At 39.3% G+C, this 72,089-nt stretch overlaps 2 protein-coding genes and 9 non-coding genes across 11 annotated transcripts; 8 read left to right on the top strand and 3 right to left on the bottom strand.

Moving 5' to 3' along the window:
* Nucleotides 1-33,374: 33,374 nt before the first annotated feature.
* Nucleotides 33,375-35,759, top strand: LOC134326369 (piggyBac transposable element-derived protein 4-like). The gene is made up of 2 exons (XM_063008527.1): nt 33,375-33,596; nt 33,826-35,759. Exon 2 carries the CDS (start codon nt 34,382-34,384, stop codon nt 35,678-35,680), a length of 1,299 nt encoding a protein of 432 aa, XP_062864597.1. The 5' UTR covers nt 33,375-33,596; nt 33,826-34,381; the 3' UTR covers nt 35,681-35,759.
* Nucleotides 35,760-43,399: 7,640 nt separating this feature from the next.
* Nucleotides 43,400-43,471, top strand: trnaq-cug (transfer RNA glutamine (anticodon CUG)). Its single transcript has one exon. It is a non-coding gene; the product is annotated as a tRNA-Gln (tRNA).
* A 978-nt stretch (nt 43,472-44,449) lies between these two features.
* trnaq-uug (transfer RNA glutamine (anticodon UUG)) lies at nt 44,450-44,521 on the top strand. Its single transcript has one exon. It is a non-coding gene; the product is annotated as a tRNA-Gln (tRNA).
* Nucleotides 44,522-45,774: 1,253 nt separating this feature from the next.
* Nucleotides 45,775-45,847, top strand: trnak-cuu (transfer RNA lysine (anticodon CUU)). The gene has a single exon. It is a non-coding gene; the product is annotated as a tRNA-Lys (tRNA).
* Nucleotides 45,848-51,639: 5,792 nt separating this feature from the next.
* On the top strand, nt 51,640-54,579 carry LOC134326289 (maternal embryonic leucine zipper kinase-like). The gene is made up of 13 exons (XM_063008450.1): nt 51,640-51,906; nt 51,984-52,101; nt 52,206-52,291; nt 52,409-52,525; nt 52,615-52,758; nt 52,844-52,912; nt 53,166-53,258; nt 53,452-53,550; nt 53,726-53,794; nt 53,887-53,985; nt 54,112-54,198; nt 54,325-54,423; nt 54,535-54,579. Exons 1-12 carry the CDS (start codon nt 51,640-51,642, stop codon nt 54,400-54,402), a joined length of 1,326 nt encoding a protein of 441 aa, XP_062864520.1. The 3' UTR covers nt 54,403-54,423; nt 54,535-54,579.
* Nucleotides 54,580-58,921: 4,342 nt separating this feature from the next.
* trnaa-ugc (transfer RNA alanine (anticodon UGC)) lies at nt 58,922-58,993 on the top strand. Its single transcript has one exon. It is a non-coding gene; the product is annotated as a tRNA-Ala (tRNA).
* A 139-nt stretch (nt 58,994-59,132) lies between these two features.
* trnat-cgu (transfer RNA threonine (anticodon CGU)) lies at nt 59,133-59,204 on the top strand. The gene has a single exon. It is a non-coding gene; the product is annotated as a tRNA-Thr (tRNA).
* A 6,366-nt stretch (nt 59,205-65,570) lies between these two features.
* On the bottom strand, nt 65,571-65,629 carry LOC134327195 (U7 small nuclear RNA). The gene has a single exon (XR_010014701.1). It is a non-coding gene; the product is annotated as a U7 small nuclear RNA (small nuclear RNA).
* A 417-nt stretch (nt 65,630-66,046) lies between these two features.
* On the bottom strand, nt 66,047-66,105 carry LOC134327194 (U7 small nuclear RNA). Its single transcript, XR_010014700.1, has one exon. It is a non-coding gene; the product is annotated as a U7 small nuclear RNA (small nuclear RNA).
* Nucleotides 66,106-70,510: 4,405 nt separating this feature from the next.
* On the top strand, nt 70,511-70,584 carry trnan-guu (transfer RNA asparagine (anticodon GUU)). Its single transcript has one exon. It is a non-coding gene; the product is annotated as a tRNA-Asn (tRNA).
* A 197-nt stretch (nt 70,585-70,781) lies between these two features.
* trnak-cuu (transfer RNA lysine (anticodon CUU)) lies at nt 70,782-70,854 on the bottom strand. Its single transcript has one exon. It is a non-coding gene; the product is annotated as a tRNA-Lys (tRNA).
* Between the last annotated feature and the right edge of the window lie 1,235 nt (nt 70,855-72,089).

The raw sequence follows: 72,089 nt of genomic DNA, 5'->3' as shown, positions 1-72,089 counted from the left end.
TCATTACAAATATTTCACTGTAACGCGTTACATGACTTCGTTACAGATAAAAAGTAATCACGTGACTGTACCGCGTTCCCCCCAACACTGTAGCTGAGAGATACAGGGCTAATGGAGATGTTTTACTGCTAAGCTGCTGTTCAACTCCAGTCCAGTTGGTGGCGCTGGTGCGTCTTAAGTTGTTCTGCCAACCGCCATTAAACATCATAAGAAGAACAAGAAGCTGCTGTGTTTGTACTGTAGAGCCTCATCTGTAAGTAAAATATGTATTTAATTATAACCCTTATATTTAATTATAACCACATTCTAATTAATAATAAAACTAGAGTTCATAATAAAACATCACTGTGAGGATTTGAGGAGCTTTAACTCCAGTTTTATTTAAACAAACAAACTATTAGCTGCTCCGCTAACTGTTAGCATCACACATGATTCAGTACTGATGAACCGATTCATTGAACCGATGAATCAGTGGATTGTAACGGATTCAGAGTTTATTCATTATTAAATCTAACATTTTGATATAAACGCGTCACATTTTCAGCTTTGTTTACAGTGTTTAATGTTTGATAGAAACAGCGAGTTCTTGTAGCTTTGTTTACAGGTTGTTTTACAGGTTTATAGTAAAAGTTAAAAGTATTAGTACAGCACTGTTATTGGGAGTGGATGAGAAACTAGATGTAAAGAACATCAGACTTCATCATTTCACTTTGGGCCACAAAACCACTTCCACCAAACTCAAAGGGTTGTTTCCCAGACAGGGATTAAGGCTTATAGTCCAGGACTACATGTTGCTTTAAATAGAGAATCTCCATTCAAAATGCTGTGTAGTCTAGGACTAGGCTTAATCCCTGTCTGTGAAACCAACCCAAAAAGTTCTATTAGAAGTCTTTTCTGTCTGATGCTGCTCAGTCCCACAATAGTTTCAACATTTTCACTCTGTTTACAGCCTCACAGCATTAAAAATAAACAGTTAAAACAGTCTGAAAGTATTCCTGGATTTCTCTTTAATAGGGAATAAAGTACATTTGTCTATCTGTCCGTCTGCCTGTCAGATCTTTTAATAATGCAGTCAGCAGAAGAGGGAGACGTCACCCCCATAGATCTACAAAATGAAGGATTCCAAGAGAAACTAATAAAAAAGGAGGAGGAAGAAGATGGAAGTTACTTCTGTAAGTAAATGTGGAGCAATTTGCCATGTTAGTACAGTACAGTGTGGTTAGTATAGTAGAAATAATAAGAGAATGTGGATAGTGGGATTAGAACCTGTACTGTACCGTACTGTCCTGTGGAGAAGTGCTGATACTTCCAGTCTGGATTAAATCTAAGTAGTATTTATTTGTGGTAACTAAACCCACAACCTTCAGTTTCCTCCAGTTGTTGAGTTTTTTCTTCACATATTGATGAATTTCAGGTGAAGGATCTTTAATCCCTGTGGAACACGTCACCTCTGAGGAACACCTCACCCCAGAGGACCAACAGTGTGGAGGTTTCCAGATGAAGCCTGTGAAGAAGGAAGAACCTGAAGATAAAGATGAACTCAGTAAGTAAAAATAACATTCATTATTAAATTTATTTGTGTCTATCACTAATACTAACACTAACAGCACCACTAAACCCTCACAGTCATGCAAACGACTCTAATCTCTATTTACACAAATAAATAAAACCGTCGACCCCAACTTGTGAGAATCTGTTCAGCCATGATAATAGAGACAGCAGCTGCACACAAACTACAATAATAATAATAGTAATAAGTTTAACTTATATAGCGTCTTTCAGCAAACTCAAGGTCAATGTACAATGACAAAACAAACATAACAGAAGGATTAACACAAGAGGAAGAACGATTACACATAGAATTCAAGAAGAAAAATGAAAGTATTGTGTAAAGAGAAATTCACAGAGAGAAGAGATCCAGCCCGACTTGAATTATGCCACCAGTATGCTTCTGAAATTGCCCCTTTGAATGAATTTTCATGTGCACCATTGCTGAGTGTGCCATGTTGGCAGTTAGATTTTAGGTATAAAATGAACTTGGGCCAGGCTAAAATCAACTTTTTATTACAGAGAGGGACCAGTTCTGTATGATGGATTTGTTATTTGTCTGGCCCAACTTGAATTATGCCACCAGTATGCTTCTGAAATTGCCCCTTTGAATGAATTTTCATGTGCACCATTGCTGAGTGTGCCATGTCGGCTATAGATTTTAGGTATAAAATGAACTTGGGCCAGGCTAAAATCAACTTTTTCTTACAGAGAGGGACCAGTTCTGTATGATGGATTTGTTATTTGTCTGGCCCGACTTGAATTATGCCACCAGTATGCTTCTGAAATTGCCCCTTTGAATGAATTTTCATGTGCACCATTGCTGAGTGTGCCATGTTGGCTATAGATTTTAGGTATAAAATGAACTTGGGCCAGGCTAAAATCAACTTTTCCTTACAGAGAGGGACCAGTTCTGTATAATGGATTTGGTATTTGTCTGGCCCGACTTGAATTATGCCACCAGTATGCTTCTGAAATTGCCCCTTTGAATGAATTTTCATGTGCACCATTGCTGAGTGTGCCATGTTGGCTATAGATTTTAGGTATAAAATGAACTTGGGCCAGGCTAAAATCATGTCTGCGAGATATCTCACAATGGATGTCAGCTCATCTTCTAAAACTTAATCCCAGCAAGACAGAGATGTTGCTCATTCCTGGAGATCTGTCTCCAACCCAGGACCTAGTCATCTCTCTGGATGACTTCCAGATTAGACCATCTGATAAGGTAAGAAGTCTTGGTGTTGTCCTGGATAACCAGCTGACCTTCTCTCCTTATATAGCCAACATGACGAGATCGTGCCGGTTCCTCCTGTACAACATCAGGAAGATTCGTCCATTTCTCTCCAGGGAAGCTACCCAGATTCTGGTGCAATCACTTGTAATCTCTCGGTTGGACTACTGCAACTCCCTCCTGGCAGGAGCTCCCATGGCCACTATTAAACCCTTACAGCTCATTCAAAATGCAGCTGCCCGTCAGGTCTTTAACCAACCTAAACACTGCCACATCACCCCACTGCTGCGTTCTCTTCACTGGCTTCCTGTAGCTGCACGCATTCAGTTTAAAACACTGACGCTCGCCTACAAAGCCAAAAATGGACCAGCCCCAAGCTACCTTCGGGGTCTAATCAAACCCCGCTCTGTACCACGCAACCTCCGAGCCTCTAGTCTCGCTCGACTTGAGCCTCCATCCAGGACTAAAGGAAGACAAGCATCAAGGCTGTTCTCTGTTCTAGTGCCCAAATGGTGGAACGAACTTCCTCTGTCTGTCCGAACATCTGAGTCTCTTGCTGTCTTTAAAAAACGATTAAAAACACACCTTTTTACTAAACACTTATGCTGATTTGTACTTATTTACTAACATTTTATTCCAATCTTTTCCATTTTAAAAAAAAAAAAAAAAAAAAGGCACTTTGGTTCTAACAGGTTTTAGCAGAGTTGTGTTCTTCGACTGTTGTCTATCTAAACTTAAAGAATGAAATGTTCACTATGGAAGCACTTCTGTAAGTCGCTCTGGATAAGAGCGTCTGCTAAATGCTGAAAATGTAAATGTAAAAAATCTGTAATTATTGCAACAAAAAATTATGTCTGTTATGTCTTTCAATATTTAGTTTGATAATCTTTTTTTTTATAGATCTACCAAAAGTATTGCTGTTAGGTGACAGCTACATTCGGCATGGAAAAGAAAGAGCAAGGAGGACCATAGGGACAAGCCTGGGTGTCTATGCCGAGGTTGAGTGGCTTGGCTTGGGTGGATTGAGGTGGCATTCTGTTGTCCCTCGTTTCAACAACTGGCTTTCAGGAAGAACTCCACCAGATGTTCTGCTTATTCACTGCGGTGGGAATGACTTGGGGAAAATAAAGTCCTTGCATCTTGCTGCAGCAATGAAGCGGGACCTTCAGGATCTCCAACAGCGTTTTCCAGAAATGCAAATTATATTATCAGCCATCACCCAGCGACGCTGCTGGGGGTCTGTACACCCAAAAAAAATTGAACGGTCTCGTAAGTGGGTGAACAGTAAAATTACAAGTTTTGTTTTTGGAACTAATGGGGGTATCGTGCATCACCATGACATACATTTTAACGACCGTAAGCTGTTCCTTCAGGATAAGGTTCATTTGAGTCCTTTGGGCAATGACATTTTTTTTAATAATATATCAGAATATCTCAGAGCCTTGTTCCTGTAAAGAAAAACTTTTCTAGCAAGCTAATGTGAGATATTATGTAAGTTAGATGTACAATGTGAAATGTTTACATTGGCAGCCATTATACATTTACTGAACCCGATATTTTTTAAATATTTGAATGTCCAACCCCTTTTCCCAAATATGATTTAAATTCTTTTTTTTTTATCAACATTTGTACGTATTTAGTTATTAAATAATAAAATTGTTGTTGGAAATATTATCCCTGGCTATTTCTAATTTTCTATTATGTGCCAAATAAAATATTGATGTGACAAGGTTGTCTACTGTAAAATATGCATACATTGTCTGGTAATGTTTTTCATGTTTATATGGCTTATTGCAGCTCAGTGATTAAGGACCTGAAATTGTAAAAGAAGGTAATTGATTCAACCCCCTCCAAGTTTCCACTATTGCCCTTTTGCTACCACCACCAAGTTGCCAATGTTTTTATTGATTTAAGTCTCTAAAATAATTAATATTTTAAGCAGAGACATAAGGCTCACTTTAAAACTCTTAAACTAATGTTGATACTACAAAGATATCAACAATTCTGAGAACTTTTGGTCATGTAGCTAGTGGTGTAGGAATACTTTTGGTCATGCTTTGGTGGTGTTTGCCAAATACATTTGGCCATGCAGTTGGTCATGGAGTTGGTGGTGTCCGAATACTTTTGATCATGTAGTTGGTGATGTCTGTATATTTTTGGTCATGCTGTTGGTGGTTTCTAAATTATTTTGGTTGACGATTTAGACAATTTAGAGTTGGAACTACGTCGATATCTCGAACTTTCAAAAAATGAATGGAAGTAAATAGTGCTGAAAAACGGGTGTGGTAGGTGAACATGGGTTTGAATCCCCATACTGTATCCATATCGGGATGTCATCAGTGAGCTTTACAATGTAGAGTTGGAACGACATTGATATCTTGAACTTTCAAAAAATGAATGGAAGTGAATGTGGCCAAAAAATGGGCATAGCAGGTGGACATGGGTTTAAATCCCCATGCTGTATCTGAGTCAGGGTGTCATCAGTGGGCTTTACGATTTACAGTTGGAATGGCGTTGATATCTCAAACTTTCATAAAATGAATGGAAGTGAATGGAGCCGAAAAATAGGCGTGGCAGGTGGGCGTGGGTTCGAATCCCCATGCTGTACCCAAGTCTGGGTTATATCAGTGGGCTTTATGATTTAGAGTTGGAAAGGCGTTGATATCTCAAACTTTTAAAAAATGAATGGAAGTGAATGGACCCAAAACCGGGCGTGGCAGATGGGCGTGAGTTTGAATCCCCATGCTGTACCTGAATCGGGGTTACATCAATGGGCTTTACGATTTAGAGTTGGAACGGCATTGATATCTCGAACTTTCAAAAAATGAATGGAAGTGAATGGACCCAAAACCGGGCGTGGCAGATGGGCGAGAGTTCGAATCCCCATGCTGTACCTGAATCGGGGTTACATCAATGGGCTTTACGATTTAGAGTTGGAACGGCATTGATATCTCGAACTTTCAAAAAATGAATGGAAGTGAATGGACCCAAAACCGGGCGTGGCAGATGGGCGAGAGTTCGAATCCCCATGCTGTATCTGAATCGGGGTTACATCAGTGGGCTTTACGATTTAGAGTTGAAACGGCGTTGATATCTCAAACTTTCAAAAAATAAATGGAAGTGAATGGGGGAAAAAAAACGGGCGTGGCAGGTGGGTGTGGGTTCGAATCCCCATGCTGTACCTAAGTCGGGGTTACATCAGTGGGCTTTACGATTTAGAGTTGGAACGGCATTGATATTTCAAACTTTCAAAAAATGAATGGAAGTGATTGGAGCTGAAAAACGGGCGTGGCAGGTGGGTGTGGGTTCGAATCCCCATGCTGTACCTGAGTCAGGGTTACATCAGTGGGCTTTACGATTTAGAGTTGGAACGGCGTTGATATCTCGAACTTTCAAAAAATGAATGGAAGTGAATGGGGCCGAAAAACGGGCATGGCAGGTGGGCGTGGGTTCGAATCCCCATGCTGTATCTTAGTCGGGGTTACATCAGTGGGCTTTACAATTCAGAGTTGGAACGGCGTTGATATCTCGAACTTTCAAAAAATGAATGGAAGTGAATGGGTCCGAAAAACGGGCGTGGCAGGTGGGCGTGGGTTCGAATCCCCATGCTGTACCTAAGTCGGGGTTACATCAGTGGGCTTTACGATTTAGAGTTGAAACGGCGTTGATATCTCGAACTTTCAAAAAATAAATGGAAGTGAATGGAGCCGAAAAACGGGCGTGGCAGGTGGGCGTGGGTTCGAATCCCCATGCTGTACCTAAGTCGGGGTTACATCAGTGGGCTTTACGATTTAGAGTTGAAACGGCGTTGATATCTCGAACTTTCAAAAAATAAATGGAAGTGAATGGAGCCGAAAAACGGGCGTGGCAGGTGGGCGTGGGTTCGAATCCCCATGCTGTATCTGAGTCGGGGTTACATCAGTGGGCTTTACGATTTAGAGTTGGAACGGTGTCGATATCTCGAATTTTCAAAAAATGAATGGAAGTGAATGGGGCCGAAAACAGGCTTTGCAGGTGGGCGTGGGTTCGAATCCCCATGCTGTATCTGAATCGGGGTTACATCAGTGGGCTTTACGATTTAGAGTTGAAACGGCGTTGATATCTCAAACTTTCAAAAAATAAATGGAAGTGAATGGGGGAAAAAAAACGGGCGTGGCAGGTGGGTGTGGGTTCGAATCCCCATGCTGTACCTAAGTCGGGGTTACATCAGTGGGCTTTACGATTTAGAGTTGGAACGGCATTGATATTTCAAACTTTCAAAAAATGAATGGAAGTGATTGGAGCTGAAAAACGGGCGTGGCAGGTGGGTGTGGGTTCGAATCCCCATGCTGTACCTGAGTCAGGGTTACATCAGTGGGCTTTACGATTTAGAGTTGGAACGGCGTTGATATCTCGAACTTTCAAAAAATGAATGGAAGTGAATGGGGCCGAAAAACGGGCATGGCAGGTGGGCGTGGGTTCGAATCCCCATGCTGTATCTTAGTCGGGGTTACATCAGTGGGCTTTACAATTCAGAGTTGGAACGGCGTTGATATCTCGAACTTTCAAAAAATGAATGGAAGTGAATGGGTCCGAAAAACGGGCGTGGCAGGTGGGCGTGGGTTCGAATCCCCATGCTGTACCTAAGTCGGGGTTACATCAGTGGGCTTTACGATTTAGAGTTGAAACGGCGTTGATATCTCGAACTTTCAAAAAATAAATGGAAGTGAATGGAGCCGAAAAACGGGCGTGGCAGGTGGGCGTGGGTTCGAATCCCCATGCTGTACCTAAGTCGGGGTTACATCAGTGGGCTTTACGATTTAGAGTTGAAACGGCGTTGATATCTCGAACTTTCAAAAAATAAATGGAAGTGAATGGAGCCGAAAAACGGGCGTGGCAGGTGGGCGTGGGTTCGAATCCCCATGCTGTATCTGAGTCGGGGTTACATCAGTGGGCTTTACGATTTAGAGTTGGAACGGTGTCGATATCTCGAATTTTCAAAAAATGAATGGAAGTGAATGGGGCCGAAAACAGGCTTTGCAGGTGGGCGTGGGTTCGAATCCCCATGATGTATCTGAGTCGGGGTTACATCAGGGGGCTTTACGATATAGAGTTGGAACGGCGTTGATATCTCAAAGTTTCAAAAAATGAATGGAAGTGAATGGGGCCGAAAACAGGCTTTGCAGGTGGGCGTGGGTTCGAATCCCCATGATGTATCTGAGTCGGGGTTACATCAGTGGGCTTTACGATTTAGAGTTGAAACGGCGTTGATATCTCGAACTTTCAAAAAATAAATGGAAGTGAATGGAGCCGAAAAACGGGCGTGGCAGGTGGGCGTGGGTTCGAATCCCCATGCTGTACCTGAGTCGGGGTTACATCAGTGGGCTTTACGATTTAGAGTTGGAACGGTGTCGATATCTCGAATTTTCAAAAAATGAATGGAAGTGAATGGGGCCGAAAACAGGCTTTGCAGGTGGGCGTGGGTTCGAATCCCCATGCTGTATCTGAGTCGGGGTTACATCAGTGGGCTTTACGATATAGAGTTGGAACGGCGTTGATATCTCAAAGTTTCAAAAAATGAATGGAAGTGAATGGGGCCGAAAACAGGCTTTGCAGGTGGGCGTGGGTTCGAATCCCCATGATGTATCTGAGTCGGGGTTACATCAGTGGGCTTTACGATATAGAGTTGGAACGGCGTTGATATCTCAAAGTTTCAAAAAATGAATGGAAGTGAATGGGGCCGAAAACAGGCTTTGCAGGTGGGCGTGGGTTCGAATCCCCATGATGTATCTGAGTCGGGGTTACATCAGTGGGCTTTACGATTTAGAGTTGAAACGGCGTTGATATCTCGAACTTTCAAAAAATAAATGGAAGTGAATGGAGCCGAAAAACGGGCGTGGCAGGTGGGCGTGGGTTCGAATCCCCATGCTGTACCTGAGTCGGGGTTACATCAGTGGGCTTTACGATTTAGAGTTGGAACGGTGTCGATATCTCGAATTTTCAAAAAATGAATGGAAGTGAATGGGGCCGAAAACAGGCTTTGCAGGTGGGCGTGGGTTCGAATCCCCATGCTGTATCTGAGTCGGGGTTACATCAGGGGGCTTTACGATATAGAGTTGGAACGGCGTTGATATCTCAAAGTTTCAAAAAATGAATGGAAGTGAATGGGGCCGAAAACAGGCTTTGCAGGTGGGCGTGGGTTCGAATCCCCATGATGTATCTGAGTCGGGGTTACATCAGTGGGCTTTACGATTTAGAGTTGAAACGGCGTTGATATCTCAAACTTTCAAAAAATGAATGGAAGTGAATGGAGCCGAAAAACGGGCGTGGCAGGTGGGCGTGGGTTCGAATCCCCATGCTGTATCTGAGTCGGGGTTACATCAGTGGGCTTTACGATTTAGAGTTGGAACGGTGTCGATATCTCGAATTTTCAAAAAATGAATGGAAGTGAATGGGGCCGAAAACAGGCTTTGCAGGTGGGCGTGGGTTCGAATCCCCATGCTGTATCTGAGTCGGGGTTACATCAGTGGGCTTTACGATTTAGAGTTGAAACGGCGTTGATATCTCGAACTTTCAAAAAATAAATGGAAGTGAATGGAGCCGAAAAACGGGCGTGGCAGGTGGGCGTGGGTTCGAATCCCCATGCTGTACCTGAGTCGGGGTTACATCAGTGGGCTTTACGATTTAGAGTTGGAACGGTGTCGATATCTCGAATTTTCAAAAAATGAATGGAAGTGAATGGGGCCGAAAACAGGCTTTGCAGGTGGGCGTGGGTTCGAATCCCCATGCTGTATCTGAGTCGGGGTTACATCAGGGGGCTTTACGATATAGAGTTGGAACGGCGTTGATATCTCAAAGTTTCAAAAAATGAATGGAAGTGAATGGGGCCGAAAACAGGCTTTGCAGGTGGGCGTGGGTTCGAATCCCCATGATGTATCTGAGTCGGGGTTACATCAGTGGGCTTTACGATTTAGAGTTGAAACGGCGTTGATATCTCAAACTTTCAAAAAATGAATGGAAGTGAATGGAGCCGAAAAACGGGCGTGGCAGGTGGGCGTGGGTTCGAATCCCCATGCTGTATCTGAGTCGGGGTTACATCAGTGGGCTTTACGATTTAGAGTTGGAACGGTGTCGATATCTCGAATTTTCAAAAAATGAATGGAAGTGAATGGGGCCGAAAACAGGCTTTGCAGGTGGGCGTGGGTTCGAATCCCCATGCTGTATCTGAGTCGGGGTTACATCAGGGGGCTTTACGACATAGAGTTGGAACGGCGTTGATATCTCAAAGTTTCAAAAAATGAATGGAAGTGAATGAGACCGAAAACCGGGCGTGGCAGGTGGGCGTGGGTTCGAATCCCCATGCTGTATCTGAGTCGGGGTTACATCAGTGGGCTTTACGATATAGAGTTGGAACGGCGTTGATATCTCAAAGTTTCAAAAAATGAATGGAAGTGAATGGGGCCGAAAACAGGCTTTGCAGGTGGGCGTGGGTTCGAATCCCCATGATGTATCTGAGTCGGGGTTACATCAGTGGGCTTTACGATTTAGAGTTGGAACGGTGTCGATATCTCGAATTTTCAAAAAATGAATGGAAGTGAATGGGGCCGAAAACAGGCTTTGCAGGTGGGCGTGGGTTCGAATCCCCATGCTGTATCTGAGTCGGGGTTACATCAGTGGGCTTTACGATTTAGAGTTGAAACGGCGTTGATATCTCGAACTTTCAAAAAATAAATGGAAGTGAATGGAGCCGAAAAACGGGCGTGGCAGGTGGGCGTGGGTTCGAATCCCCATGCTGTACCTGAGTCGGGGTTACATCAGGGGGCTTTACGATTTAGAGTTGGAACGGTGTCGATATCTCGAATTTTCAAAAAATGAATGGAAGTGAATGGGGCCGAAAACAGGCTTTGCAGGTGGGCGTGGGTTCGAATCCCCATGCTGTATCTGAGTCGGGGTTACATCAGTGGGCTTTACGATTTAGAGTTGAAACGGCGTCGATATCTCGAACTTTCAAAAAATGAATGGAAGTGAATGGGGCCGAAAACAGGCTTTGCAGGTGGGCGTGGGTTCGAATCCCCATGCTGTATCTGAGTCGGGGTTACATCAGTGGGCTTTACGATTTAGAGTTGAAACGGCGTCGATATCTCGAACTTTCAAAAAATGAATGGAAGTGAATGGGGCCGAAAACAGGCTTTGCAGGTGGGCGTGGGTTCGAATCCCCATGATGTATCTGAGTCGGGGTTACATCAGTGGGCTTTACGATTTAGAGTTGAAACGGCGTCGATATCTCGAACTTTCAAAAAATGAATGGAAGTGAATGGAGCCGAAAAACAAACGTTGTATTTCATGGTAACAAACGTGGATCTTCTGTGGCATCACTCAGAACCCTTTGATAGTTTTCCATAAGGAAAAAAGTCATCCTGGATTGATCTTAATCACTATCTGGGAACACTGACCCTGTGGTGTGTTAAAATGTTTTTGCAAAGTTCCTGATTTTGTGCACTTTTTCGACTGCTCAACTATAGTGAAGGTAAATATATTTAACTGTAGGTTTGATCATTTTTACACATGTATTTAATAATAAATGGGAGATAATGTTAACTATACATTGAACAACTAAATTTACCACGCTTCTTTAATATATAGGGTGTGTTCGAAAAGCTAGTGTGCTCTCTACATAGGCAGCATTTTACGTCATCCTGTGCGCGCTCCCGAGAAGGAGGCTGTTCGAAATCCTAGATGCCTTAAAATCCACACTTCTGAGGCATCTTATTATTTCAATGTTATTTTGGCTCAAGAACGAGTGAGCATCGGACGCTGCCTTAGTGATCAAGACAATCCCAGCATTCGTGGCTGACGGGGCGGAGAAACGAATGGAGTTATTTTCAAATGTAAATAAAATATTACTGATTTTTAACTTGTATAAACTTGTACCGAGTGTTTTTATTTGCAAGTTCGGGCTTGTCAGGAAATGTAACCGTTATCGGTACATGAAGGGAGATGTTATTGACGTTAGCGTGCTGTGCTACCTCAGTTTATTGGTTTTAATGGCGAGATGCTAAATGCTAAACGCGAAATGCTAAACCCGATGGAATCGCTATCTAAGTAGTGCGTTCGTATAACCTGACTTATAAGTCACTGATTTATTAGAATCCTCTCTACTAAGTCAGCTGCCTATGTAGACAGTAAGATAGCAAGGCAGCTCCCTAGGTTTTCGAACACACCCATAGTTTCTTGATGTTTGAAAGAACCTGTGTATTATTATTCAGCGTTGTCCAGACTTATCCACAACTGGCCAGTTAACTGCTGGATTTCAGAGCACAGGTTAACTGTTTAAAGACTGAGGCCAACTGATTACACAAGTATGTGCCCATGTTACTTTATGAAAACCTGCAGCCACACCGGCCCTTTGCGGATGTAGGGTACTCGCCTACTATTTATTTAACTGGCTGAAGCATGTATCACATGTATCACATGCTTTATGTGGAGAGGCGTGACTTCAAAAAAACTAACAAAAAAAACCCCCAAAGAACTAACGGTGAGTGGTTTAGCTGCAGCTGATGAGAAACGGAGTGATTTCACGTAGTATGTTGAAATTTTCACTGCTTAAAAGTCTGCGGAGAGGTAATACTAACATTTCATGTTTTTCTAAAGGCATGTTTCTTAGCGTTAGCTAAAGCTAAAATGAGACTAGGTTAGCTAGCTCGCTAGAAGGCCAATTAGTGAGGATACTAGTGCTAGCTAGCAAAAGTCGTTTAGCCCGTAATTATACCACTGATGTAACCTTCGCTAGTAGTGTTAAGTTAATAACAGAATTGTATTCAGAATTGACACTTCTAACTAACAAATACCAAAACTATTTCCGGCTAATGCTATAGCTAGTTTTTTTTTTAGCTTCAAGCTAAAGTCGTAATGTTAGCCAAGTTAGCTAGCTAGTGCTACTTACTTTGTAAATGGGGGTAAATACTTTGTATGCAAACAGGAGTGTAACTTATACTCAGGGAAGATGTATTGAAGAAAAGTCAGTGGAATTACTATATACAAAAAGCAACTATATGCTACAATAAATCGATGGCTTTGACGGGTAGAAGAGCAGCGTCTCAGGCGATAGCTTACAAAACCGTTGAGTGTCCGTTAACTGGTTCGCTCGCGCTAACCTTTTAAATTCGCCACGAAGATTCTAACTCATCCACGCGCACAGTTAGTGTTTCGTGCTTGAGCTATAACTCCTACTGAGATGATTTGTTAGTTCAGTGTTGGTATAAAAAGTGAGAACTTCAAAATATACAGGGATATGGATTTTAAATGCCAGGATTGGTATTCACTGGACTCCATTTCATGCCACCTATACACTGTAAAAAAAAAAAAAAAGCGTAAAAAAACGGTATTTTTCTGGCAGCAGGGGCGCCAGAGAATGTCTGTAAAAAAACAGGAAAAAACTGTAAAATTTAAAACAGAGATAAACTGTAAAAAAACGGTAATTATATTTACCATAATTAACATCTATCACTGTAATTTTACAGGAAATTGTCCTATAATTTCATGAAATCTTCTACTTTCAACATATATTCATTGTTAGAACAGTGTCATACACCTCTAAAAAAACAGAATATTTATCTTTATAAATAGTAAAGAAAAGTTTAAGTACAGATAATTACTACTGTTTTCACAAAATATTTGCATATAAAACAAAAAAAAACATGTAATTTTACTTAGCAAAAGCCCAATTTTAAATTAACTGTCAGAGGTATTGCAAAAAATATCTGTTAAATTGTCTTTTTTTATTATTTAAATACATTAATAAACTGTCAAAATAAAAGCATTTTCTTTCTCTAAAACATAAGTTAACTGTACTTTTAAATTGTTATTCTTCATTTAAAAAAATATACAAAATACAAAAATGTTAAGTAGGTTAAGATTTGTCTGCATAATACTTACTGTGAAATTTTGCAGCTGTTACATGTTATATAGAACTTTATAAATGCAGTATATAAATAGCTTTTGTTAAATTCAGCTTCAAAATTGATCAAAATCCACCACAGTTCAGCTATTTTTTACCCAAATAATTTTCACACAAATGAACAGTAAGTGTAGAAACAAGGAGGTTTTAATGTTATGGCTGATCAGTGTAAGAATCAGATGTCTAACACAATACAGCATACAATAAGTGCAATCAGAATTCATTTCAATGGAAAATGTTTAACAAAGCAGCACACAGTTAAGTGAAATGTCTGCAAAACATGGGCATGAAACACTTATAAATCTGAATTATGTACAAAAGTCAGTGCCAACATTGAAGTTTTCAGAAAGTGCAACCACAGTGGGATTCGATAAACAGTACGTCACAAGTGTAATACTCAGTATGGACTACATCTCACTGAACAGCTTGGTATTTAGTAATTGAGCTTTATGAGAGTTTGTTAGCATCTAGTTCCAGAAACAGTTTTTGGAGTACATCAAAAGTGTATCTGAATGTAGGAGGGTAACTCAAGTTCTAAATCATAAGGTTATAAATATATAAGGCATAAATCAGCCCGGACTGCAAAGGCAAGGAACACACTGCCCAGGTCTTCTAGAACCACACCACCTAATACCACTCCAGTATTGGCAAGGGGGTCCATGGCTTCAGCTCCCTCAACTCTAGTCACATAGATCCCAAGAACAGTCTCCTCAATCACCAGTTTAGTTGCTGCCATATTACCATTCTACAATGGAACAGAGGGGAAAATCACTTTCTTGAACTTAACAGTACACAAATTTCCATTTAGGACTTAACATATCTGACATCTCACTTCAACCTTTATTTTAACTCAGACGTACATTGAGCCGAAAAGATGGGGTGGTTGATGTAACAACTCAGAGGAAACTTGTGCTTACCTTCACCCTCCTAGTGCTGATGGTATTGCGTGATTGGGGGAATCCTAAATTGTAGATGAAATTGGATCAAAATCAGCAAGACAAATATTTATAAAGAATATTACCAGCTTAAATAAGAAAATAGACATAAAATACATAAAACGAAAAAGTAAGTAAAAGAACCAAACAGGATAAATAGTAAGAATTTCCACATTTTTTCTTCTTCACTTAATCTAAACTTAATCACTCAGTGTTCAATCAAAAGTAGCTCAATATTCTTCAATTTAGCATAAAATGTAGAAAAAAAATTACCAGTAAAAGGTCAGTCCAACTGCAAATACACATTTCCAACCATCTGTAAACAGAAGATACAAGACATCAATTATTTTGTTGTAAATAACTAAAATATTATTTCTATAGTAATTACTTTAACATTACAAATTCATTGATTATCCGATACTGTTCACATGTGTGTGCTTTCCAGGATAACAGTCACAAAACTCAGGTTTGTAATGATACTAACGTTACAGAATCACTTTGTTTTAGTTTGTGCAGAACGTGAGCGCCAAATGAAAAGCCGTTCCTCTCAGGCTCGAGCTGCCTGCTCACATCTTAGCTAGCTAGGTTGTGTCCATGTTTTTTAATGCACTGATACCGCAAATATTACACATCTTTTTATTTTCTACCTTCTTCTAATATACTTCCGCATGAAATAATTTAAGCCATTTTTACCTTTCGGGAAAGAATCTTACTGCCACAAGTTGAGAATACTGGCTGTTGAACTTGACTAGCTTAGCACTAGCTAGCACCACGGCAGTGCAACGTTATCACACACAGCGCAGCCAGACTTAATATACAGTCAGCCAACAGCAATCCATTAAAATCTGCCTCAAGACTTCAATATGATTCACAGAAACCCTGAAAAGATGTTAATAAATAAATCACTATAAGCAGGTCCGCCGTTAGTGTTAGCATTAGCACGCGCGAATTAGCGTCAGCATTCTTAAACAAATAAAGCATGCACAACAATAAAACTTGAATATTATTCAACTAAAGAGCTATATTAAACAATATAATAAGATAAACATCATGATTAGCATGCAATTAGACATATGGAAAAAGATTTTGTAAAGCTTCACATTACCTGAGATGCCACTGAAACACAATGTGCCTTCACGATGTATCGCGTAATCCCCGGTGCGTCATATCCGGTTTCACCTGATAAACTCATTGCATTAAGTGGTTCCAAGAAAATAAAGCAACTAAGTTAAGTCTAGTCCATGAATGGTTCATTTATTTGAGTTAAATAAACACAATGCAGTCATGTTTAAATCTAAAATGTAATTGATTTGTGTCACACCAGCACATATTCTTTATGCAAAACCAATAGGCACTCAAAACCCTTTTTTTGAGTGTGTAACTGGTAGGTTAGAGCATCATTTTATATCTGTGGTGCTCTGGTTGGAATGTGCACCCAACATGTTGCACAGATGGACTGTAATACATTTTTCTGTGTTTTGGGGAATGTGGGGATGGGTAAATTATGCTTGATTTAAATATTATAAATGTGAGAATAAATCACAGTTAATAACGTTTTAAATTTGACTATGTTACACAGTTTGTATAAATGCACTTATTTAACAATTCAATCTTTAAATTAATACAAATGCATAAATAAAGTAAAAGTTTAAATCTGTTTAAATTGTATTGTTGCCTGTCTAATAAGGTAGGCAATACCTTTGTTTTTCCAATTTATGTATACAAAGTAGTGGTTAAGAAATGCAAAATTACAAAATATTTCTTTCTTTGCTCACATATTTTCTTGCAATTGTAAATTTTTAAATGCATTATTAACAGTATTTTTATGTATTTGACAGTGATATATCGGCATAACAAAAGGTTTCTTTTTGAAAATTACAGAAGATTCTGCTATTTTTGTCAATGAAGATTACTTTATTTTTACAGTTAGTTTTGTTAAAAGTGTCATCTAAAAACTGTTAAAAAACAGATTTTTTATGTATTTCATTTATACAGATTTTTTTTTGGTAAATCACATGACACTTTTCAATATACAGTTTATTTTTGTAATTTTACAAAAAATTTCAGTTTTTTTATAAAAACAGGGAAAAACTGTAAAAATGTACTGGGGAAATCTGTAAAATAATGTTTTTTTTTTTTTTACAGTGTATGTACTTTGTTATAGTCCCTTTAAAAGATGCACTTTGACAATGTACTTAACCCTGGTGTGTTCTTAAGTGGCCCTCTACTATGTTTAAGAGCAGAGAAAAACCCCTAAATGATCTTTTTTTTTACTTAAAACTTCTTGACTTTTAATAGTGAGCGCAACATTAGAAAACCTTAGAACCTCATCACATTCATGCACGTGTCTTTCTTTTACAGATTGAGTGTTTTGGTTTTTGTAGAGATGCGACTGGAAAGGAAACTGTAACAAACGACCTGGTAAATCATCAAGTTTTTAAAATTAATATTTAAACTGAATTCATTCATTAAGTCTCCTCTCCTACAGCCGAGACGAACTTGAGACCAACAGTAAAGCTCTCCATCGTTTCTGTGAGGTCCATAACTGAAGGGCGGTCAGTGTAGAATCGGGTATGTGGGTATATGCCCTGCCCTTGGATACAGGCCGGTAAGCTCAGTTGGTTAGAGCGTGGTGCTAATAACGCCAAAGTCGCGGGATCGATCCCCGTATGGGCCACTGTCTCTCTTGGACTTAAACTAACAAACAAGTGATCCTTCTCTAACTAGCAGGTCCTATTGATCTGGGCTCCAAACGTTGTCTCTGACAAGTGTGAGATCTTTTTAATGCCGCTCTCATTCAAGTCAGAAACATGCCATTATTTCAATTTGCCAAACTTAATTACTCTGCTGTAAACCTTAGCAAGTCATGTGACTTGTGTGTACCATCCAATGAAAAGTCTGTCTGCGTGTCTCTGTGGCGCAATCGATTAGCGCGTTCGGCTGTTAACCGAAAGGTTGGTGGTTCGAGCCCACCCAGGGACGAGTGCCTTTTATTGCACATCCTGCCTGTTGATCAAACGATTATGAGACACAAAAACAATGTGTATTCTACAAGCACAAATATCCACCTGATAAGTCACCAGAGACCGGCTGTCCAAAGTGGAAGAACGTTCTTTTGGTTTCAGTAGATGTTAAAAGAAGATACTCGCCCAACGTGGGGCTCGAACCCACAACCCTGAGACTAAGAGTCTCATGCTCTACCGACTGAGCTAGCCGGGCTTAAGCAGCAGTTCAGAACCGACAGCTCATCGATCAGACCATCAGAGAGATGTAGGTTTAATTCACTAACATCACGACCAGATTAAGAACTAATCCACAGTTTACAAACAAACACAATTCAGAATAAGTAACAGAAACAGACACAGACTTACTGTCACTGTATTGTATTGTATTATAGTGTTAAATTGTAGCGTATTTTATTGAGATTATGCTTTAATGCTGTATTTTCTTAAATGTATTTAATCCAGCACAATGGTTAAACTGCACAACCCAACAAGTTAAAATAACCCATCATGTGTTCTGTCCAATATTTACACAGTGCTGGTTGCCAAATAACACATTTTCACCTGCATTTGGCCTTTTCTTTCCTGTATACCAAAAACAGTCGCCATTGCAGGTCTACAACACGTTACAAAAACACTTGGGACACATTTTTGCTTTCTTTATCTTGCCGGTGTCACGTTGTACTGAAACTAAAATAAATAAATAAAAACTTAAAATTTAAAAGCAAGTGTTTAGGTTCATTCATCATCTTAACACATATTACAAACTAATCAAGCTCGTCAAATTTTAAACATTGTTCACGTAAACAAAAATCTCAAGTGGAAGCACAAGATTCATTTATTTATAGACGATGCTGCTTATGGTTTTACACTTTAAAACATGAACAGTTAAAAAATAACAACAAACACAACAACAACAATTTAATAACAATGTTACAAATCTGTACCCAAGCAACAAGCTGTAATTTATCTAGCACCACTAGACGGGAACGATCTCTGTACAACATTTTGAACTTCACTTTAAAAGTCAGTTCAGTGTGTTTTACTGTAGTAAGAATAGCTCCACATGTTTTGTACGTAGTGTTTATGGTATTTAAGCTGGATGGATAGATGGAAGTTAATATGTCAGACATCCCAAGTTGCAAAAACTCATTTCAGGGAGCTAAAAAAAAAAAAGCTAAAAACCTCTCGCACAAAGCAAAGGATATGGGTGATAACAGAACTTTTAGGAGCTGCTTACTGAGCTACTAAGCTAACTGTTCGTGTCACAAACACATTAATGTGTGCTACATAGTGAACTAAATAGTGAGAAAGATAATAGATTTATGTTCCCTACATAGTGCACTAGATTGTACATTAGAAAATAATTTGTTTTTTACTTAGTGCACTAAGTAAACTTTTTCTGTACTTTATTTTACAAAAAGCCAGAGTGTACAATGAGAGGGGGAATTATGTTTCTTATTATATAATTGTTTCTCAACAAAAACCCCAGACTTCATTAGTTTATTACATTAATAAAATTACTTTATATTCACCTATAAACTGTAGTGGGTTTTCACTGCACATGATGAACTAATAAACACAAAATCATTTATTAGTCAAAGCAAATTGATGATACATTCACCTCATAAATCATGATACACTGCTCTTCCCTACATGAAAGTATCGGTATCTGATCGATATCGGCGATACTGGCCCTGTATTTACTTGGTATCGGATCGATACCAAATTTTGCAGTATCGCAAACCACTAATACAAATGTGCTAATGGAGATGTTTTACTGCTAAGCTGCTGTTCAACTCCAGTCCAGTTGGTGGCGCTGGTGCGTCCTAAGTTGTTCTGCCAACCGCCATTAAACATCATAAGAAGAACAAGAAGCTGCTGTGTTTGTACTGTAGAGCCTCATCTGTAAGTAAAATATGTATTTAATTATAACCCTTATATTTCATTATAACCACATTCTAATTAATAATAAAACTAGAGTTCATAATAAAACATCACTGTGAGGATTTGAGGAGCTTTAACTCCAGTTTTATTTAAAAAAACAAACTATTAGCTGCTCCGCTAACTGTTACCATCACACATGATTCAGTACTGATGAACCGATTCATTGAACCGATCCAGCAAAATGAATCAATTGAGCGGAACTGATTGAGTTTCTTCATGATTAAATCTCAGTTTTATATAAACACGTCATATTTTTAAACTTTGTTTATAGTTGAACTTTGTTTACAGTTGAAATTTGTTTATAGTTGAACTTTGTTTACAGTTAAACTTTGTTTACAGATGAACTTTGTTTATAGTTCAACTTTGTTTACAGTTGAACTTTGTTTACAGTTGACAGTTGTTTACAGTTAAACTTTGTTTACAGTTGAACTTTGTTTATAGTTGAACTTTATTTATTGTTGGTATTTGTTTATAGTTTATAGTTGAACTTTGTTTATAAGTGAACTTTGTTTATAGTTGAACTTTGTTTACAGTTGAACTTTGTTTATAGTTGAACTTTGTTTACAGGTGATCTTTGTTTATAATTGAATAGTCTGTCTGTCTATTAGATCTTTAATAATGCAGTCAGCAGAAGAGGGAGACGTCACCCCTGTGGATCTACAACATGAAGAATTTCAGAAAAAAATAACACAAAAGGAGGATGATGATGATGATGATTTCTTCTGTAAGTAAATATAGAGCATGATGCCACTTTTCCACCGTGAGGTACAGTACAGTGTCTGGATTTAAGTTTTAATCTAACTAGGATTTATTTATGATTAGTGTTAGGATGAATCTTTTGGTTCAAAAAGGTCCTGAAGAAAGCAGTCGGGAAGTCCAGAAAGTACTCTTTAAAACACTTTATTAAGTGTAAAAATGATCTGTGAATATATATCAGAGCTAAGCCGACCGGCGCTCCTTACTCCTGCAGTCTAGAAAAACCACGTAAGAAAGAGGCAGACCTGAGCCCGCCATCCTTTTTTAAACTAGTCTAGGCTCCTCCTCCTTTACTGCTGGTGGAGCCAATGAAGTGTGCTAAAAAGCCCCGGGCTCCGCCTCCCCCCTTCGGTATGAGTCAGGGGGGGGGGATCCGGGTCACGGCGTCATTTTGAACACTAGACCATGTGGCCTGGATGTAATTTATGTTTAATAATGATGTTATGTTAAAAACCTAACAACCCCCCTTGAAAGCATCTTAATGCTTTCACAATAACTTTTAACTATAGGTTAGGTGTTTCTAGATCCCAGGAGATAAGGATAGCCGTCAGCAACCCCCCAATTTAACCCCTTCTGACTACATGGCCACTGGGCTGAATTTTATACAATAAAACGTTTCTAAAAATAAAAAGGCTACCAATTAAACTAAAGGAACCGTACCTATCGCAACAGCTCCTAACCCTAAAACAAACGAACAAACAAAAAATAATAAAAACAGGAAATCAAAATAAAGTAATTAAAAAAAATAGGAAATCAAAAAGAGAAGAAAAATAAAATAAAAACAATGGGTGCGTAGCTTCTACAGGAAGTCCGTTCAGGTTGTCCTCCACCAGACGGAGCTGCAGATATTCAGAAGGGGCCCATAGCTCCTGTGTCTCTGCATGACTCCTAATGTCTTATGGATTCTCCCCTGTCGGTCTTACCTGTTTCCACAGCAACACAAACATTTAAACGATGTAACACAGAATATCCTTCCTAAAAGTACCAAACATATATACATTGTAAACAATCCTGAACTAACCCCTTGCGTTTTGTAGTTAAACTATGTGTGTTGCACTTAACTAGTGTTTTCAAAGATGGTCTATGTGTCTGCGAACTATATGTTTATGTTTTTTTTTCTCCTAGTCTAACTAAATTCTCCCCCCTCGTCTTGTTCCGCTCCGTTGATTCCGCTGGACTCTTCTTCCACATGGTTGGTTTTGTCGGGCTTTCTGCTGTGTTTAGTTCCCTGTAGGCAGGTCCAGTTAGTGCCACTTCTGTCCCTTGGAGTGGGTCTTCCAGTCCCCTCAGTGTCTGCCTCTGCCAGTCCTTCCAAGTCTCCTTCCTTCATCACGGTGTGTGATTAGTAGTGCTGGTCCTCTCTCCTCGTCTTGTCTGGTCGGTTTTACCTTTAATTAAGCAGAGTTAGTAGCACTTATGCCGCTCGAAGTGGGTCTTCCGGCCCACCTTCAAGGGTATCCTCCTCATCATCATCTACCTGATATCTCGACAAATCAGCCAACACCATCTGGATAACTGGTGGATCCTGCCCCCCTCTGCTTCCTCTACACACTACTTCTATCACAAATTTTTCTATTAATACCCTGATGCACGGGATACCACAACAACAACATATCACTAAAATTATCAATCCTACACATACTGACCTCACCAAGACCCCGGTAAGTAGTTTCCCTGACCAGTTCTAGCCTCACTGACTTTACTAACCAATTGCTAACCATGCAATAGGAAACTTAATCAATTCCACTGATTATTCCACAAAGCAATTGCTATATTGGTTTTCAGGGCCGACTGCTCGACACGGACCAGAAAATAACTTACCACGCAAACGGTTGGACTTTAACCAACCGACCTGAACCCGTTCAGGCTTTCACAGTTGGACTCGGACCAACTGACCTGGTACCAGGCTTTGAGTTTGGACTCTAACCAAACTGGCATGGACTCTAACCACACCGGATCCTTTTGGACTCACCAGGAGTCAAGGCATGCCCACCATACCTTTGTCAGTGAAAGAGGAACCACACCTTAACATTTATCAGTAATTATTTCTAATTATCTACAAGAGAATTCTCAACATACCACTAAAATTGCCAATCCCACACTCTCATACTGACATCACTAAACCCGTAATAACTTCCTTCCATGGCTCAAACATCCCTTCTAGCCACTTAACCCATTCATACACACATACAATCATACAACAGACAAACATATAAGCTACTTACCCAGCCCTCACCGTAGCCACCCCACTCCCAACAACGGGATACACGGCCACGGTGAGCTTAGACACCACTGCCGCAAGGCTTTCTGGGTAAAGCCTGTGCCAGACCCAGTGGCGACGCTACACTGTCCCCTCCCTAATGGTCAACCGTCCCGGTGACCCACTCACCAGCGTCTACTGGGTGGCTCCATGTCTGGACCGCACCCCATTACACTGCCGAGTCGCTCTTCCACCCACTGCTGGACCGGGCACCCTGCCCCTACAGCCACCTGGGCTAGCGCACTCGGACAGACCGGGCATATTGGCTCACCAAACCATCAGAGCCACCCAAACACCACGATCCCACTTCTGACACCAATGTGGCGCCGGCGAGTAAGGAAGGTTAGCGTCAGGGCCGCAAGTGAGCTGCCTTTGGCAGTTCATTCAGTGTTTCAGCGACAGACACCCATTCATACACACATCCCTTCTGAAAAATGTCCCCTGTTTATCGGTTCTGGTTTGTTGCTCCTATAGACATTTTAGACCACTTTAAACAACCTTTCGAGCAAAATCTGTAACACGTATTAAGAAAAAGATAAACTGATAGGTTTTAACGAGACACACCCTAGAACAGAAGATTCCTGCCTAGTCGAAGAATACGAGTATTCTTTTAACATTCACTGGCACAACTCACTCCGTTGTCCAAACACAACTCAGACAAAAGAACGTAAACCTCAGTACAACAACAGTGTCTACTGGAAACAAACAATTACTTCACCGCGACCGACAATGGCCCTATGGAAACAAACATATACTTCAGGGCAATCGACAGTGATCCCCTGGAAACAAACAATCACTTCACCGCGACCGACAATGGCCCTATGGAAACAAACATATACTTCAGGGCAATCGACAGTGATCCCCTGGAAACAAACAATTACTTCACCGCGACCGACAATGGCCCTATGGAAACAAACATATACTTCAGGGCAATCGACAGTGATCCCCTGGAAACAAACAATTACTTCACCGCGACCGACAATGGCCCTATGGAAACAAACATATACTTCAGGGCAATCGACAGTGATCCCCTGGAAACAAACAATTACTTCACCGCGACCGACAATGGCCCTATGGAAACAAACATATACTTCAGGGCAATCGACAGTGATCCCCTGGAAACAAACAATTACTTCACCGCGACCGACAATGGCCCTATGGAAACAAACATATACTTCAGGGCAATCGACAGTGATCCCCTGGAAACAAACAATTACATCACAGCGACCGACAATGGTCCTATGGAAACAAACATATACTTCATTACTTGTCTCTCATACTGCATTAACCCTTCCTGCTATATAAAATTTAACTTCAAATAGTTCAAACTGATCAGAGCAGAAGGTGCATACACATTACATCTAACATTTTCTACACTTATTCTACTTCATCATCGTCGCATGCTAGAGAGCCTTCAAATTTTCTAAATCACATTTTTCCCAATACAAATCACCAATCCACTATTTATTATTTACTCTGCCATACTTAAAATAACAACCGCTCTGCTATATCAACTTCCATCAGTCCTACAAACCCCTGACTTATATTATTTATTCATTCAGATTTTTTACCCCAACTTTTGGTCACTGGTACTAACACACCTCCTGCTTCTAACAATACAGACTCCATTTCCCACAATCCAACAGACTCTCACATGACCATCTCCTGCTCCTAGTCAGCCAATCCCTCATGCTCATCATCACTAGCGCTTTGATCCACTTTGGCCATCTGAAATCACATTGAACTCTACTTAAACAGTTCCATTTAGTTAACTCACTGCAAAGTACTACCAACCTATACTATCTCTATTGTATTATTGTTACATCTCCCTACAAATGTCATTAACCCCACATCACTATGGTACCTGCATCCCTACTCTCACTAAAACACAAGCACTTGTAGCTCTTTCTAATTTACTCTTGTAACCAAAACTTTTTCTACACGAATTATTGTTATTCTAATACCTTACTGTAAAATACATCCAAAACCTCTATAAGATGTTACCGAACCCCTCACTTTTTATTATGGAACCCAGATCTTCAGGTGGATGTCTATTAAAACACACTACTGTCCCACACGGTCTTGAGATTTCACTGCATAACGTCTCCATCCAGTCTCACATCAGCTTTCCCTTCCTCTTGTCTGATGATGTCATTACTTTGGCATTCTGTACCTCAGCACCCCATATGCCTCTTGAACACTGCTTTACTCAAACATCAGAATGCAACAACAGCCATGACACACATCTGCAAGATCTGGTATTCATAATTTTTACATCATCTTTGGTACTGCATAAGTGTCCACCATCCTCAGCCCGTACACAGTAGATTAAATATCAGACTTCTCTTTACTCATGCAGGGCCTGCAGTTTATGGCCTCAACCCCCCGCTGGGTTGCTGTGTGTCTGTGAAACCTATGACCTGGGTCTCCAGTCACCCCCCTTCATGTACTTCTCTCCTAACAAGTTATTTTCTTCTCACTATTCCCTCAATCTTTAAATTGCACTCATCTATGATCATGCATAGTATTGCCACAAGGTTTACTGCACCACATTGAACCAATCTAACTTCTTCAATAAACTATATAATATAAACTGAGTGAGTTGACCTGATCAATTAGCTAGAAAAGATTCATCGGATACAACACAAGCATCAAATATTACCAATTGCCAATTAACAATTTCCAAAAAATATTACCAATTAAATTGAATCTTACCGGAGTCCGTGTAAGCAATTATATTTAATCTCCTGAGACCCGAGCTTTGATTTTTTCAATGCATTTTCCCTATTCCTTTTGTTTTTAACCTTAGTTTGGGCGACACGGTGGCTCAGTGGGTAGTACCGTCGCACTCTGTCACAGCAAGAAGGTCCCCCCTCCGCGGAGCCCGCATGTTGTTGTGTGGATTTTCCCCGGGTGCTCCGGTTTCCTCCCACAGTCCAAAGACATGCCAGCGAGGCGAACCAGAGACACTGAACTGTCCATGTCTGTGCCCGATATAACCTGAATCCCGTGCAATGAGCAACCACCGCTCCTGTCATAAATGTAACCAAAGTGCAAAACATAACGTCAAAATCTTAATAAAGAAGCAAACAAACTTTATTAGTGTTCTAGTACTTTTGCTACCACTAGCTGGCAGACAAAAATGTCCACTAATGGGGACAATCGATCGAAGTTTAGCAGGTCAAGGAATAAGGCATAACAAAACCAAAATTTAATGTCCTCATATGTGAGGTAAGACTGAAGATTACCTTCACCAGGCGTCCCTGAATCTGCATGCATATACATACCTGAATCTGCATGCATATCCGTAGGTCTGCCAGTCCAGCTGCCCCAGCACAATGTATCACAGGATTTAATACACAAAGCGGCATATTAAACATAAATTCTTATTCCTGCCATAATACTCCTGCCATATTTAAACATAAACTCTCATTCCTACCATTATACTCCCCCCTTTTTTCAAATTTTACAATCAAATCTTGAAAATAAAACATTACTAAATGTGTTTATCCTGTTGGAAAGCACAGAATTTTAAAGTTAGTTCAATCAAAGTCTGGTGTTAGCTGGACCTGTTAAACAAATAATGTCGTTATTGAGCAGTGGAAGGTGTGTAACAGCTTTGTCAGCAGTGTCACCTCTGGCATTGTCCTGTAAAATTGGAACAAAACTTTACTTAAATAGTTCCACTTAAATTGAATAAGAGGGACAATGACACAAAGTATCATTTGCTAAAATTTTAATTAAGGAGATTTTCCTTAATTATGTGTGAAAATGTCCTATGTCACACATGGATGAATTCCACTCTAAGTACCCCCTTTCCTGGTTTAAGAACCTTAAAGTTCAAGAACGCTATCTACCTTAAAACACACTTAATAAGGTACCATAAATACTTCATCTTAACTCAGTTATCTTAAGATTATAAAAATAAAGTTGATTATAAAATTAACTGCAGCACTTACCCAATCCAGGCGTACAAAGACAAAGATAGCCGATGGACAAGAGATACGGCAAGCCGCGCACATAGAGCCAAAAATGGCGGATAGCCAGAAAACCACGCTCAGCTCTCCCAGAGCCAAAATGGTGGACAGACAGAAAACCACGCTGCGCTCTCTGGTCCAAAATGGCCGCCGAACAAAAGAAACCACGCTGCGCAACCCAGAGCCAAAATGGCGGACAGACAGAAAGCCACGCTGCGTTCTCAAGAAACAAAATGGCGGATAGACGGGAGACCACGTTGCATTCCCAAGACAAAATGGCGTACAGACAGAGCCAAAATGGCGGACAGACAGAAAACACGCGTGTGCAAGATGGCGGACAAACAAAAGGTTACATATAAATACGCACAGAAACACTGACAAACAAACTCCCGATGTACTGTTTTCGAACCAAATTTAGAATTTAAAGTAGTCTAATTAACCGAACTCCGTTCCCAAAACAGTCAAGTCCGAATTTTAGGACAATCTTTTTCATAGAATCCCGTCCTTTGAACAGCCAGACTCCTAAGATTTCCACGTTCAAATCATAGAACCCCGTCCTTTGAACTGCCAGGTAATAGATTTCCAACGTTCGCTCATTCATAGAATCCCGTTTTTTAAACTGCCAGACCCTAGGTTTTACAACGCTCGAATTATAGAATCCCGTTTTTTTAAACTGCCAGACCCTATTATTTCCAACGCTCGAATCATAGAATCCCGTTTTTCAAACTGCCAGACTTCTAGATCCAGCGCTCGAAAATTTGAGATCTATAGAATTAACCCAGTCCCAGACTCGTTAAAACTTAGATCTTTCGAATCACGCGCCCCTGCTTTTGAAACAGACAGACACGTTTCGCTCCAATGGTGTTCCGGGTGAAGCCTCTGCCGAACAGCCCTTTACCGTTTATTTTGCTCGGTCTGATTCAAACTCAGCAATCAGGAAACATAAATTTTTTAGCTCCAACATATATTCACAGTTTTAAACTATCTAATGATACTTTAGTAATTTAATCAGACACTTACGGATTCTGAGATTCACTTTCACACTCAGTACACTAAATAATAAATGCATCTAATATATATACAGAGAACGTCTGTTTACCTTAAGTAGGCGCGCCCTTGTACTGAGTACAAAAGATTTTTTCAGAATTCCTGGTCTTACCTCAGTCAGCTGAATCGATTCGATGCTATCCTCAGACCTCCTGAACCATCCTCTGGCTACCATTTGTTAGGATGAATCTTTTGGTTCAAAAAGGTCCTGAAGAAAGCAGTCGGGAAGTCCAGAAAGTACTCTTTAAAACACTTTATTAAGTGTAAAAATGATCTGTGAATATATATCAGAGCTAAGCCGACCGGCGCTCCTTACTCCTGCAGTCTAGAAAAACCACGTAAGAAAGAGGCAGACCTGAGCCCGCCATCCTTTTTTAAACTAGTCTAGGCTCCTCCTCCTTTACTGCTGGTGGAGCCAATGAAGTGTGCTAAAAAGCCCCGGGCTCCGCCTCCCCCCTTCGGTATGAGTCGGGGGGGGGGATCCGGGTCACGGCGTCATTTTGAACACTAGACCATGTGGCCTGGATGTAATTTATGTTTAATAATGATGTTATGTTAAAAACCTAACATTAGGAACCAAACCCACAACCTTCAGTTTCCTCCAGTTGTTGAGATTCTTCTTCTCATATTGATGAATTTCAGGTGAAGTCACTTTAATCCCTGCAGAACATGTTGCTTCTGTGGAACTGCTCTTCTCAGAGGACCAACAGTGTGGAGGTTTCCAGATGAAGCCTGTGAAGAAAGAAGAACCTGAAGATAAAGATGAACTCAGTAAGACTTGAGCAAAATCATTTCTCTTAATTTGGTCGTGTCTGAATTTCTTGTAATATTTTTGTATATTTAGTGCATAAGTGAGCAGGTGAGTGAAATGAGGAGACAGAAGATAAAGAAGATTAAACGGTATATTAAAAGGTATTTCTTATACTTGATGTTGAAATAGCATAGACTTATTTTCAAACTCTTTTATTGGAGATTATGAACAAGCATGCTCCCATGAGGAGTTTCAGAGTGAAGGGACGAGACAATCCTTGGTTTTCAGAAGAATTGTCAGAACTTATTCATGAAAGAAATTTGGCTTGGATGAAAGCAAGAAAATCTCATTTGGCAGTAGATTGGTTGGCTTTTCGATTGTTGAGAAACAGATGTACAATATCTGTTTGCAAAGCCAATTTAAAATGTTATCTTGATGAAACAACAAGAAATCTGAATAATCCTATTAAATTCTGGAAAACAGTAAAGTCATTGTCTTTCATCCCATTATCCTTCTCTGTTATTAAGCAATTACTTGTAAACAATCAACAAGTTACTGATAGAAAGGAAATGGTGAATTGTTTTAATGAGCATTTTATTCCATCTGGGTTCAATTTTAACTGTGTGTCAAATAAGAACATATCAGATAAAACATGTACAGAAGTAAAGGACGGGCCTAAATTTCATTTTAGACCAGTTATGAAAAATGAGGTTTTGTCAACCCTTAAAAAGCTAAACGCTAGGAAGTCTGCAGGGCCTGATGAGATTGAGCCAATATTCTTGAAAATTGCAGCTAATATTATTGTTGAGCCACTTACTTATATTTTAAATTCATCATTGGAGCAGAATATTGTACCTGACGCTTGGAAATCTGCTATAGTCCTAGTACTTTTTGATGGGGCTTTTTCTGAAAAGCTGGTTGTTAGAAATGGGGTGCCACAGGGCTCTATTTTTGGACCGCTGTTGTTTACCATTTATATCAACAGCCTTGGCGATAATGTGTGCAATGCTAATATTCATTTTTATGCAGATTACACTATTATCTATAGTTCAGCCTCATCACCTGCAGAGGCTCTTTCAAATCTACAGAAAGCATTTGTGACTGTTCAGCATAATCTTAATTCTCTAAGATTTACACACTGTCTGGTAAACCAATAGAATTAATTTAATCTTATAAATATTTAGGTTTTATGTTGGATGATAGTCTGTCTTTTAAGTTGCATGTTGAACATATGATAAAAAAAGTTAAAGCTAAAATTGGGCTTTTATTTTAGAAACAGTTCTTGTTTTACTCTACAGGCTAGAAAGAAATGAGTTGAAGCTACTTTTTTACCAATTCTAGACTATGGAGATATTTTATACAGACATACCTCAAAGACAATATTGAACTCCCTAGATTCGGTTTATCATTCTGCATTAAGGTTTATAACACGTGCCAGTTATTCAACTCATCACTGCACACTTTATGAAATGACTGGTTAGCTTCCACTTTCAGTACGACGGAGAGTACATTTTGTCATTTTTGTGTAGAAAGCAATTATTGGTCAGCTCCCACCATACTTGTCTAAATTTTTATCATCAAACAGGTATGACTTACGATCCAGTAGCTATATACAATGGGAAGTTCCAGTAGTTTGGTCGGAATCTGGAAAGACAGCATTTAGTTACAGTGCACCTTTTGTTTGGAATGATTTACAGAAATATTTTAAATTGAAGCAGTTTATTTCTTTGACTGAATTTAAAGAAAAAGTCAAAAAAAATTTATACATATGTTTGTTCTTGTTAAATGTATACATGTATATATACAGTATATCCTCCCTATGTTGTTGATGGAGTAATTTTTGTGTGATTTGCTGCTGTCTTGGCCAGGGCTCAATTGTAAAAGAGATTTTAATCTCAATGTGACTTCCCTGGTTAAATAAAGGTTAATAAAATAATTTAAAAAAATAAACAGATCATGCTGACTGTACCGTGTTTACACTAGTATATAATTACAGAGTAATGCCAGGTGAATACAAGTGGCTGAATGATTGGGTAATGAATGAGAAGAAATAAAGTCGAGTATATAAGCTGATATGTTCAATATATACGTGCCACTCAGCCTCGAGCCGACAAGGCAGAGCTGGATTCGATAGGATGTACTTGAAATTCGGCTCTGGTTGCAGCATGTGTTTTTATCGCTGCGCCACCTGAGCGGCTAGCATTTTTTAACAAGACGATGCAAAACCACCTGCTGCACACATTACAAAGGCGTGGCTGTGGAAGAAGAGGGTACGGGTCCTGGACTGGCCTGCCTGCAGTCCTGAACGGTCCCAACTTTTTTTGGAAAGTGTTGCAGGCCTGAAATGCAGGAATGAATGCTTATTAATAAATGAAATGAAGTTGAGCAGATAAAAGATGAAACATCTCAGCTCCATCCTGTCTGACATCAAATAAAAGTCAAAGTGTGTGTTTATATTATTATTTGCTTTTTCTATACTGTCCCAACTTTTTCTGATTTTGGGGTTGTATTGTTATTATTATTATTATTAAATCTGCTGAAACCCTGTGTGAACAAAGGTTTATAGGTCGTGTTTTTGACAGATAGTATAGAAGTACGTGTCTGTTAGTTCTAACTTAAGTGCTTAATAAAGATGTTGGTCGTTACTACCAACAATAACAAACTTATTTTTCTTCTTTCACAAAACAAAGAAATTTCAGGTGAAGGAACCTCGATCCCTGTGGAACACGTCACCTCTGAGGAACACCTCACCCCAGAGGACCAACAGTGTGGAGGTTTCCAGATGAAGCCTGTGAAGAAGGAAGAACCTGAAGATAAAGATGAACTCAGTAAGATATTTTTTATCTTGATTAAAATAAGATTTGGATTGAATAGAATCAGAGGAACCTGGGATGAAGCATCATACAGTGAAAGCTTGTATTGTGCTCATGCAGATCAGTGTGAGCAGGAAATGATGAATGCAGGATGAATCACGTTACAGGACTTTAGCATCAGATCTCAGTTTAACAATTACTAACAGTATTTATTATTTATAATGTTATAAATGTATATGATTATTTATAATGTTATAAATGTGTTTGATTATTTATAATGTTATAAATGTATTTATTATTTATAATGTTATAAATGTGTTTGATTATTTATAATGTTATAAATGTGTTTGATTATTTATAATGTTATAAATGTATCTGATTATTTATAATGTTATAAATGTATTTGATTATTTATAATGTTATAAATGTGTTTGATTATTTATAATGTTATAAATGTATATGATTATTTATAATGTTATAAATGTGTTTGATTATTTATAATGTTATAAATGTATCTGATTATTTATAATGTTATAAATGTATTTGATTATTTATAATGTTATAAATGTATTTGATTATTTATAATGTTATAAATGTATTTGATTATTTATAATGTTATAAATGTATTTGATTATTTATAATGTTATAAATGTGTTTGATTATTTATAATGTTTAAATGTATTTGATTATTTATAATGTTATAAATGTATTTGATTATTTATAATGTTATAAATGTATATTATTATTTATAATGTTATAAATGTATATTTTTATTTATAATGTTAAAATGTATTTGATTATTTATAATGTTTAAATGTATTTGATTATTTATAATGTTATAAATGTATTTGATTATTTATAATGTTAAAATGTATATTATTATTTATAATGTTATAAATGTATATTTTTATTTATAATGTTATAAATGTGTTTGATTATTTATAATGTTTAAATGTATTTGATTATTTATAATGTTATAAATGTATTTGATTATTTATAATGTTATAAATGTATATTATTATTTATAATGTTATAAATGTATATTTTTATTTATAATGTTAAAATGTATTTGATTATTTATAATGTTATAAATGTATATTATTATTTATAATGTTATAAATGTGTTTGATTATTTATAATGTTATAAATGTATATTATTATTTATAATGTTATAAATGTATTTGATTATTTATAATGTTATACATGTATTTGATTATTTATAATGTTATAAATGTGTTTGATTATTTATAATGTTATAAATGTGTTTGATTATTTATAATGTTATAAATGTATTTGATTATTTATAATGTTATAAATGTATTTATTATTTATAATGTTATAAATGTATTTGATTATTTATAATGTTATAAATGTATTTATTATTTATAATGTTATAAATGTATTTGATTATTTTCTGCTTCAGAACTGAACAAGGATTTCTGCTGCTCCTCGTGTCCACGTTCCTCTACAACCCAAAATCAGCTCCACAATCACATCAAGAGCTGCAACCATGATAAATATGAGACTCTGGTGAAGATTAAGACTGATGAGGATCTGACGCCCACCAGAAGCTCCAGTAATCAGCAAACGTCCTCTGGTACTGTCAGCATTAACACCTCTCTCAGTCCCACACAGGAAGAAGGAAACGTCTGCTCACAGTGTGGGAAGAGCTTCAGGTTCCTGAGTCATCTCAAAATACACCAGCGCATTCACACAGGAAAGAAACCATATCAGTGCTCACAGTGTGGGAAGAGCTTCAGTACCCAGGGTGCTCTCAAAATACACCAGCACATTCACACAGGAAAAAAAACATATCAGTGCTCACAACGTGGAAAGAGTTTAAATACACAGAGTTATCTAAAAAAACACCAGCGCATTCACACTGGAAAGAAACCAAATCAGTGCTCACAGTGTGGGAAGAACTTCAGGTGCCTGAGTGCTCTCAAGATACACCAGCGCATTCACACAGGAGAGAAACCGTATCAGTGCTCACAATGTGGGAAGAGTTTTAATACACAGGGTAATCTGAAAAAACACCAGCACATTCACACTGGAGAGAAACCGTATCAGTGCTCACAGTGTGGAAAGAGTTTTAATATACAGGGTGATCTCAAAAAACACCAGCGCATTCACACTGGAGAGAAACCGTATCAGTGCTCACAGTGTGGAAAGAGTTTTAATATACAGGGTGAACTCAAAAAACACCAGCGCATTCACACTGGAGAGAAACCGGATCAGTGCTCACAGTGTGAGAAGAGTTTTAAAAGTGCAGAAGTAGTTTCTGAATTGGAACGACTGGAAGAAGAAGAAGAATTGCAGGTATCAGAAGAAAGTGACTACGATTCGTTTGAAGAAGACGCTTTTCTTCATGGAGAAGATGCTGTTCTTGACTTGTAAGTACATTTTTTTTTTTTTATACCAAATTTACATTTGTGTTGTTGCATTGAAAAGTTTATTTTAGTAGTAAGGTAAAAATGCCAAGATCAAATTATTGTTTTCCAACTTTTATAACTTTTAAAAGACTATACTGTTGTTTCCAAGTTTATTATATATAATTTTGTTACAGCTGTGCATTTATTACAAAAACTTATGTTGTATTTTTCTTTTTGTGTTTTATAATAGCAATTCTGAGGATTCAGGTGATGACTGGGTGCCAGCTGCTCAGACTAAGAGAAAGAGGCATTCTTCCCCACCCCACCCTGAATCCACATCAAGGACCATTCACACAGATCCAGAAAGTACTGTAACGTCTGTCGAAGTGGTGCCAAGTACTTCATCCACCCACCTCCCAACAATACAGAAGACCAGGTCATCAGCAACACGTGCGAAGAGGCAATCAAGAGGACGTTCTCACCGAGTTCCTGCACAAACAAAAAGGCCAGGCAGTGTTTCTACAACCGAAGATGAAGATGATGTTTGGCATGACATCACTGATGTTGATGAGGCACCCAGCATTCCAAAATTTTTGCCAAAGCGACCTCCAGGGCTACAGCTTCTATCGAACACTGTATATTCCCCACTGCAGTTGTTTCAGCTGTTTTTCAGTATATCTGTGGTGAAGACTATTGTAGATAACACCAATAAGTATGCTGAGATCAGAGCAGCTGCAAATCCATCTTACAAATGGATTCCTCTCAGTGTTAGAGAATTCTACAAATTTATTGCATTGGTAATATACATGGGGATTGTGAAACTAAAATCTGTTGCAGACTACTGGTCTGGAAAGGAATATTACCGCCTTCATTACACCGCAAAAGTGATGACGGGCAAAAGATTTTTGGCAATCTCTAGTAACCTGCATCTGTGTGACCTAAAAGAGGACGAAGATAACACAAGGAGAAAGGGAACCTCAACATATGACAAACTTTTCAAATTGAAGCCACTGTATACAGAGTTGCTGACAGCATGCCGGACATATTTTCAGCCGGACAAGGACATTTCGATTGAAAGCAAGAATCTTCTAATCTGCATCTCTAAAGCAAGAACTGGCCTGAAACAATACATGAAGGCAAAGCCAACAAAATGGAGCTACAAAATGTTTGTTCTGGCTGATTCAACCACAGGTTACACTTGGAATTTTTTTATTTATGAAGGCAAGCAATCCGTTTGCTCAGGCCAGGGACTGAGCTATGACTCAGTTATGTCCCTCATGGATTTTGCCCTTCTTGGCAAGGGGTACCACCTCTACACTGACCATTATTACACAAGCCCCATGCTCTATTTGGATCTCCTGAAGAAGGAGACTCTTGCTTGTGGTACCATCCGTACCAACCGGAAGGGGTATCCAAAAACAAAAATCAATGATCTCACCAGGCAGGCAAAGAGAGGAACCATCCGCTGGCACAGACGTGGACAACTTCTTTTTGTAAAGTGGATGGACACAAGGGAGGTGGTGATGTGCTCCACAATGCACAAGGCATATGATGGTGACACAGTGATGAGGAGAGTAAAAAATCAGGAGGGGGTTAGGAATAAAGTGAATGTTCCAGTTCCTGCAGCGGTCAAGGATTACAACAGGCACATGGGAGGAGTTGATTTGTCGGACACCTTGATTTCATATCACAATGCCTTACACAAGACAGTCAAGTGGTACGAGACATTATTTTACCATTTCATTGACATTGGGATTGTAAATAGTTTTATTTTACATCAGCAAATATCAAAAACAAATGCACAAGAGGCTCTAACTCAGAAACTCTTTAGAGAGAAACTGATGTCGGAGCTTGTGGCCTTTTCAGGGGACACCACCCAGGATGAGTCTGCTGCAGGACCCTCAGGTGAAACAAAACAATGCCTGCCAGCATTTTACAGCGATGACAGTTCAGCTGGCAGGCGAAAATGTGCCATGTGCAAAAGGTCTGGCAACCCTGTGAAGACACCAGTGTACTGCACAAAGTGCGATGTGCCATTGTGCGTTGTGGCCAAAAGAAACTGTTTTTACAAATGGCACAATATGGGGCACCACAAAAACCTGTAAATATTTGTAAAATGTAAATAGACATTGTAAATAGTTTTGAGTTGATTGTATTTTTCAAAAAAATTTGTTTTGCTAATCATTCAATTGTTGTGTTTTATTTTTGGAAAACATGTTTATAAAACGTTTGTAACATAGGTACCTAAATACAATTCATTATATTGAATTCAGAGGTTGTTTCTAGTGTAAAAAGGCTAAAAAAAAAAGCATGTAGAAAAGCTAAAATAACATTTGGAGAGGCTAAAAGGACATTTGGAGAGGATATGTCAGGGTCATGCAATTATTATTTTCACTAAGGTATGTAGATCTGAACCTAAATTAATTATGTTGTCACCATAAAATACAGATCATTTATTTTTGCAATATAGCTTGTTTTTCCCTATTGGAAGGTTTTGGAGAGGTTTTGGGCACATTTGGAGAGGCCGATATGGACTGTTGTTACTCCAACTTGTATAACTCCAGATCAGTATGGGTGATCATCAAAAAAAATTTGGTATGGTGGTAGTAAACAACTTTGGTCACAGACATGATGTGTTGGCAATGTTATACCAGACCTATATTCATACTTACATTTACATTTTCAGCATTTAGCAGACGCTTTTATCCAAAGCGACTTACATTACAGTATACAGTGTGAGCAATTGAGGGTTAAGGGCCTTGCTCAAGAGCCCAACAGCAGCAACCTAGCAGTGGTGGGGCTTGAACCAGCAACCTTCTGGTTACTAGTCCAGTACCTTAACCACTAGGCTACTGCCTGCTTGCCCATACTTATGCATATTTATGCATACTTATACTCACTAAAACTTTGGACTAAAACAAAAAATGTAAAAATCGTTTTTATCATCATTGCAACATGGTAAAATATCATTATGACCTTTAGCAGTTTCTACTGATACTTTATGGGGTTTTCAGTCACATTAAACCATAAATTTCCTTAAATCATATGTACTTTGTGAATAAACAGCATTAAAATTTGGGTATGCCCTTCAGACGGAAAATGCACAAAAATAGACTGGACAGCCAAGGGGTTAATCAACTGAGTAATCTCAAAAAACATCAGCGCATTCACATTTTACAGAAATGATGCTCACAGTGTTGGAGCTGCTTTGCTTATTTTTCAGCACTTAGACACAAGTGTGACTCATCAGATTGTACCAAACAAGCTAAAATATAAAAATATAAAATACAGTGAGTGAGTGAGTGTTGGGGAGAAATGGTTAGCAATGAATGAATTATACTGTGTAATTAATAGGTAATTAATTACACAGTAAACATTAATAAGTAAACAGTAATAATAAAAGTATAAATCTTTAGGTTAAACTATTACTGGGAAATAATGTGATTATCTATAGTGGAGTGAATGGTGGGTAGAAGCAGGAGGTTTAGAGCCTGATGTAAGTGAATGCTATCAATTAATAGTGGAAGTGAATTGAAAATAAAAGGTATTGGATCGGCTAGCATATATTGGTCTTAGTGATGCTGTGCTTGATTGGTTTTCTTCATACATTTCTAGACATGTACAGTATGTTCACATTAACTCCTGTTACTCCTGTTACTCCTGGACAGTGATAGCTCAGTGGTTAAGGTACTGGACTAGTAAACAAAAGGTTGCCGGTTTAAGCCCCGCCACCACCAAGTTGCCACTGTTGGGTCCCTGAGCAAGGCCCTTAACCCTCAATTGCTCATTGTGTAAGTCGCTTTGGATAAAAGCGTCTGCTAAATGCTGAAAATGTAAATGTTACTAGTGGTGTCCCTCAGGGCTCTGTCTTGAGGCCTATACTGTTTTTAATTTACCTGCTTCCCATTGGACGTATCTTTAGAAAATACAACATTCAATTTTATTGTTATGCGAACGACACCGAACTATACCTGTCCACTGTGCTCACGGCTACTCTTCCTCATCCATCTCTCTCTGATTGTCTAATAGAATTAAGAACATGGTTCTCTTACAATTTTCTCAAATTAAATGCTGATAAAACTAAAATTCCTCTTATAGGTAGAAAATCTCCTCTCTCTAAATCTAACAAATTCTCAGTGATGATGAAGAACTCAGTCGTTTCTCCTTCCACTCACAATCTTTCATTTTCACGATCTGCTTATTTCCATTTACGTAACATAAATCGTCTACGTCCATTCCTTTCTCCTAGAAGTGCTGATGTTCTTGTTCATGCCCTGGTCACATCTCGATTTGATTATTGTAACTCTCTCCTTTTTGGTCTACCTCATATGGCAGCTAGAGCTTTTAGCTACTCTGCCCCACGTCTCTGGAACTCTCTCCCTCCTGACATTCACACCATTGATTAAATTCCTAGTTTCAAAACATGCCCTAAAACGTATTTCTGTAAACTCGCCTACCCTTAATCTGTGTCGTTAATTATGTACGGATGTTTTGTATTGTAAGGTGTCCTTAAGAGTTTTCAAAGGCGCCCATAAATAAATATATATATATATATATATATATATATATATATATATATATATATATATATATATGTTGGCACAGATATTACTTATATAACTTGTGTTTCACACGTTTTCATTGTTTGGCTTATATAACTTGGTACAATCAGTTTTGTACAATCTGATGTTTTCATATACTTGAGCAGTTGCTACAGTCTGGACAAATGGCCACCTATCCAGTCTAGAATTAGTATTGTTATGTTCATTTATGTGTCATTTATGTATTTTGCTTGTTATTGCTTGTTTGCTAATAAAATATCTACATATTGAACCTTAATCCTTGGTCTCATTATTGATTCCTGAAAGCTTCTGTCCTGTTTTTAGATGAATAAAAACACCTCCCAGTCAGTGTACTGAAGAGCAGAGAAGGCTATCGCTAGGCAGGTCTTTACCTGTATTAGTTCTGGTTTGTAGCAACTGGTGAGCGGTCTGTATGCTGGAATCAACATAAGTCCCACAAAGTCCACATAGGAGTGAGTAAACTGACATTGTTCAGCTCACGTATGGCACTAAGGTAAAATATATTTGGTATAATAAGAACATCAACATTTTTCATGGTTTTGTTTTCATTGGTTAAAAAAGTCTCCATATAGATATTATATCATTAATTACACTTAGCACTGATTGCTAAGTGCAGTTCATGCCTGTTATTGAGGATATCGACATTTTCCTCAGGCATGTTGTTACATTTTAACAAAAAGCATCCATTTTTTGCTGAGATAACAATTACTACACTTTGCATTGTTATTGTACTGGAATTCTGGGGTCAGCTATCAGTGATATCATAATATATCAATTATTACACTTAGCATTGATTGCTTTAATTATTTTTTAATTAAGTACAAGTAAAATTACTTGTCTAAAAATCTACTCAAGTAAAAAGTAACTAATTTAAAATGTACTCAGAGTAAAGGTTACTTATTACTTTACTTACTTATTACTAAGTTAATACCAGACTTTTGAAGCATAATCTGTCACTCTGTTTATATCATTGCACACCTGGACATTTAATGCCAAAACACTTTTTTTATTATTATTGACATTGTGTATATATTTATTTCTACCAACATTGTACTGCAATACATACTTATTATTATTCTTATGCACCTTTAGCCTATTTAATTATTAATTTTTAACTGAGTCTTTTATTTACTTTTTTCTATTGTACCCTGAGCTGTTGTAATACTTGACTTTCCCTCTGGGATTAATAAATCTATCTATCTATCTATCTATCTATCTATCTATCTATCTATCTATCTATCTATCTATCTATCTATCTATCTATCTATCTATCTATCTACTTTTTTAACAGCGGTGGTGGGGGGGGGTGTCTCCTGTGCAATGCAAAGTGGATATATCTTACAATATTTGTTTTTAATTAAGATATAACAGAAAAAAAACATGTTGATTCAACATTTAAAACATTTAGGGATGTGTAATGTGTTATTTTAGTACAGACCATCCCATAATACTTTTTCAAACTGTCTAACCACTGAAGCTGGCATTAATTGTGGATTCTATAGACCAGCCTTCTTTTCATCACCAACAAATACCAAACAACATCATACTGCAAATCTCAGAACTCAACACAAGTCAAGGTAGTAGTTTAAAAGTGACAGTAAGTCTGTGTCTGTTTCTGTTGTTTATTTGTGTTTGTGTGTAAACTGTGATTGAATTAAACCTACATCTCTCTGATGGTCTGACTGATAAGCTGTCTGTTCTGACCTGCTGCTTAAGCCTGACTAGCTCAGTCGGTAGCGCATGAGACTCTTAATCTCAGGGTCGTGGGTTCCAGCCCCATGTTGGGCGAGTATCTTCATTTAACATCTACAGAAACCAAAAGAACGTTTTTCCATTTTGTATAGCCGGTCTCCGGTGACTTATCAGGTGGATATTTGTGCTTGTAGGACTTGCTTGTTTTTCTTTTCTACAATGTAAGTTCACACCTTCAGGTTCATGTTATTTGAGATCTCTACATAGAATTCTTCCTCATGTACAGAAAGACGCAGTTCAGTTTGAGAAGCTCACAGCGGGAGAGCGAGTGAGTCTGCGTGTTCAAATGAATCAAATGAGTTGATTCTTTAATCCGGTTCTTTAAGTTGAACGACAGGAATAGACTCGAAAGAGTCTATTCACTAAGTTGATGGTACTCAGCAATGAGCAATTTGAAGCTGAGGGAGTCGATTCTTTTTGATGAAGTCAACATTTTATAGTAAAAAGCGTCGGATCACTATCGTTAGGTGTCATTTAAAAATGAATTGCGGGTCAATACAGAGACAAACCATCTCATCTAATACAAAATAGAATAAATAATGTATAACAGTTTGATGATGCATCATACATACAGCCCTAGTCAAAATATCCTATATCCTACATAACCTACAGTATATATCCTATATATCCTATATCCTATTCTCAAACTTTTTAGACCAAGTACCACCCATTATCAAACCAAAACTTCCAAGTACCACCTATATTTCTCATCACAGAACCACATATGGCACACATTAATTAGGTGTGTGTGTGTGTGTGTATATACAGGGGTTGGACAAAATAACTGAAACACCTGGTTTTAGACCACAATAATGTATTAGTATGGTGTAGGGCCTCCTTTTGGAGCCAATACAGCGTCAATTCATCTTGGAAATGACATATACAAGTCCTGCACAGTGGTCAGAGGGATTTTAAGCCATTCTTCTTGCAGGATAGTGGCCAGGTCACTACGTGATGCTGGTGGAGGAAAACGTTTCTCCAAAACACCCCAAAGTGGCTCAATAATATTTAGATCTGGTGACTGTGCAGGCCATGGGAGATGTTCAACTTCACTTTCATGTTCATCAAACCAATCTTTCACCAGTCTTGCTGTGTGTATTGGTGCATTGTCATCCTGATACACGGCACTGCCATTGGATGCACATGGTCCTCCAGAATGGTTCGGTAGTCCTTGGCAGTGACGCGCCCATCTAGCACAAGTATTGGGCCAAGGGAATGCCATGATATGGCAGCCCAAACCATCACTGATCCACCCCCATGCTTCACTCTGGGCATGCAACAGTCTGGGTGGTACGCTTCTTTGGGGCTTCTCCACACCGTAACTCTCCCGGATGTGGGGAAAACAGTAAAGGTGGACTCATCAGAGAACAATACATGTTTCACATTGTCCACAGCCCAAGATTTGCGCTCCTTGCACCATTGAAACCGACGTTTGGCATTGGCACGAGTGACCAAAGGTTTGGCTATAGCAGCCCGGCCGTGTATATTGACCCTGTGGAGCTCCCGACGGACAGTTCTGGTGGAAACAGGAGAGTTGAGGTGCACATTTAATTCTGCCGTGATTTGGGCAGCCGTGGTTTTATGTTTTTTGGATACAATCCGGGTTAGCACCCGAACATCCCTTTCAGACAGCTTCCTCTTGCGTCCACAGTTAATCCTGTTGGATGTGGTTTGTCCTTCTTGGTGGTATGCTGACATTACCCTGGATACCGTGGCTCTTGATACATCACAAAGACTTGCTGTCTTGGTCACAGATGCGCCAGCAAGACGTGCACCAACAATTTGTCCTCTTTTGAACTCTGGTATGTCACCCATAATGTTGTGTGCATTGCAATATTTTGAGCAAAACTGTGCTCTTACCCTGCTAATTGAACCTTCACACTCTGCTCTTACTGGTGCAATGTGCAATTAATGAAGATTGGCCACCAGACTGGTCCAATTTAGCCATGAAACCTACCACACTAAAATGACAGGTGTTTCAGTTATTTTGTCCAACCCCTGTATATTAGTGATGGGAATTATGGCTTTTTGAAGGGTGCCGGATATTTTGGCTCGGTTCCTTTTAAAGAGCCGTTCAACAAAATGTCTCTTCGTTCTTCAGGAGGCACTAAACTTCGGCAGGTGTTAAACTATAAGACTTAACTCTGTGCAGTTATTAATAGTGCGGCGTTTTGTTGTGATTTTGATACTTGGGTGGCAATGTTTAGCAAAAGAATAGTTAAAATGTACTGCCTAAATCTACATTATTTTAGAATTATATGAATCCCGTCAGTTTAAAAAATCTGAGATGTTAAAGTCTAAAGTTGTGTGTGTGTGTATTTTTCTTTTTCAGCTTTATTTATTTAGCAAATGGCAAGTTTCATTTGGGAGCCGGTGTGAGTTTCAAGGTTTAGAAACATTAGCACTTTCAGGATGGTAGCGTTCAGCGCATGTGCAGTACAACAGAGCGCTTGTGGGGTGTAGACCACAACTGTTTGTGCTAGTAGTGTAAACCAAGCATATCACCATTCAGGAAGGTATATCAGTGCCAAAATACGAGCCAGTTTGTTTAGTAGAACTTTATAAGCCAACAGCAGCGAATAAACCTAAGAGTCACCTTAGATTACATGTCAGTTCCGGAAGCCTTCCGCATATACATAGCGGCTCCCTGATGCCCGCAAGTCACATAAAATCTCCCGGAATCTAAAATAAGCGGCCAAGAACGCACACACACACACACACACGCAGGCGACACAGACTTTTTCCCGATTGCATATTAAATCCGTTATCTGATATACAATCTAGTGCACTATGCAAGAAACACAAATCATCATCTAGTTATTCTTTCTAGTGCACTCTGTAGTGAACATGAATGCGTTATCTAATACACTATCTAGTCCACTATGTAGGAAACATAAATCCGTGATCTAATATACAATCTAGTGCACTGTGTAGGGAACATAAATTCATATCTAAAATACTATCTAGTGCACTATGTAGGGAACATAAATCCGTTATCTGATATACAATTTAGTGCACTATGTAGGGAACCTAAATCTGTTAACTAATACGCTACCTAAAGCATTATGTAAGAAACAAAAGTCTATTATCTAGTACACTATTTAGTGCACTAAGTAAAAAACATAACTTCTTTTTTAATATACAATCTAGTGCACTATGTAGGGATTATAAATCAATTATCTTTCACACTATCTGGTGCACTATGTAGTACACATTAATGTGTTTGTGACGCGAACTGTTAGTTTAGTAGCTCAGTTACCAGCTCCTAAAAGTTCTGTTATCACCCATATACTTTGCTGTGTGCGAGAGGGTTTTTAGCTTTTTTTGTAGCTCCCTGAAATGAGTTTTTGCAACTTGGGATGTCTGACATGTTAACTTCCATCTATCCATCCAGCTCAAATACCATAAACACTACATAAAACATGTGGAGTTAATGGTGTAATTATTAACCTTTGTGCTCAATTCTTCATTACAAAACATTTCTTTTGTGGTTCCATGGTGTAATGGTTAGCACTCTGGACTCTGAATCCAGCAATCCGAGTTCAAATCTCGGTGGAACCTGGCTTTATTTAGGTAAAAACACAGTTATCAATGATGAGAAGACAATAGTGTTCCACATATGACTGCTCTAGGGCCAGTGATAGCTCAGTGGTTAAGGTACTGGACTAGTAAACAGAAGGTTGCCGGTTCAAGCCCCGCCACCACCAAGTTGCCACTGTTGGGTCCCTGAGCAAGGCCCTTAACCCTCAATTGCTCATTGTGTAAGTCGCTTTGGATAAAAGCGTTTGCTAAATGCTGAAAATGTAAAATGTAAATGCTCTATGCCAAATTAGAACACAAAGTGGCAAGTCATTGTTTACAGCGCCATCTACCGACCTACTGCGTCTTGAACTTACTGCAATTTTTCAACAGTGGAACTTTTTGTTGTGATTTTGATACTTGGGTGGCAATGTTTAACTAAAATTACTTTTATTTAGTGTTTAAAACATCTAAATTACCTCATTTTTTTCAATTGATTTCAGTCAATTATATCAATCACGTAAGTTTAAATCACTTGAGATGTTCAAGTCTGAAGTTGTGTATTTTTGCTTTATTTACTTAGCAAATGGTGAATCATTACGTTTAGTTTTCATGGTGTCAGGGTTCCATGGTGTAATGGTTAGCACTCTGGACTCTGAATCCTGCGATCTGAGTTCACATCTCGGTGGGACCTTACTGCTTTTATTTGGGGCCCGGTGTGAGGTCCAAGATTGAGAAACCTTAGCAGTTTCAGGATGGTAGCATTCAGCTCATGTGCAGTACAACAGAGCATCACAATTGCTTGTGCTAGTTTAGAGTCACCTTAAATGACATGTTCATTTCCATCCATTCATCCAGCTTTAATATCATAATAGCACTAGTAGTGTTATAGTGTTCCACATGTGACTGCTCCATCCCAAAATATAATCGCTAATCATTGTTTACAGCGCCATCTAACAGCCAACTTGCTCTTAAATGACTAATTATTAACTTTTGGGCTTAAGTAAGACCTCACTGTGTGGTTCCTTGGTGTAATGTTTAGCACTCTGGACTTTGAATCCAGTGATCCGAGTTCAAATCTCGGTGGAACCTGGTTTTATTTAGGTAAAAACACTGTTATCAATGCTGAGTAGAGAATAGTGTTCCACATATGACTGCTCTATGCTGAATTGTAGTACCAAAAGACAAAACATTGTTTACAGCGCCATCTACCGGCCAACTGGGTCCTAAACTTAACTCAGTGCAGTTTTCCAACAGTGGCATAGTTTGTTTTTTTGATACTTGGGTGGCAATGTTTAACTAAAATTACTTTTATTTACTGCCTAAAACTTCTAAAATACCTCAGAATTATATCAATCACGTACGTTTAAAAATCTGAGATGTAAAAGTAAAGTCTGAAGTGTTAACATGTTAACTTCCATCTATCCATCCAGCTTAAATACCATAAACACTACATATAAAACATGTGGAGTAAAACAGTATCAAACATATAAATATAAAACATGTGGAGCTATTCTTACTACAGTAAAACACACTGAACTGACTTTTAAAGTGAAGTTCAAAATGTTGTACAGAGATCGTTCCCATCTAGTGGTGCTAGATAAATTACAGCTTGTTACTTGGGTACAGATTTGTGACATTATTATTAAATTGTTGTTGTTGTGTTTGTTGTTATTTTTTAACTGTTCATGTTTTTAAGTGTAAAACCATAAACAGCACCGTCTATGAATAAATGAATCACCTTGAGATTTTTGTTTACGTGAACAATGTCTGAAATCTGACGAGCTTGATTAGTTTGTAATATGTGTTAAGATGATGAATGAACCTAAACACTTGATTTAAAATTTTACGTTTTTATTTATTTATTTTAGTTTCAATACAACGTGACACCGGCAAGATAAAGAAAGCAAAAATAAAGTGTCCCAAGTGTTTTTGTAACATGTTGTAGACCTGCAGTGGCTACTGTTTTTGGTATACAGGAAAGAAAAGTCTGAATGCAGGTGAAAATGTTATTTGGCAACCAGCACTGTGTAAATATTGGACAGAACACATGATGGGTTATTTTAACTTGTTGGGTTGTGCAGTTTAACCATTGTGCTGGATTAAATAAATGTAAGAAAATACAGCATTAAAGCATAATCTCAATAAAATACGCTACAATTTAACACTATAATACAATACAATACAGTGACAGTAAGTCTGTGTCTGTTTCTGTTGCTTATTCTGAATTGTGTTTGTTTGTAAACTGTGAATTAGTTCTTAATCTGGTCGTGATGTTAGTGAATTAAACCTACATCTCTCTGATGGTCTGATCGATGAGCTGTCTGTTCTGACCTGTTGCTTAAGCCTGGCTAGCTCAGTCGGTAGAGCATGAGACTCTTAATCTCAGGGTCGTGGGTTCGAGCCCCATGTTGGGCGAGTATCTTCATTTAACATCTACAGAAACCAAAAGAACGTTCTTCCACTTTGTACAGCCGGTCTCTGGTGACTTATCAGGTGGATATTTGTGCTTGTAGGACTGTTGTTTACTTAATGTTATCAGTTACTTATTTCCACTATTCTGTGGGACTACATGTTGTTGTGTCTCATATCCGTTTCATCAACAGGCAGGTTGTGCAATAAAAGACACTCGTCCCTGGGTGGGCTCGAACCACCAACCTTTCGGTTAACAGCCGAACGCGCTAACCGATTGCACCACAAAGACACACGCACAGCTGTTTCATTGGATGGTACACACGAGTCACATGACTTGCTAAGGTTTACAGAAGGGTAATTAAGTTTGGCAAATTGAAATAATGGCATGTTTCTGACCTGAATGAGAGGGGCATTAAAAAGATCTCACACTTGTCAGAGACAACGATTTGGAGGTTTGGATCCACACCTGGATTAAGCCAAGAATCTGTGATTATCATCATACACGTTTTCTGTATAGATGTTTGTGATGTTAAACTTAGTCTCAGTTCATCCATCATTTGAAAGTGACCTGACGTTCGTGACAAACAGACTCGGTAGCGGTGGTCTGTAAGGGGCTCTTTAGCTCTGCTAAGATACCGGACCAGCATCTTCGTTTTTGTCGTCTCTCCCTCCATTGTCTTCGTCACCTTCCGTTGGGTGTGGTCTCAAGTTCGTCTCGGCTGTAGGAGAGGAGACTTAAAGAGTGAATTTAGTTTAAATATTAATTAAAAAAACTTACCCATGATGATTTACCAGGTCGTTTGTTACAGTTTCCTTTCCAGTCGTACCTCCACAAAAACCAAAACACTCAATCTGTAAAAGAAAGACACGTGCATGAATGTGATGAGGTTCTAAGATCTCTGAATATAATCCTGATCATCCCTAATGAACCCAAATGTAATTCATACTGCACATTCACTGCACTATACTGCACACAGAACATACTGACACCCACCGTCACCCTTATACTGCACCTCTATCTGTTACTGCACCACAGTCAGTATACATACTGTAACCAAACGTATTCAGACACTTTACACCACACACACCACACACACACACACACACTCACACACTCAGTACCAGGGTGTGTCATGGTATGGGGTGTGTCAGTACCAGGGTGTGTCATGGTATGGGGTGTGTCAGTACCAGGGTGTGTCATGGTATGAGGTGTGTCAGTACCAGGGTGTGTCATGGTATGTGGTGTGTCAGTACCAGGGTGTGTCATGGTATGGGGGTGTGTCAGTACCAGGGTGTGTCATGGTATGGGGGTGTGTCATGGTATGGGGGTGTGTCATGGTATGGGGTGTGTCATGGTATGGGGTGTGTCAGTACCAGGGTGTGTCATGGTATGTGGCTGTGTCAGTACAAGGGTGTGTCATGGTATGGGGGTGTGTCAGTACCAGGGTGTGTCATGGTATGGGGGTGTGTCAGTACCAGGGTGTGTCATGGTATGGGGGTGTGTCATGGTATGGGGGTGTGTCAGTACCAGGGTGTGTTATGGTATGGGGGTGTGTCAGTACCAGGGTGTGTCATGGCATGGGTTGTGTCAGTACCAGTACCAGGGTGTGTCATAGTATGGGGATGTGTCAGTACCAGGGTGTGTCACACACACACTTATACCTAGGGTACCCCATTACCCCCAAGACAATAGGAGAACATGCAAACTCCACCCGGGAATTGAACCCAGGATCCTACAGAAGCCGTCCCACAGTGGAAATCAAGTCAGTATATGTGCAGTCACATGAATCCAGTCATGCCCATATATGGTAAAGGTAAATTCACTCTGCTCTCTTCGAACGCTGTGAAATCACAATGTGGACCTGTGCTCTTCAGGAGCAGCATTTTGATTTTCTCCTCATTTACGATGGCTGCTTCTCTGAGACAGAGGTTTCTGCATGTGATGTGTTGCAGGGTGCGTCCCCGGGTGTCCTCCGGGGGCGACCCGGGTCACGGGGGCGGCACGGAGGCCGAGGAATCGCTCCTGATGGAGGGGTTTCTGTTTAAGAGGACCAGGAGTGTGTTAAAAACCTGGAACAGGTCTGTACACTGATGCTTAGTGTATGTATTAGAAATTCTATATACAGTGTATCACAAAAGTGAGTACACCCCTCACATTTCTGCAGATATTTAAGTATATCTTTTCATGGGACAACACTGACAAAATGACACTTTGACACAATGAAAAGTAGTCTGTGTGCAGCTTATATAACAGTGTAAATTTATTCTTCCCTCAAAATAACTCAATATCCAGCCATTAATGTCTAAACCACCGGCAACAAAAGTGAGTACACCCCTAAGAGACTACACCCCTAAATGTCCAAATTGAGCACTGCTTGTCATTTTCCCTCCAAAATGTCATGTGATTTGTTAGTGTTACTAGGTCTCAGGTGTGCATAGGGAGCAGGTGTGTTCAATTTTGTAGTACAGCTCTCACACTCTCTCATACTGGTAACTGAAAGTTCCAATATGGCACCTCATGGCAAAGAACTCTCTGAGGATCTTAAAAGACGAATTGTTGCGCTACATGAAGATGGCCAAGGCTACAAGAAGATTGCCAACACCCTGAAACTGAGCTGCAGCACAGTGGCCAAGATCATCCAGCGTTTTAAAAGAGCAGGGTCCACTCAGAACAGACCTCGCGTTGGTCGTCCAAAGAAGCTGAGTGCACGTGCTCAGCATCACATCCAACTGCTGTCTTTGAAAGATAGGCACAGGAGTGCTGTCAGCATTGGTGCAGAGATTGAAAAGGTGGGGGGTCAGCCTGTCAGTGCTCAGACCATACGCCGCACACTACATCAAATTGGTCTGCATGGCTGTCACCCCAGAAGGAAGCCTCTTCTGAAGTCTCTACACAAGAAAGCCCACAAACAGTTTGCTGAAGACATGTCAACAAAGGACATGGATTACTGGAACCATGTCCTATGGTCTGATGAGACCAAGATTAATTTGTTTGGTTCAGATGGTCTCAAGCATGTGTGGCGGCAATCAGGTGAGGAGTACAAAGATAAGTGTGTCATGCCTACAGTCAAGCATGGTGGTGGGAATGCCATGGTCTGGGGCTGCATGAGTGCAGCAGGTGTTGGGGAGTTACATTTCATTGAGGGACACATGAACTCCAATATGTACTGTGAAATACTGAAGCAGAGCATGATCCCCTACCTCCGGAAACTGGGTCGCAGGGCAGTGTTCCAGCATGATAATGACCCCAAACACACCTCTAAGACGACCACTGCTTTATTGAAGAGGCTGAGGGTAAAGGTGATGGACTGGCCAAGCATGTCTCCAGACCTAAACCCAATAGAACATCTTTGGGGCATCCTCAAGCGGAAGGTGGAGGAGCGCAAAGTCTCGAATATCCGCCAGCTCCGTGATGTCGTCATGGAGGAGTGGAAAAGCATTCCAGTGGCAACCTGTGAAGCTCTGGTAAACTCCATGCCCAGGAGAGTTAAGGCAGTTCTGGGAAATAATGGTGGCCACACAAAATATTGACACTTCAGGAACTTTCACTAAGGGGTGTACTCACTTTTGTTGCCGGTGGTTTAGACATTAATGGCTGTATATTGAGTTATTTTGAGGGAAGAATAAATTTACACTGTTATATAAGCTGCACACAGACTACTTTTCATTGTGTCAAAGTGTCATTTTGTCAGTGTTGTCCCATGAAAAGATATACTTAAATATCTGCAGAAATGTGAGGGGTGTACTCACTTTTGTGATACACTGTATATACACTCAATATTATATATACACTCAATATTATATATATATACACTCAATATTATATATATATACACTTAATATTATATATATACACTCAATATTATATGTATACACTCAATATTATATATATATACACTCAATATTATATATATATACACTTAATATTATATATATATACACTCAATATTATATGTATACACTCAATATTATATATATATACACTCAATATTATATATATATACACTTAATATTATATATATACACTCAATATTATATGTATACACTCAATATTATATATATATACACTCAATATTATATATATATACACTTAATATTATATATATACACTCAATATTATATGTATACACTCAATATTATATATATACACTTAATATTATATATATACACTCAATATTATATATATATATATATATATATATACACTTAATATTATATATATATACACACTCAATATTATATTTATACACTTAATATTATATTTATTTATATTTATGCAGGCGGTGGTTCATCATACAAAACGATCAACTTCTCTACAAGAAGAGGTTTAAGGTAGGTCACATGACTTTACATGATCCAAATCAGCTCTGTGAAATACCCATAATGCACCGCAGTCGTACACCCCTCATAATTCGACTGTATAAATAAGAAGGTTTTATGTTCTATTCCCTCAGCGTGACTTCACGGTGCTGGCGGAAGACCTGCAGCGCTGTTCGGTCCAGAGCTGCGAGGATGCCGGGCGCCGCTTCTGCTTCCGGGTGGTCACGCCCACAAGGTAAGTCCAGATCTATAATCATCAGAGATAGACAGACACACAAATGATCAATAGACAGACAGAAGATCAATAGACAGAACGATAGGCAGACGGACAGATAGACAGACAGATAGATGATCAATAGACAGACAACAAATAGACAAGATGATTGATAGACATAGATAGACAGACTGATAGATAGACAGACAGACTGATACATAGACAGACAGCTAGATAGATTATCAATAGACAGACAGACAGATGATCAATAAACAGACAGACAGATAGATGCTAGATAGACAGATGGATAGACAGATAGACAGGAAGATAGATTATAGATAAATAGATAATCAAAAGACAGACAGATATAGACACACAGACAGACATATGATCAATAGACAGATCGATAGACAGACTATTTACCTATCTGTCTATCCATCTGTCTGTCTGAATGTCTGTCTATCTATCTGTTTATCTATCTACTCAATCTGTCTATCTGTCTGCATCCTATATAATCTGTATCTATCACCGAGTGTTTACAGGAGCTGTACGTTCCAGGCCGACTGTGAGGCAGGTAGACGGGCGTGGATCAGCGCCATTCAGAACCTGACTGAGAGAGAAGAGGGAACAGTCGAGAGCGAGGTGAATTATCATCACCACTATACTCCGGGAGGGGAGGGGTTCAGTTCTCGACTCTTTAACACCAGTTTAATGCGTCTGAATCAGGAGGAATCAGACGAGTACAAGAATGATTCAGAATCAGATTCCTCGAGCAAGCAGACAGACTCCCAGGGACCGTATGGTGGATGGGAACCAGGTGAGTATCAGTTTTTTGTGTTGATCCTCCCCTGGATCCTCCTATGGCTTCAGATACCTGTGACGACCTACCAGGACTTTATTGGGTCATTGGGATGGATGGGATCTTCCAGCATGGCTACAAGAGCATGACCAAGACTTCAGAGTACTACCCTGGTCCTCTAATTCCCCAGACTTGAACCCAGTTCAGCATCTGTGGGACCACCTCAAGCAGCATCATGGCTCCAGATACCTGTGACCACCTACCAGGACTTTATTGGGTCACTGTGGCGGATGGGATCTTCCAGCAAGGTATAGAAACGTGCCACATTGGTTGGAAGAGCATGACCAACACTTCCGAGTACTACCCTGACCCCCCTGATTCCCCAGACTTGAACCCACCTCGATTCTTATGTTGGCTCAACTGATTCTGCCCTGGATCCTCCCTTGGCTCCAGATACTTGTGATGACTTTCCAGGAGCTTATTGGGTCACAGGGACTACCGAGTACCACCCTGGCATCTAAATTTCCTTTGGTCCCAATCTACGGATCCTCCCATGTCCTCCTTTGGTTCCAGAAACCTGTAACGACCTTTCAGGACGTTATTGGGTCACGAGGACCTCTGAGTACCACCCTGGCCCCTGACTGCCCTTTAGCCCCAGACTTGAACCCAATTGAGCATCTGTGGGACCTCCTCAATGGTCGTGTTGGCTTTTTGGATCCTCCCCTGGATGTAGGATGAAACATGTAGGATGAAACAAGAAGAGGCCAAATCAGTAATAATAATAACATGTCTCTTGTGGGCAGCAGGTAGAAGTTCCATGCGCTGTACCCGAGACAGACGACACCACAGAGGGAACGTCACGTGTGGTTGAGGACGTCTCTGAGCTGCACAAGTGCTATGAGGTTTACAAAACCATTGGATCAGGTAACTGGTACCACTTTCAGTCGTCTCTCTGCCTTTGTGTAACACAGATGTGCATCTTTTAAAACCTGACTTAATATATATTTTTTTATTCAATCGTTCTTTAGGTGGTTATGCGACGGTCAAGCTCGGCAGGCACATTCAGACTCAAGAGCCAGTGGCCATCAAGATCCTGGAGAAGAAAGAGCTCGGGGTTAGTTTCAGCAAAACCGTCTGTTAAAGACGGACATGTCTCAGTTTCCAAACGTTTGGTTCTCCTAATTCTGATCTGAAAAGTCATAAAACTGTTCCGGTTTCATCCCCATTGCAGGATGAGTTGTCTGATTTGAGGATCGAGATTGAAGCCCTGAAGAACCTCAATCATCAGCACGTGTGCCGCTTGTACCAAGTCATGGAGACTGCTGACCAGATCTACCTGGTTCTTGAGGTACCATCAGTGGTTAGAAACTATCAGATTTGATTCAATCTCTGGATTTACGATGATTTGCTGCTCACTTGACTCGCTCTCTCCTCCAGTTTTGTCCGGGTGGAGATCTGTTCGACCACATCGATAATAACGACATGTTGTCGGAGGAGGAGACGCGCAGGATCTTCCGTCAGATCGTCTCGGCACTGGCCTACGTCCACAGCCAGGGATACGCCCACCGTGACCTTAAGCCAGTGCGTCAGCCAAACGATTTCCACTTATACTTTGTGCTTTTTCTTTGTTAGTGCTTGTACATGTGTGTTTCATTTTGACTCTCAGGAAAACATGATGCTGGATGAGAAGAACAACATCAAGCTCATCGACTTTGGTCTCTGTGCCAAACCAGAGGTTCGTGTCTCTCCTAAGACTGTAGTGTATACTTAAATCAAGAGTGCCATTCAGAGAGTCTAGTAAGGTGGTGTGCTTACCCCCATCCAGCATGCTTTAATGAAGCCTTGCACACATGGTGTCCACAATTAGTTTCAGTGATCAGTTAGATGAACAGGACATCACAGAGCCATGCTGGTTCAGTTTGTGTGCTGTGTTGCAGATGCTAGTCAACAGTTGGACCTTCGGTTGATAAAAATCTGTTTTGTTGTAGGGTGGATTGGGTACTGCTCTGATTGAGGGCTGTGGAACCCCTCCCTACTTGGCACCAGAAGTCATTGATGAGCAACCCTATCATGGTGCAGAGGTAGGTTTGTGTGGGGTGTGTCCCCAGGTTATTCCTGATAAACTTCAATTGGAGAGTCTCCAAATCCAAGGTGTTCAGTCCCCTCTATAGCCCCATTCATGACTTATTCTATGAGGTCTGGATGAGGGGACTGACCAGGGTAAAGCATGGTTAAAAAAGACAATGAAGATGTGTGTGTGTGTGTGTGTTTTAGGCAGATGTTTGGAGCTTGGGTGTTGTCCTATATGTCATGCTGTGTGGCTACCTCCCGTTCGACGGTGACAACTTTGTGGAGCTCCATGAACAAATCACTGTAAGTCTTGGAACTACAATGAAACACCATTGGCATACACGTCTTGTTACGATTATGAAATTGAATCCATTATTTAATGCTCAGCAGCATGTTAAACATACAGTAAAAGTAACAGTAACGGCTTGTGGTGATGTTCTTTGATCAGATGTGATTGTTTTGCTCTGTGTTTCCTCAGAAAGGACATTTTGACACTCCTGACTGGCTGTCTCCTGGTTCTGTACTGCTGATTAAGGAAATGCTGCAGGTGTGTGTTTATGGTGTGTTTAATGTAAGCAAAGTGGGTGTGTGTTTCTCTGTGGGCTTCATCACCTGAAGTTCTTGTATCTTGTCCTGTAGGTGGTTCCAGAGCAGCGCATAAAGGTGGAGCATCTGCTGGATCATGAGTGGGTAATGAAGGGCTACAGCAGCCCTGTGGAATGGCACAGCACATGCCCGGTACAACATCCACACTAGACATAGTACAGTAGCATGATGGAGATCCATCGTACAGAAGATTGTATCTTTATTATCTCACATACTCATATATTTGTGTCTGTGTGTGTGTGTGTGTTTGTGTCTCAGCTGGATCATCTAGATGAGGAGAGCATCACCGAGATGGCTGTGATGTTCAGACAGTCCAACCAAAGCACCAAGCAGCTGGTGTCTGAGGTACATTTCAGTACTTGTATCTGCATCAACACAGATGCTGAAATGTAGACACATATTTATTAATACTGAGGTTCTTGTGCTCCGTCTAATAGAGATGTGTGTGTGTGTGTGTGTGTGTGTGTGCAGTGGAAGTTTGATCAGACCACAGCTACGTATCTTTTGCTCTTGAGAAGGAAGCAGCGCAGTAGTCCAGTGTGTAGCTGAGTGGACGTGTAAGAAATCCAGGTAACATTTCCACAATCAGTGTATTTTACCTGATAAATGCTGCTCTACATGCTCATCTGTCCAAACACTACAGCTTCTGAATGTTCTTACACCTCTTCTTGTTTTATTTAGCAGGAGACGTTGTCGGCGCATCAAGGAGGGACGATGGTGGAGCCGTCCAATCAGGACTTGTTACATCTCAATTTCACATTTCAATGATTGTTGCAGATGTTTCTCTCTAACCCATCCTCTCTCTCTCTCTCTCTCTTTCTCTTTTTACCAGAACAATGCATTTTGGGTATCTGTGTGTGACTGGTTAGAGGAACTCCACTGAGGTGCCGCCCTTGTTGATCCACACAGCTGTATGAGAAGTGTAGAACATGGATGACCAGGATCAACAGGCCTCAAAATCTTATAACATTAAATAATAAATAAATAAACTCACTGAATATATGAAGGTGGATGGATGTTTATTTTCACAATAGCAGATTTTTTCTTCATCATTTTGTGTATGAAGTCAGCAATATGACGTGAAAGAAGGCACAACGTTTCCCGACATGTTACAGAACAATGAACTCAGCAGTGAAGATACAGACCTACTGTCAGCTCACTCAGAGCAGCCTGAGATCGTTACCCTAAAACGTAATGAACTCATGTCTCTTAAAGAGGTCCAGTTACAAAATACACTATATTACCAAAAGTATTCACTCACCCATCCAGATTATTGAATTCTGGTGTTCCAATCAGTTCCATGGCCACAGAGGTATAAAACCAAGCACCTCGGCATGCAGACTGCTTCTACAAACATAAGTGAAAGAACAGGTCGCTCTCAGGAGCTCAGTGAATTCCAGTGTGGTACCGTGATGCCATCTGTGCAACAAGTCCAGTCGTGAAATTTCCTCACTACTAAATATTCCACAGTCGACTGTCAGTGCTGTTATAACAAAGTGGAAGCGGAACAACAGCAACTCAGCCATGAAGTGTTAGGCCACGTAAAATGACAGAGCGGGTCAGCGGATGCTGAGGAGCATAGTGCAAACACTCAGTCAATCACTACAGACCTCCAAACTTCAAGTGGCCTTCAGATTAACTCAAGAACAGTGTGTAGAGCTTCATGGAATGGGTTTCCATGGCCGAGCAACTGCATCCAAGTCTTACAGCACCAAGCGCAATGCAAAGCATCAGATGCAGTGGTGTATAGCACACCACCACTGGACTCTAAAGCAGTGGAGATGTGTTCTCTGGAGTGATGAATCACGCTTCTCCGTCTGGCAATACGATGAACGAGTCTGGGTTTGGCGGTTGCCAGGAGAACGGTACTTGTCTGACTGCATTGTGCCGAGTGTAAAGTTTGGTGGAGGGGGGATTATGGTGTGGGGGTGTTTTTCAGGAGTTGAGCTCAGCCCCTTAGTTCCAGGAATTCTTAATGCTTTAGCATACCAGAAGATTTTGGACAATTTCATGTTCCTAACTTTGTGGGAACAGTTTGGGGATGACCCCTTCCTGTTTCAACATGACTGCACACCAGTGCAAAAAGCAAGGTCCATAAGGACATGGATGAGCGAGTTTGGTGTGAAAGAACTTAACCGGCCTCAACCTGATAGAACACCTTTGGGATGAATTAGAGTGGAGACTGCAAGCCAGGCCTTCTCGTCCAACATCAGTGTCTGACCTCACAAATGCGCTTCTGAAAGAATGGTCAAAAATTCCCATAAACACACTCCTAAACCTTCCCAGAAGAGTTCAAGCTGTTATAGCTGCAAAGGATGGGCCGACATCATATTAAATTAAATGGGACCTCACTCAATTTCTTTTGCGTGTGAAGGCAGACGAGCGTATACTTTTGGCAATATAGTGTAGTTTTTATAGGACAAACATATAAGAACCTACAAAAACTCTTAGATGTGTATTAAGAAAGTCTGAACATAAGAAATGACTAGACAGTGATGTCTGAAGCAGGACTGAGATCTCGGATCATTAAAATAACATGAAACTAGTTACGGGTTACAAATGGTTTTTGTGCTGCCATGCAGCTGGTTGAATGGAGTTAGTGTAGAATTATGTAAAAAGATCTAAAGAAAATAGATGAAGTGGCTGCTTAGCTCAGTTGGTTAGAGTGTAGTGCTAATAACGCCAAGGTCGCGGGTTCGATACCCGTACTGGCCACACCCACTTTAATGATTAAAGGTAGCATGGCTGAGAGTCAGGTGAGCATGTGCTGTGTATCAGGACTTTCTAACCTGAGTAATTTAATCACTGAAAGTAAGAATACCACCCTGTTCTTCTGCCATCTTTAATTCTGGCTTCATTTCACCTAATGAACGTGGCATGACCTTTATAAATGCTTACAATCAATTTTGTCAATAAAATTTTGTCAATTTTGTCAATAAAAAAGAGAACTGCTGTGTAATTTAGTGAATTTAGTGAAAAGAAATTTAGACCGTGTAGAATAAAAGTATTAGGAAAGTATGAGGTTAAAAGCATCAGCTTTTATTTATTCTTAAAAGAAAAATACATGAACCTCAGTCATCTCACACGAAGATCTGTTCTGCTCAACAACAGTAAAGCTCTCCATCGTTTCTGTGTGGCAGCTCCGTAACTGAAGGGCTGTCAGTGTAGAATCGGGTATGTGGGTATATGCCCTAACCTTCGTATACAGGCCGGTTAGCTCAGTTGGTTAGTGCGTGGTGCTAATAACACCAAGGTTGTGGGTTCGATCCCTGTAAGGGCCACACCCACTTTTGGACTAACAAACAAACACCTTCACTAACTAGCAGGTCCTATTAACCTGGGCTTCAAACGTTGTCTCTGACAAGTGTGAGCTCTGTGTACTTTGGTCAGTGGAAGTAGTTTTATAGATTTATGAAAACATTGTACTTACTTACTATTTCCATTCTTGCAGGAGTGTGAATTTACCTTCCACTTCAATAGTGAGGCGTGTCCAGCCCTGCTACACAAACTGTCATTTTTGTCCCTGTTAAAAACTTTAGCTTATAGCAAATAAAGACACATTTAACAATTCTCATCTTTTATTACAGGTTTAAAGTTGCATAAAACAAATGTTTGCACAAATAATATAAAACCAAAGTACAAAATAAACATTTCTCTTATTTTAATTATCTCACAAATCACAAAGCTGTTAACATTAAATATCACTAAAGAGGAAATCCTGAAGACAGCAATGCAAACCTTTCATTTAAATACAAGCTTTAGTAAAGTTACATACACTGTAAAACATTTTAAGTTGGTTAAACTCAGAAACGAAAGTTGCCTTAAAAAGCTGAGTAAACTCAACTTGAAGAAAACCGTTGTAACAACTCAAGAAGTTAAGTTAAAAAAGTTGCTTAACTAATGATTATTGATTGTTTCAACTTAATGTACTATGTGAAAATAACTTACTATGTTTATTTTATCTATTTTAGAAAATGAGCTATCTAGTTAAATAAACATACAATTCCTCACTATTTTAACACACACTTTCAAGTCAATACAACTTCAGCTATATTCATATAACTTATTGTCTAACGTTAACAGTGCTTATGTTTGTCATTTCTAGACTTCATGTTGACTAATAAAAGTTTTCCCAGTTTCTTTAAACTTTACAATGAATCAACTTACAACTTCTGTTCACAAATAACATTTATTTAAACAAATGTTACAAAACACTTCCAACATGCAACAAGCAAGTTTTCTCCTCTCATTGCCCATAAGTGCAAATTATGTTTTTTTGCAAAAGTCTAGAGACAGACCTTTTAAGAACAATACATGTTTTAAAAACAATACGTTTTAAGAACAATACATGTTTTAAGAACAATACATGTTCAAAAACAATACATGTTTTAAGAACAATACATGTTTTAAAAACAATACATGTTTTAAGAACAATACATGTTTTAAGAACAATACATGTTCAAAAACAATACGTTTTTGCCTTTGGCTATTTTTACAAGATTTCTCTGCGAAAACAATGTGGAACAGATTACAACATTTCCTCTATTTTTTTTTTTTACATGGCCTGCAAGCACCTTGAACTAAACTAACTAAACATAACTAAACTGTCCCCCAATTATACACTATATTGCCAAAAGTATTTGCTCGCCTGCCACACGCATATGAACTTGAGTTCATTCTGAAAAACTTCCCATATAGAAGCACTTTGTAGTTCTACAATTACTGCCTGTAGTCCATCTGTTTCTCTACATAGTTTTTAACCTGCTTTCACCCTTGTCTGTTTAAATATTTACCTAACTAATTGGGCAAAAGGGCCAGGGGTTTGGTCACTTTTGGCCAGCCTTTCCATTTGCTTTATTGACACGGTGCAGCTTGTTAACTGAGTGTTTAATGTGTTTTGGAGCCAACTGGCTTGCAGAGCCAATTCTTAACAGCTACCACAGATTACTCTGCAAGTGTGCCTTTAAATTTTCAATCCCCTGCCTGCTAGAGGCTAAAGATACCTGGTCATGGGTCTCTTTTTGTTTTTGCAAAGAGTCCTGTACCTGTTGCATTGGTGCCTGTTCTGGGGGATGTAGCTCAGTGGTAGAGCGCATGCTTTGCATGTATGAGGCCCAGGGTTCAATACCCTGCATCTCCAGTAGCTTGATGTTTCACTTTGCTAGAAAAAAGCTTCTAGTGTGCTTCTAAAGGCTATATGGCTTTAAGAATGATCACTATCAAGCTGGCGTTCTGCTTGTTACTCTTGAACTTTAAGAATGTGCTCAGAGACCTAGAGCGGCGCGATGGCCAAGTGGTAAGGCGTCGGTCTCGTAAACCGAAGATCATGGGTTCAATCCCCGTTCGTGCCTTTAACGTGCATGCTCTCATTTTAAAACATGACCAATATGCTCTAGTTCACATTCCCTCTAGGCTAATTTAAGAAATACAACTTATTTCCTATTTTCCCTTGCAGGTCTTATTTACCACATTAATGCTGTGCTTCCACACCAGCACATTTCCTCTACATAGGGATGGCACCTTAGAGGTACTTCATGCCGTGCCTGTATGAGCTCCAGAGTGTCACAATCACTTGAAATATCCAGGTACTTAGTCAGACTCAATCACAAGCCCGTTTTAAACTTTACCCAGCTGACTGAGCAAAGGTACAGGAGTTAGATGAATTTTGGATTGGACTTTCTATTGGCTTGCATGACATGATGGAGCTTGTTAACCGAGTGTTTAATGTCTTTTGGAGCCAACCGGTTGAGAGAGCCAGTTCTTAACCGCTACCACAGAAGACTATGCAAGTGTGCTGTTAAATCTGCAATCCCTCACTTGACAGAGGCTAGAGATTCCTGCTCCTGGTTCTGCTTCTCTTTTTGCAAAGACTCTCGTACCCGTTGGAGGTTTACAGTGGTGTATAGTAACGAAGTAATAATACTTCGTTACTGTACTTTACTGGAGTATAAAAAAATTCGGCAACTTTCACTTTTACTCCACTACATTTCCTAAAGAAATTGGGTACTTTTACTCCGATACATTTGCTGTATGCGAATTCGTTACTCGTTATTACAGAATGAAACGACAAGAATTTTTTAGCTAAATAATGTGAGATGTGTGACAGACTGCAGCAGGTTTGGCGAATCTGCACTTGTAAATTACATCAGCGGTTAAACACATTAATGCGCAGATGCAAACGTTTTGTAAAAGCGCATCGTTCACTCAAAGATACAGAATAATCGTCATTTCAGAATCTCCCCGTCTAACACACTGATGTAAGTTAGGAATGATTAACAAAGTAAAGCCACAGCACCATTGTTTTTATTATTATTATTATTAGCATTAACATTGTTCAGATATCTAGCTACCGATTACATTCGAACCACAAATAAAACGTTTCACTACATTACGCGCCATCACATACGATGGCGCCGCGAGTGGCAGCCTCGGCACAGTGCTCTCTAGTACTTTCCTTGTTTTTGTCTATTGTTTGTGTTTTTTGTAACCCAAACCCGATCAGTTACACCAGAGACGAACTGCTGAACTTAAGACGGTTCACTTCATATGGTTTTTCACCCATTTTTACTGATTCTGTGAGTTTTTTGGAGATCCTTGTTGGTGGAGCAGCGGCTCTTTTGGGAACACGGAGGAGACGCAGGAGAGGGACGCGCGCCGGCAGAGATGTGAAGCTCCGACAGCGGGGATTTCGCACCACGCTCCCATCGATTCATCTCGCGAACCTCCGCTCTCTGCCTAACAAAATGGACGAGATGCTTCTACTTAACGGGATAAACAAAAACTTTACACGCTCCGCAGCACTTTGCTTCACTGAAACCTGGCTGAGTGATTCCGTACCGGACAGCGCACTGCAACTGCCGGGCTTTCATATACATCGCGCGGATCGCGTAACGGAGCTCACTGGGAAAGCGAAAGGTGGAGGAATCTGCTTTTACATTAATGGAGGTTGGTGTACTGATGTCACAGAATTAAGTAAATACTGCAGTCCAAATTTGGAGTCTTTTTTCATTCATTGTAAGCCTTTCTACTCTCCGCGCGAGTTCTCTTCATTCATCCTGGCTGGTGTTTACATTCCACCTCAAGCCAACGTGCATGACGCCCTGCAAACTCTAGCGGATCAGATAACGGGATTAGAACAAAAATATCCGGACTCACTGTTAATAATTCTGGGGGATTTCAACAAAGCAAAACTAAACCACGAACTGCCAAAATATAAACAGCATATTAACTGTCCCACCAGGGATAACAACACACTGGACCACTGCTACACCATCATTAAGGATGCATACCGCCCTGTTCCACGTGCACCTCTGGGAAACTCTGATCACTGTCTAATTTACTTAATTCCAAATTACAGGCAAAAACTTAAAACGTCTAAGCCTGTAGTTAAAACAGTAAAGAAATGGACCAGAGAGGCTAAACTAGAACTACAGGACTGTTTTGAACACACGGATTGGTCTGTTTTTGAAACTGCAGCTGCAAACCTGGATGAACTGACGGACACTGTAACATCTTACATCAGTTTCTGTGAAGAGGTGTGTGTGCAAACTAAAACCTTCTGCACATACAGCAACAACAAACCATGGTTTACACCCAAACTCAAACAACTGCGTCGGGTCAAGGCGGACGCCTACAGGAGTGGAGATAGGGCCCTGTACAACAAGGCAAGAAACACACTAACCAGGGAGATCAGTATGGCTAAAAGAAACTACACTGAAAAGCTGAAAAAACGTTTTTCAGCCAACGACCCTGCTACAGTGTGGAGAGGCCTTGGAGAAATCACAAGTTACAGGAAACCTCCCCCACCCATAGATGCAAATAAAGACCTTGCAGACGACCTCAACGACTACTTTTGTAGGTTTGAAAGTGACCACTTCACACCCATCAATCTACCCACCTCATCTGCATCTGTTATTTCATCTCTAACACCACCACCACCTTCCCCAGCAGTCACCGAGGCTACACTTGAGATAGGTGTGAAAGATGTCAGCCAGCTCTTCCGGAGACAAAAGACCAGGAAATCGTCAGGCCCGGACAACATCTCTCCCTCCTGTCTCAAAGCCTGCGCTGACCAACTGGCTCCAATTTTTACACGTATCTTCAACAGATCCCTGGAACTGTCTGTTGTTCCCTCCTGTTTCAAACGCTCCACCATCATCCCGATCCCCAAGAAACCCTCCATAACTGGACTGAATGACTACAGACCGGTAGCATTGACATCAGTAGTCATGAAGTCATTTGAACGATTGGTGCTAGCCCATCTGAAGGAAACCACTGGACACCTACTGGACCCACTGCAGTTTGCATATAGGGCTAACAGGTCAGTGGATGATGCAATCAACATGGGCCTTCACTACGTTCTGAAACACCTCGACTGCCCAGGGACTTATGTAAGGATCCTGTTTGTGGACTTCAGCTCGGCTTTCAACACTGTCAACCCTGGAATTCTCTCCTACAAACTCTCTCAGCTCACTGTGCCCCCTGCCATGTGTCAATGGATTACCAGCTTCCTGACAGGCAGAACACAGCAGGTGAAGCTAGGAGAAGTCACTTCTCACACTCGAACAGTCAGTACTGGTACTCCTCAGGGATGTGTTATCTCACCACTGCTCTTTTCACTCTACACCAATGACTGCATCTCCAGTGACCCATCTGTGAAACTCTTGAAGTTTGCAGATGATACTACAATCATTGGTCTGATTCGCGACGGAGATGAATCTGCTTACCGGCGAGAGGTCGACCAGCTGGTGCACTGGTGCAGTATGAACAACCTGGAGCTTAACACGCTCAAGACTGTAGAGATGACAGTGGACTTCAGAAAACACTCACCAGCACGGCTCCCACTCACAATCTTAGGCAGTCCTGTTTCAACTGTGGAGTTCAAGTTCAAGTTTTTGGGCACTATCATTTCCCAGGACCTGAAGTGAGAGTATAACATCAACTCCACCATCAAGAAAACCCAACAGAGAATGTTCTTTCTGCGGAAAATGCGAAAGCTGGGACTGCCACAGGAGCTGCTAAGACAATTCTACACTGCGGCCATCGAATCAGTTCTGTGCACTTCCATCACAGTCTGGTTTGGTGCAGCCACAACACAACAAAGGAACAGACTGCAGCGACAGGTGAAGTCAGCTGAAAAAATCATTGGTGCTCCTCTGCCCTCTATCCAGGACTTGTATACTTCAAGAACCAAGAAACGGGCAGAGAAAATTATCACTGACTCCTCACACCCTGGACATTACTTCATTCAACCCCTCCCCTCCGGCAGGCGCTATAGATCCATCCACATTAAAACCACCAGATTTAAAAGCAGTTTCTTCCCACAGGCCATCTCCCTCCTAAATAAATAAATGACTAATAATACATAACACGTAAGCGTAAAAATATTCATCTGCTGCCAAACTGACTACACTGTAGTACTCATCCTACATGTTGTGCACTTTACTGTTTTGTAAATATTTCAGATGCTGCTAAATTACATATCTGTATATTGTGTGTATATAATCTTATAGTTTGGATAATTTTGTGATTTTGTGTTTAATGTTTAATGTATACGTTGCTTGTACACTGTATCGTACCATTACTAGAGATATACCATCAGCCGGAAACAAATTCCTTGTGTGTATCCACATACCTGGCCAATAAATCTGATTCTGATTCTGATTCTGATTAGTTTGTAATTAATTCAGTGCAGACATGATGTGTCCCATCATTTTTAAAAACTCATAAAAAATATTTCCTCAGATAACTTCTGTATTACACTAACAGAGGAAATATTCATGGTGCTGAGGAACATGCATGTCTTTAACACTAGCTTGACTGAAAATCTGAGATTCTGAGGACAAACCCCTCCTTCTACACAACCATTAGAGTGCTATCAGTCCTCTTTTGTCATGCAAATGCTAGCAGATAACACACTATTCAACCCACCCCCAACGTTTATCCCAGCAAACCTGTGAGATACCTTTTCCTAAGTAATTCCACTACAGGCAGGAAAGTCTCAATATGGCTAGATTACATGTGCCACAAAGGTGGTGGGAAACTAAGCCTTGTTATGGTCTGACCAAACTCTGAACTTTGAATTTGTGATCTTGAACTTGTGATGTACAGGAGAAAAATGTACACAGGACAAAACGTAAAGGGTTCTGAACATGTTTATTTAGCACAGGATGCGTTAGAGTTGATTTTTTGAAAACCCTGTTAATTTTTCCCATTGGAAATCGCGCTTAGACCCAGGTCTCCAAATATGGGCATAACGAGGACTACAGAATGACACACGACTTCAGTGGTCTATTGATCTAAGAAAGCAATAAACTAAAAAAGCAAATAACTTATGAGTTTAATGCAAATAACTATTAAAGTATAACATTTCCTGTCACACTTGTTAGAGATCTCGGACTAACTACAAAATTTCTTTATTAATTTCTATATGAAATTGAGAAACCAAGGACACTAATTAGTGCATTTTTTCTAAGTAGAATTTTTCTCTGTTCTTGCTTGATACCAAATTTTAGCAGCTTAACAGTCACACACAGCACACACCCTATATTTCTGCACTCTATTGTCTCTAAAGTCCCAATATGTGCCCCTGCATCAATGGTAAACCAGACCAGTTGGCATTATCACCTTTTTGCATTCATGCATTTTATTCACAGATTTAAATATTACAAATCTTTTATGAGTTTAGTCCAAAAATTTATTTTTTTAACAATATTAGGCCTGCTGCATATGTATTGCACAGAAATGCCATACCTGTTTACACGTTTGTATGCCACCTAATATAAGCTCAAAACAGCTCTGATTTGCGAATACATCAGCATTACAAGACATCTGATATATCAGTCTGTTATCTGTTAGCAGGACATTACCAGCAGGAACTTCTACCTCTGTATGTTGTGAAATCAATTGCCGTATGGTGCATTCCAGTACCATGTATTAAACAGCAAAGCAATGCACACATTGTTTGAGCCATAAAGGTGTGCGTATAAATAAATATCTACGCTGCACATGATGTCCCTGGTATCCCCTTGGCCATATACAGTGGGGTCAAAAAGTATTTATTCAGCCACTGATTGTGCAGGTTCTCCTACTTAGAAAGATGAGAGAGGTTTGTAATTTTCATCATAGGTACACTACAACTATGAGAGACAAAATGAGAAGAAGAAAAAAAAGGAAATCACATTGTAGGAATTTTTAAAGAATTTATTTGTAAATTATGGTGGAAAATAAGTATTTGGTCACCCACAAACAAGCAAGATCTCTGGCTCTCACAGACCTGTAACTCAGGCCTGTCTGTAAAATTAGGGCAGAGGGGGATGATGTGTGTGAGGTGTTTGTGTGTAGACAGGCTGTGGGTCATTACCATGATAATGGGTACTAAGTGGCTCAGGGGAGCGGGGGATCGAGAGGCTAGAGTCCCTTGCGCAAAAAAGCGTAACTGTAGTCATTCTACATTTACTTTAGTGTTAAGAGTAAGGAATAATACAATTTGGATTGTTTGTTGAAGGACTCAGTAATATTGTGCTGTACCATAAATACAATTGAAGATGTGTTGAACAAACTAGCTTCCTTATAAATGAAAACTTAAATGAAAGTTCCAGGCTATGGATTCTATTTACACCAGATTGAGCATATCCCTTATAAACATGATTCTTAGACCAAAGGTTTAAAAGCCCTTATGACAAAATTGTATTGAGTCTTTCTTTATACAAGTAATGGTGGGGTCCTAATAACTTCAGGACCCTTCTAGACAAATACTAAAAGAGACAAATTTCCTAGTTGTGTGGTAGAACTGTTAAAGTAGGGATTGTTCTGCAAGGTTTTCTCACAGATGGTGAACATGTGGAACAGCTGAATGAAGTTGTGGGTGTGGCTTATGCAAATTGTTTATTTGCTGAATAATTTGGACCATGAAGAAGCATTAGCCTTATTTACAGTCTCTTATTTGTTGAAGAAAGGTGCTGGATAACATAGGACACTATCAGATATTTCTTAAAAGTTTACTTTAGTGTTAAGAGAAAGGGTTAAATAAAATGTGGCTTGTTTGGCCAGATTATCTTGCTAAAGGACTCTTTAACCATTGGGCCAAACAATAGGATATATGGGTTTCTGGACAGTGAGAGTTTAAATAGTATGACTAAATATTAAAAAATCTTATTTAAATAATTAATAGTCTTTCTTTATACAGGTAATGGTGGGGTCCTAATAACTTCAGGACCCTTCTAGACAAATACTAAAAGAGACAAATTTCCTACCTGTGTGATAGAACTGTTAAAGTAGGGATTGTTTTGCAAGGTTTTCTCACAGATGGTGAACATGTGGAAAAGCTGAATGAAGTTATGGGCGTGGTCTATGCAAATTGTTTTTTAATTGCTGAATAATTTGGAGGATAAAGAAGTATAAGCCTTATTTACAGTCTCTTGTTCGTTGAAGAAAGGTGCTGGATAATATAGGAAATTAACAGATATCTCTTAAACGTTTACTTTAGTGTTAAGAGTAAGAAATAATACAATTTGGATTGTTTGTTGAAGGACTCTGTAATATTGTGTTATACCACAAATACAATAGAAGATACATCACACAAACTAGTTTCCTTATACTTGAGTACCTGAAAAATGAAAACTTAAATAAAAGTTCAAGGCTATGGTTTCTATTTGCATCAGATTGAACATATCCCTTACAAACGTACCAGTAATTCTTAACTCTTTAATGCTCTCAACAAGAACTCAACTTTCAAAATTTTATGGATGATTTTTCAGCTGCTGCTTCAAGTTGACACATAATTTAGAAATGGTGTTTTCTTAAAGTAAGAATACCAATGTTTTTTACATTTAACACACGCCAATCAGGGAGTAGATACAGCCAAAAAAAGATTATTTAAATACAGCTTATTTTACCCAGCTATTTACATTATACTAATGGTTGAACAGATCATTAAAGGGTTAAAAGTGCCACACGTTTAGTTAAACTTGCTTGAGTTTTGCTTTTAAATTAATTCTGCCAAAATTCAGTTTTTTTAGGTTATTGGGATATACAGTATATACAGTATCTATAACTTGAATTTACTACCCAAATCAAAAAAAAAAAATGGAACAGTATAGAAAATGCAAATAAAATAGATGCAGTGTTTTTTACACTTACATCGACTCTTATTCCATCTTTTATGAACCCAAAATATTTCATGTATTGTCTGGTCAACTTCATTCTTAACATACACATACATGCATTTTAAGCTACAACACATTCTAAAAAAAGTTGGAACAGGGCAATTTAGTCCTCCTAATAAGGTTAAAAACAACTAAATAATGACGTGATTTCAAATAGGTGATGTGAACAGCTGATTATAATCATGAATTGGCACAGATCATGTTCAGATGGAAGGAAGAAAAAAGCTTGTTAAGTTGGTTTACAGGCTTAAAAGAACAATCTTATATTTTTCTAAATGACCGATTCAGTTTATACTAACAGCATTTACTTTTACTTTTAATACTTAAGTACATTTAATATCAAATTACTTTTGATACTTAAGTACATTAAACACCAGATACTTTTAGACTTTTACTTAAGTAATATTTTAAAAGGTGACTTTTACTTCTATCAAAGTAAATTTCTGGTAAGATGCTTGTACTTTTACTCAAGTATGGCCTTCAGGTACTTTATACACCACTGCACCTAACACACATAACACACACACACATTACCTACACTCTGTGTTAAATGTGTTAAAAACGACACACACTGTGTGGAATTTCAACATGTGAAGAGTGTGCTCAGGGACGACACATACTGTGTTGATTTAAACACAGTAAATGTGTCATCCTGTTTTTGCACACCCACCGTGTTAGGATACTTAACACACACAATGTGTTGTTCTTACACAATGTGTGTTGATTATGTGTAATCAAGAAAATGGGTAAAATAAAGTGTACAATATTACAAATGTTTAAATACATGTAAATGTATACAAGCTCAAATGTTTCCTTTACCAGAATAAAGTAAATCAGATGATGTATTTTGGAAGAGTTGTGCTTTACCCTAAATATATCCACCACTACCAGCATTAACGCTAATAACAATAAGCAATGTTCCTAACGATTCGACTTATAGAACCGATTCTTCCGAACTGATTCTGAACCTCCGAACCGACTGCATTAGGTCCTCTTAAATCCTAATGAATCAATCGATTCAGTTTTTCGATTCGTTGAAACGGATGATTTAAAATAATTGATTCAGTAAAACGAACTGAGCTAAACTGAGCTAAAGAAAAATGTTAAAATGATTAAAATCCACTTCTCATAATGAGATTTAACTGAAATAATGTTACTCAATCACTGTAAGCACACAGTCCCAATAGTTCAGTTAAGTAAATTACCCTGAGAAAACTCAACACACAGAGGGTTGCTATGGTAACCTCATCCACAGTCATTTAACGGTTAGCCAGTTAGCTAACGATAAATAATACCAATAAAAAGAACGACTAGTCAGGTTTAACATAACATTTATTACTGAATAGGAACAGAAAAGCAAACTTAGGTTTATATTAATGTAATTCAGTGCCTCCTTTTTTTACCTAACTGAGTCAATTGTGAGTCTATTGTAAGTTAAAACAGGTCACAGGGTTAAAACCTACTTTTTATAGCTTTGCTTGACTTCATAAAACACACAACAAAACACTGATAAACATGAACTAAATAAACATCAATAAAACATACTGCTCCTGCTCCTTTCCTTGCATGGTCCAAAAAGAGGAAATCAACCATGAAACACAGATATACATGATAGGAGAAATGTGATTAACGCATATTTTTTATTTATTAATTTATTTTTAATCTTCCATGTGAAATAATCTATGTTTCTAGTCAGAAATAAAAAATTGTATCCAACAAATGTAAGTAAAATTGAAAAAATATATATTTTTACGCAATGTATTTTCTCACAGTTCTACACATAAATGTGTAGACTAACTATTGGAGTTACTTTACACGCGTCTGTGTAAGAAGTGGCCAGAAATGACACAAAACATGTTACAGACCACAGGACACAGTAGTTGTGTAGAAAAAATGACACATTACTTTTTAAAGTGTAGCTTCCGAGAACAGGTGTTCTCAGGGTGGTGTGGCCGTAAACGAGAGACGCTGTAAACAAGCTGCTTCTTATAGAGGACCGTCGTTCAGGCTTTCTAAATAAATAAATAATTAAAAGCTTAAAACTGTTTAGGTTAGGTCGTCAAATTTCAGGCATATGTAAACAAAAATCTCAAGTTGGCGACTAAAGAAATTTATTTATTTATAAATAGTGTTCATGGTTTTACGCTTTATGTTTAACTGATAAACTATCTGATGAAGTAAAAGCTCTGAACCTTTTCTGTATTTTGGCCCCGGTGTTCCTCATGTTTCATGTTTACAGTTTCTTCATTTTGCACTAATTACTAAACTTGTGTTTTTACTTTCCCGGTTGTTTCTGAGGTATTTGTGTGATTGGCTGATACTCCTGCACTGAGGATACTGTGGGTCACTGTCAGTGTTGCCAACTCCTCAGTAAGGAAAGTAGCTATTGGCTGTCCTAAAAGATGCTAGAAGTCGCTAAATGACGCCATCGCCTAATTTGCATAGGGGTTAGCACATCTCGATAAATCTATATATTATTATAAACTATAGGTAGCACATCTCAATAGATCCATTGATCTGTATCTCAGCCATATATTAAACATGTAGTATGTTTACATGTATCTCAGGCATGTAGTAAATACTATTCTAACCCTCTATGAGGAATATCTTCTAAGGTTTTACCTCCGTGATTTATCATACCCTTTTGGATAAAATCCCAGTGAGAAAACTATAGATCACACAGATCTTATCTATAGCTACAAAAACATGGAATAAGGAAAAATCATTAGAACTGAACTGACAAGGGAAAAGCAACAACATTGTTTGACGTACACAAACAGCTAAGTACAAGATAACGTAATAAATGCTCAACATATTCACTCAGTAATGAACTTTATTAGACACGACCTTGCAGCTGAACTGCTAAGAAAGCACAAAACTGAAAAATAACCGAATACATTTTGTGTTGTCGTAATGTTAAGGTCGCAGATGGTTATTTAAAAATGATTGGCTTTCCTAGATGTATCACTGAACGCATGTATAAACGTGGTTAAATAAAACATTAACACATAGCATTAGATACACACCTGTTATTCAACTGTATGTAATCACGTATAGCTAATTTGAGCACCATAGTTCTGAAGTAGAATACAAAATAAGTCACATAATAACGGCATTACATACACTTAAACTTTACACTTTTAAAGGAATTAAAACTAAAACCACACATTACTAACCGCTAGCAGAAATAAATTAGGCAAAGGTAGCACAGAATTATAGACGTCCACTCAATGAGTCAAAAACAGATGTGCACATGCTCGGTAGGACAAATCGATGATATTAGGTAAAATAAATCAACAGAACAACAGCAGCACCCGTCGCTCGGTGAGGACAGTAACTGCAGAACGATATGTGCTTTCACGTCCGAGTCTCCAAAAGTCTCCAGTAACACTAGAAAAAGTCACTAGAGGGTCTGAAAACTTGTGAACTGAAAAACACGTTAGCAAGCCATGTGACCCGTGTGTACCATCCAATGAAACAGCTATATGTATGTCTCTGTGGCGCAATCGGTTAGCGCGTTGGGCTGTTAACCGAAAGGTTGGTGGTTCGAACCCACCCAGGGACGTATGTCTTTTATCTGGTGTTGATCAACCGGATATGAGACACAACAACAAGGTGTAGCTCCACAGAATAGTAACAGAAAAACATCCAGTGAACAACAGTGCTACAAGCACAAATATCCACCTGATAAGTCACCGGAGACCGGCTGTCCAAAGTGGAAGAACGTCCTTTTGGTTTCTGTAGATGTTAAATGAAGATACTCGCCCAACGTGGGGCTCGAACCCACGACCCTGAGATTAAGAGTCTCATGCTCTACCGTCTGAGCTAGCCGGGCTTAAGCAGCATGTTAGAACAGACAGCTCATCGGTCAGACCATCAGAGTGATGTAGGTTTAATTCACTAACATCACGACCAGATTAAGAACTAATTCACAGTTTACACACAAACACAATTCAGAATAAGTAACAGAAACAGACACAGACTTACTGTCACTTTTAATCTACTACACAATTACTGAACCCGCTCCATTATGCTTTACACCTCAGTGTATATTATCTGGAAACAGATGCTCTTCATATAGAAATATACTTTACATTTGCTTGATGGTAATAACTCTTAGTGAAGTCTTAATGAACAATTAAAACATCAATTCAGGTTTTTAGTTCAACTGGGAAAATATTAACAGTAGCTCAACTTCCTAAAACCCAGAATCTACACGTACAAATCCTACATTCATTCCACAAAGTTCACAAACTACATGATTTCATGAGTGAAAACTTGACGTTTGGAGCCCCTCTGGTGTGCAGGCTGGTACTGTGTATCAGAACTACTTACTGTGTGCAGGACCTGAGTCGTATCTGCTCCAGTCACTGGTTGGCGGCATTAAGCTCAGTCAAGAACTTTAAGAAATATATAGTTTAGATAGTTCACACATATAAGAACCTACAAAACCTCTTAGATGTGTATTATTAAAGTCAGTTTCAGCGGCTTAAATGGGGTTAGTGTAGAATTATGTACAAAGATCTAAAGAAACTACAGGTGAACTGGCTGGTTAGCTCAGTTGGATAGAGCGTGGTGCTAATAACGCCAAGGTCGCGGGTTCGATCCCTGTACGGGCCACGCCCACTTTTGGACTTCTTCTCTAACTAGCAGGTCCTATTGACCTTCAAACGTTGTCTCTGAGAAGTGTGAGATCTTTTTAATGCCCCTCTCATTCAAGTCAGAAACATGCCATTATTTCAATTAGCCAAACTTAATGACCCTTCTGTAAATGGTTTAATGTGCACACTGCTGCTACTGGCTTGTTTTTCTTTTCTACAATGTAAGTTCATACCTTCAGGTTCATGTTATTTGAGATCTCTACATAGATTTTGTCAACATTTTATATGTTATACAAAATAATTAAAAGAGTCGGATCACTATCGTTAGCTGTCATTTAAAAATGAATCGCAGGTCAATACAGAGACAAACCATCTCATCTAATACAAAATAGAATAAATAATGTATAACAGTTTAATGATGCACCATACATACGGTAAAGCAAAACACAAAACCCCTAAACTTGTAAAA

This window comes from Trichomycterus rosablanca, chromosome 14 (assembly GCF_030014385.1).
Source record: "Trichomycterus rosablanca isolate fTriRos1 chromosome 14, fTriRos1.hap1, whole genome shotgun sequence".
NCBI lineage: Eukaryota > Metazoa > Chordata > Actinopteri > Siluriformes > Trichomycteridae > Trichomycterus > Trichomycterus rosablanca.
This window is presented reverse-complemented; position numbering and strand designations above follow the sequence as displayed.

Excerpts from the sequence above, each read along its gene's own strand:
- LOC134326369 (XM_063008527.1), top strand. The coding sequence starts at position 34,382 with ATGGGGATTGTGAAACTAAAATCTGTTGCAGACTACTGGTCTGGAAAG.
- LOC134326289 (XM_063008450.1), top strand. The coding sequence starts at position 51,640 with ATGACTTTCCAGGAGCTTATTGGGTCACAGGGACTACCGAGTACCACC. Across the intron at positions 53,551-53,725 it reads AGCTCCATGAACAAATCACT|AAAGGACATTTTGACACTCC; the intron begins GTAAGTCTTGGA and ends GTGTTTCCTCAG. Across the intron at positions 53,795-53,886 it reads TGATTAAGGAAATGCTGCAG|GTGGTTCCAGAGCAGCGCAT; the intron begins GTGTGTGTTTAT and ends CTTGTCCTGTAG.